Genomic DNA, 72,089 nt, shown 5'->3' on the forward strand with positions numbered 1-72,089 from the left:
CGTACCTCACATTTCTAATGCTCATGTAATCAGAAAAATAATTGTAGCAACAAATTTAAGCTTGTATGGAAAGATGAGAAATCAGCCTCCTCTTGCCTCATCTAATGAGGTAATTCTTGAACTGCATCACTACTTCCAGAAGACTGGAGCAGTAGTTAAAAAATAAATAAACAAACAAACTAATACTTTAATACTGTGAATAAGAAAGTGTCAGATAATACTTGTTGCAGGCAGAGAAACCAGGACCATACATGTGTGATGGTACCATACTGTTTTTAGGATTTCATTTGCTTGGTATATGGGATATTGTGACTTTACATTTATACTAAACATATTCAGAAACCTCTGGAAACTGGAGGGGGACCCCAAGAATTAAATTTGGGAGTGTGATTTTGTTCCCCATTTATTAGGAAGGTAGTGAATTGAGGTTTTCTGCTTCCAAAACAAGTGGCTGGGTATTAGAGAAGACACCAGAGAAGAAAGGAATAACACCTGCTCTACAACCACTAACTCTGGCTGCTGTTAAAATTAAAGCAGCATACTCCAGATTTATCAGTAATTTTCTGATTGTAATTCCTTAATAGTTTGTGGGTTTTCATACCACATAGCCCAGCTTGTGAATCCCATGAGGGTTTCAGCAGGAGCTAGGAGCTTAGTTACTCAGAACAGCCACAGCCTAATGTATGGCCTAATGTTAGGCCTAAAATTTTAGGCCTAGCAAATTTAGGATTAGCCTGTTGTTGTGGGTGGTTTCATTGATAGCAATTTTAGACTTAGAATAAAATCCATTTTAGTTACCAAAATGCTTTTACACCTTTGAGTTTATAAAATAAGCTTGTGTCACTGTGCAAAGTACCAGGCAGTAATAATTTTGCTGGTCTTTTCTAAGGCAGAATGTTTTCTTTGTAAATTTATTGAACAGTATGACTCAGAAAAGCAAATGGAAACATTGCCTTCAAAGGACCATTGGGTCTCCTGCTTACAGTGGAACAACCGGGAAGATAACAAGGAACAGAAAATTGCCATAAGAATTGGTATGGAGGAGAAATATCAGAACAGTGAGAAAATCAATAAAAGAGAGCCTTTGAAAAAGCAGTAGAAGTAAGGTTTGGAAAGGGAAGGCCATGTATTTTACACACATTCTCCTTGAATAATTCCTACTAAAAAGGTAAGTGCTTCAAATTTAATGTCTTTGCCACTTTGTTTATATAGCCTTTACCCCCCAGTCAGTTACCTCTAATAGGACTTCCAGGCCGATACTCTGAAAACAAACAGATTTCTCCCTGACCATGTTAAGAACACTCTTCTCTGTACATTTGTTGTTTTCTCTGCTTTATCCATCTCATTTATGTCCCTATTGTGTTCTTCACAGCCTCTTCTGTTTCTATAAGGTCTGCAATAGCAACTTCTTTTCATCTGACTGGGGTGCCCATGCCTACCCATTTCAAGACAACCTGAACCTGGCAGCTGGAGAGACTGGACTTGAACTCCTTATGGGAGATTTGGGTTGTGTAGCCTTCCTCCATGCAAGCAGCTGCTACCTCTTAGCCGCAACTGCTGCCAGATCCCCTTTCCTGCTCCTGTCACAGACAGACAGAAGCTAGAAGGAAGACAGGCAAACAGCTGCTGCCCTAACCAAGCCCATCCCCGAGAGACAAGACAGGGAGGCTCCACATCAGCCCTGTTATTCTCAGCACAGGTAGGAGAAAAGACAGTGCCAGCATCACCACAAGTGCTCCCAGCTCCCAGTCAGGCCTGGTCTGTGACCTCATGTCATGCCCTGAGGCTGGGGTGCCACAACACCTACTGTGCCACCCATAATCAGCAGTTATATGGTTATTTTTACTGCTGCATCTTTGGGGTTTGTATGCTGTGTGAAGTCAGAGCATCCATAAATATAAGTCAGACTGTCTCAGAACAGTGTTTTAGGATGATGGGTGTCCAGTTCACTTAGTACCATTCATGTTTGTTAAGTTATATAAGAAAGGAAATTATTTACTACATTTTTTCATGTACAGAATTATCAGCTTCAGTCAGCAATAGGCACAGATCTAGAACCCAGAAGTTGCCATCTTTTGTGCTCAGTCACACAGCCAAATTTGCTTTCTATCAGCACTTCAGCAGTGTAAATGGCCTTCATTTTAAGTAGACACAACTGGATTTTCTAGCATTTTCTAGCATTTTCTTGTCTGTTGACATCAAAAAAAAAAGATCAAGAAATCTCTTATTGGTTTTTGAACAACTCCAAATCAAATTTCTGATTAAAAAAAAAAAAAAAAAAAAGTCATTAAAACTTCCAAATATTTCTCAAATACTGAAATATAAAAGGCATTTTCTAGTTTTTTCATTCTGAAAATCATACACAAATAGAAATGTCGTTTCTGAAGGTGAAAATATCTCTTCATTCCACACAGTTTACAAGGAGATTGTTTTCTGCCTAGTCCTCTTTCTTTGTGCTTTTTAGAGGTGATACAGTCTCTGCACAGCAAAGTTACTGTGTAGTGTTTGCTGCTACAAATCACATGCCGAAGCACACCAAGAAAATTTTTAATTTCTTTTTATGATCCTGCTTGTTACTGTAATATTACCAATGAAATCACTTTATAGCTCTGATTTCTACCAGCAACAGACTCAGAAAATTTAATTTGTACTTCAGCAGCCATCAATATGTAATTGTAGCTTCTGTCTGTGTGAACTTTCAGAACATGTAGCAAGGAAAGTTTGACCTGTCTCTTTTGAATGATTTAGCATGTAAACAATCAGAAAAAAGCTATTGCTCCTGTTGTGGGCTCATACCAGGAGGGAATATTTTTGTCTGGAGCTGCCACCTGGCTGGGATTTTGTGACATTTTCTTCTTTGCTTCTGTGCTTTTATCTTGCTTTACATAAGGGGTTATCCAAGGTTATTTTAATGGGGAAAGTAAAAAGTAGACTGGGTCTCTGCTAAGAGCTAAGTTCTGCAGTTCCTGACTTTATTCTTGGAAGAAACAGCCCAATTAGCGAAAAGTAAACATTTACATAAACTGGAAAGTTTAACAACAGTAAGAAGGAAGCCATGGAGTATATCCACAGGTATCTCTAGAAAAATAAAATGAAACAACACAACACAGCTCGCCATTATTTAACCATCTATTCCAAACAGCTGATTAAGATTCCATTTTCCCCAGTGAGGGAAGAAAAAAAAAAAAAAAAAAAAAAAAAAAAAAACCAGGCAAAAAACAAACCAAAGCAAAAACCAAACAAACACCTGAGCACTGTTTCTACTCTCAATAGACAACACATCTGTCTAGCAGCCTTGAACCACCACAGAAAGACAGTCCTGTCTCCTGCAAGAGATGTCCTGCAAGCTATATGGCACTTGGCAGGTCAGAGAGAAGTCTCTGGCTTTGGGTGTATCTCTGTGTATCTCTTTGACACACTTATTGGGATACACTACTTCTCTAAACTGATTTCAGACTCTCTTAATCCCATTGTTTTAATCTAGATTCAGACAAAGTTACTTAGGTAACTTAGATCCAAAACAGCACAGAATACTGCAAACAAATCCAGCTACTTCAAGCCTATGCTTCCTTGGGGCTCACTCCCATCAACCTATCTAATTTGCAGAGATACAAAACTTTCAATTACTATTTCCTCAAGACAGTTTCTCTCTTCAACACCTCCACTTGAAGGCAACTGTGGTGGTGGAATAATCTTTTTTGGCATTATCTATTTTGGCATTACTTTTAACCTCATTATATCCCTCTTCTGTAGAGTCAAGGCATATTATATATATTTTTAAAACTTTTTATTCAGTTACTTTAACTATGGTAAGTAAAGGATTCTTCTGAATCACTTTTGCTGCATATGTGAAGAGATCGCTTTTTAATGGTGCAAGCTTTGATATTCTACTATAGTATATGCATTAAACTACTGCACTTTTACAACTGAAGTCTCGTGGCTTCTATGTTATACATCTTCTATGTTATTAACTTTAAGAATTACTTTAAAACCTAGTCTAGGCAAAGAAAATGAAAATTCAATATTCAATATTCATAACGAATACAAAATTAGGACATTTATTTCAGGCAGCGTAATCTTGAGCATTTGCTGTCTCATATCCTTTGACTGCACTCAGAAATGAACGCCTACAAGAACAGTATTATTTCAAAAGATGTAAAACAGATATAGCTGTTTTTCCTACTTCCAGCACATGTTGTGCATCTTTCTTCTTCCTGCAGTCAGTTTCTCATTTGTAAAGGAACGGGACATCCATACACACAGCTGCTCCCCCAGCTTAGCAAATTTAAAGGGACAGATCCTTTGAATTAGCTTGGCTTTCTATGAAAGATAGCTTCACCAACGCAAATCATTTTGCAGTTGCTAAAGAGTAAGAGCAATGACAAGGTTACTACAGATTAGACTGATTTCAAGTATCTTGGTTATGTGCTTTAAGACTTGACATGCAGACTTTTCTTTTAACAATAAATACTGAGAGCCAGGACAACTGTTTAATCTGAAAACTTTAACTGTATGTCAAATCACAGCTTAGTAATTCAGGATCCTTGAAAAAGGAGGAGAAAAGGCTGACCAGCAAATCTCTAGTGGGTACTAGTTTCTCAAACACCTTCATTTTCTCTTTCTTCTAATAATTCACACTGATAGAAAGAAATGACTTCTCCTCCTCTTATGCCCAAATCCTTCCTTATCGTTTTTCAAAGATACTTTTGTAAATATCATTTCAGTCAGCTTAATGACACACAGGTGATCTTTCTACAAATTGATTTGGAAATAACAACAGCCTGTGTCTGTTTTATGCTCTCTGGGCACAAGAAAGTATAAAATGACCCAGTGATAGCATGACTGACTGGCAGAGGACCTTGCTTCCAGAGAGAGCAGGGGATATGGACTGCTGAGAGCTCCCTACAGCCACGTTCCAGTAACAGGTGAGGGAAGGATCATAGAGGAAGGGGCCCTGCTGTGCACCACTTTCCACACCTTACGGCGTTAATGGGGCTTCCAGATACCCATGAGAGAGAAAATGCTAGGAAGTGGGGAAGCTGAGTTTAGATTTTCTCCTATGGGAATCAGGGGGATGCAATTAGCGCAGGGAGCACAGAACAGAGAAGTAGGGACAGCAGGTGAAAGAAATTCCCTCTGTCCTCAGCCCATGGAGGATTGCAACAAACTCAGGGCCTGTGACAGTAAGGAGATGAAAGGTGAATTTGCTGGATGTGCAGTTACTTTAGGAAGTGGATGTTCCTACCATTTCTATGGCTGGATTAGTGTAAAGTGCTGATAAGAAAAGGCAATTTTCTCAGATCTAGAGATAATAGGAACAGGGGAGGACCTTTCTGTGCTAAACATTTCACTCTACATCTGATTTATTTCAATGCTTAATATATTTGAGAAGTTAAAACCGCACTGGAATGACATTATGTTGTTAGTATAATGATATCTACCTACTAACTTTATCTGAATTATAACTGAAGTTTTTCCTTAAGAAGAACCCTCTCTACTTGCACACAAAGCCATGTTCTTCTCACCCCTGAACAGCTGAAGTGAGTGAACCCATCTCTGAAAGTCCGTTCTTTTACTAATGTAAGACCTATCTCTGCAACATACCAGAATTGTTCTGAAGCAAAGACCTAACAAATATGTAGAAATATTTGCCTTTTAAGGCCAATTTCCACCACAAAATGCTAGTTCTATTTTACTATTTTCTTAGCAGTAGATCTAGGGTAGGAGCTTTTTTCCCGGTCATTCCTGCCTCTAGTGGCAGATCGGGCACTTCTACAGGAATGATTCTGTGGTAGTGCTACTAATGAATCTGAGAGAAAAAGACAAAACAGTTTGCAAGAGCCAGGAAGAAGTTCTATTTGGTTGTTTTGTTATGTTTTTCTTTTTTTTTTTTTTCTTGCTTGTTGGTGTTTTTTAGGTTTCAAATTGATCATTTAACAATCTGGATATACAAAAACTGTTAGAAGTGGTGAGGGGGAAGAGTCTGGAATTTCTGAAAGTAGATTGGCCACCAAAAGAGTCATAACATGGAACTATGGTTTCTTTTGCACTTCTGTAATATAGAAGGAAACTACACCTCAGACAAAAGTCATGGACAGAACTGAATGTGATTTATATTCATAGGTTTTTATTATGTCTCTGTGGATGAGTGTCAGTCACTCACTGATCCTTGTAAATTACATTTCAAAGAGCAGTTGGGCATGCAAATTGGATCTCCGAGGGGAGGTGGTAGCACAGCTTACAGATGGCTCTAGGTGAAGCAAGCAAAAAAGAAATGATTACTTTTTAACTGTAGCATTGCCCACCTCACATACAAAGATGCGATAGATGGCTGTGACTGAGAGCTGTACAAAACGTAAGAAAAACAAATTCAACAAGCAACAACTAAACATATGAAACTAATCCTACATTGAATAGTTGCTATGTTGAGGTTTAAATGTGTACATTCATACAGCTCCATAATGTATGGTGGTTTGTTTTCAAAAGTCTAAGTACTAACAAAAAGTCTAGTACTGACTAAAGATCAGTATTATCAACATATATTGGGGCAGAATTGCGTATTCCAAGGTATACCTGCCTTAACTTAGGCAGCTAGACCTGGTTTGAACATTCATCCCCTCATATTACTGCTACCTTGTTAGCATCTGTACCAAGTAGCATTGATTCATTTACATCATATATAACAATTTTCTCCTTCACCCACAGAATATGCATACTGCATCTAACCTGTGATTGACACTTTCCAGACACCTAATGGCTGTTTTCAGGCCATTATTTCTAGATAAGCTCAGACTACCATTAGTCAACCAAAAGAACTCATAATCAAACTTCTGGATGTAGCACAGCAACACTCAGTCTGTGTTGCAAAACCATGAGTTTCACGCAGCACTAACCCTAAGCCATGAGCCAGCAGTGTGCCCTTGTGGCCAAGAGGGCTAATGGGATCCTGGTGTGCATTAAAAGGAGCATGGCCAGCAGGTCAAGGGAGGTGATCCTCCCCCTCTACTCTGCCCTGGTCAGGCCTCACCTGGAGTACTGTGCCCAGTTCTGGTCTCCCCGGTACAAAAAAGAAAGGGATCTCCTGTAAAGAGTCCAGTGGAGGGCCACAAAGATGGTTCAGGGCCTGGAGCGTCTTCCTTATGAGGAAAGGCTGAGAGACCTGGGTCTGCTCAGCCTGGAGAAAAGAAGACTGAGAGGGGATCTCCTCAGTGTATATAAATATCTGAGGGGTGGGGGACAGAAGGATGTAGCCAACCTCTTCTCAGTGGTTTGTGGGGATAGGACAAGGGGCAATGGCTGCAAGTTAGAACACAGGAAACTCCGCACTGACATGCGAAGGAACTTCTTCATGGTGAGGGTGACGGAGCATTGGAACAGGCTGCCTAGGGAGGTTGTGGAGTCTCCTTCTCTGGAGATATTCAAGGCCTGTCTGGACGCCTACCTGGGCGTCCTACGCCTTTCCTGCTCTGAGGAACCTGCTTTGGCAGGGAGGTTGGACCCGATGATCTTTCGAGGTCCCTTCCAACCTCTACAGTTCTGTGATTCTAACAGACCGCATTACATAGCAGGCTGCTCTCAAAGGGTCTTTCATTGTGCAACATATTTGTACACAGAACTGTGGCATTAAAGACCACAGGAAACTCTTCATCAGTGTGTGAAGAGACAAAGCAGAAATGCCTAGCAAGACATGTTGAACTCGGGTATCTGGCTTAGAAATATACATCATACAAGTGCAAGAAAGCCTATGAAACATGCAGAGGAAGTACAGCAGTTGTATGAAACATTTTGTACTGAAGCCTCCAACATATGCAGTGGGATCTACAGTATGTCTCTCCAACAGGTTAGTGTTAGTTATTAAGGTCTAAAGTCAAGATTTAAACTGAATGACAGTGGCAAGAGTGGGTTAGTGTGAACAGTGCGTCTAAATGCTACTTGAACTAAGATTCAGCAATAGGCATAGCTGAAGAGCAGGACAGGAACTCTTAACAGCATCTCACTTGTATGTATTACCCATAAGTTAAAAATAAAAATATAAAATCAGATTTATCTCTTTATCTGATCATTTCATTCCCTCCCTTTTGAAATTTTCCTAGGTCTTATCTCGCTACCCTTTCAGTCCTTCTAAAATGTAGATTCTGCACTGGGGCCACACTTTCAAAGCTGTTTTCTACATCCCTAGTCCCATTTGTTTCTTTGTTCTCTTTGCTTTTCTCAAATGACCTTCCACACTATGTATTATTCCATTCTTCAGTTTTGCTCACTCCCTGATGAGATGTCTTCATCCTGTATGTTTCTAAATAATTAATATTTTTGTACATGTAGCACTTTGTAACATATTTTTCATTCTTGCACCATTCCAGGAACCTCATTAGCATAATGGTAGGATAGATGCATATTGAACTAGAATTTGATTTAGTGCAGTGCTCTCAGTTCCTATTGTAAGGTCACAATTGGATTTCATTAGAGACTAAGAATAAAGCTGCTGGCATACACTGTCATTGTTTGATTCTTATTTATTCTTTTGGAAAAATATATTAGCATTTAAAATGCCAAGAAGAGTAAATTACTAGGCACTAGAGATATTCACCTAGCAGGACTCCAGATTGGTCAAGCTCCTCAGCTGTCCTAGTTTATCCTGGGCAACACTGGTACGCACATTATTGATGTACTACGCAGTGGGGATCTTTTCAGACACAAATTTGTTGACACCAGCAGCTGACTGGTGTGCACTCAAATTGGATTCCAAGACTGGCACTGAATCACTACCAGAGGAGGAGAAGATCAATCCTACAGTCATTTCTGAAGAAATCCATGTTCAATATAACAGTGCAAGAGGTGATAACACACCAGTGCCGAATCTTCCCCTGACCTCGGGAGCTTTGGATTTGCTTTGTTTTGCTTCTTTTAAGGGTGGGCTGATCTAAGTGAGGCTTGGAGCTACTACTGCATAGATCTTTGTGCTCTGCTCATTTAAAAAATAGGAACAACATTAAACTGTGTTCTCACCTCTTCCCTCCAGCATATCTTTGCCTGTATACACTACTTGTAACAGTAAAGGTAATCTCTTACCATTCTTCCCAAAACAGAATACTGAGTTCTGGAGTCATCGATCTCTGTAATGAGAGCACTGTACCAAGCTATTCAAGGTCTGCATAGTAAGATCAAGGAGGAGAAGAAAACATAGCTTAGTGTTCCAATTCTGAAGAGACTGAAGAGACCAAAGGAAAGGACCATGGCTAGAGATACCTGAGTCAAAAGTCAGCTGCATCTCAGCACAGCACACAGATGACTGCCTTGCATTGCCTCTTAGGGAGAAATATATGGTGTGTACCCAGGACCAGCTACTGGTGTGCACTTCACTGCTGGAAAATGCGAAGGTCAAAGTAAAGCCCTAGAAGCAAAACAGCTCTCATCAAGTTTAATACTGGTTACTCCACTCCTTAATGTACATGCAACCTCTGTGCCTTTGCTGCCAATTGTTAAGTCACTATGCTACTTTTACTTTTAATGTTCAATTTATTGATTATTTTTAAACAGAAAGGAACAGTAGATGTAACAACTGAAGTACATACAGCAGAAGGAACACAAGTTTTATACAGGATAGTGTGCATGCATCCATCATCTCTAGGGCACAGAAGTTTATTCTTCAAGTTCTTAATTTAGATAGGCAAGCTGAGTGTGAAGGATTGGAAGATTTCTTGTGTGATAAGATAGTAAATATTACTTTTTGCAATTGCCAGTGGTCTGCTGATTTTACAATTTAGATTGATCATCTAACCAATTTTTGATTATCTCTAGGCACTCTACATGTTCAGTTTTTGATGATGATTTACTTCTATTGATCTATTAGAAATATAATTTGCTTATTTCTAAATGGATCTCAAGTTCATTTCAATGCAGTTTTTGTTAGCAGAGAATTTAAATAAACAGCAAAGGCTTCCACCAGAAACTTCAGTTGTCTCCACTTCAGAGCAGCACAGTTGATGAAAAGGCACTCTCTCATACATCCTTGTAGAAATAAAATATTCATCCTATCTTTTCAGTACTCAATCATGATAATCTTCATCTTCACTGCTGGTGAAGTGGAAAGACCTGGAAATGGGTTCTGCTTCCTTCCTGACTGTGCAGATGACTGATTTGTTCTTATCTGAGCATCACCCATTACTTTTCCTAGCTTTGTGGCTATACTGAATCATTTCTTTCTGTTCTGTTCTTTCACTGAAATTAAAGAAACTGAAATGCTTTGATGGATCAAACTTAGACACTTGTACTGATGCTTAGAGTTGCAAAGGTTAGAAAAACAACTGTGCCATTTATTTTGCACTCTTGAAAAAAATTTATGGCTGGAAGGGGCACTAGGATTTCTTCTATTTCCTTTTCTCCTTACCTGGTTTTGTTGGCTTTCTGACATATCTTTATTAACTCTTCAACAGTTTGAAAGGAAGAAAAACCATTATGGTGTTTTTTATTTGTTTTGTTTTTCTACTATAAGGTCACAACCAGTATTTTTCTGTTATACTTTATTACAGGTTTGGAAATATTTTTTTTGTGGCTGTAACTTTCTTTTCTTTAACCATTCCTTTCTCACAGAAATGTGGCAAGAAGGAGAATGGTTCTATTAAAAAAAAAAAAAAAAAAGGGACAGGAATGGGAGAACCATTTCAGTGCTGAGGCAGAAGTCACCTCCCTGTGGGATATCCCTTTCACTTATTTTTTATTCTCTCTTCAAATGCAACTCCTTTTTGGGCATTAAACTAACTCTACATTCAAAGCCTGGATGTCCTACTTTTTTTTCCTATGATTTTTGGAGCAATTTCTTCCTCTTATCCTTTGTTAAGTGGGTCATGGACCCACTCAGAAAGTTATTCCAAATAGTTAATGAACTGAAAAGGTGTAATGTGTGCTTAATATTCTCAATATGCAGCTATCCAGAGGAACAGTTAAAGCAGGTTGTTTTTCTTCTCTTATGCAGAAGCAAGGAAAAAAAACTTTTATCATCAAGACTGAAAGACTGAGTGCTGTTTTGTCTAGGGAAGGGAGAACCAAGAGGAAACATCACAGTGGTCTTCAAACACAAGAAAGGCTACTGCAAAGACAAAAGGAATCCTTCATACTATGACCTTTGTGTAATGAGCAAAAGCAATTGTATCAAATTACACAAAGTGGAAATTTAGGTTAGACATCAGACCAGACTTTACAATAGCAAGGATAACTGAGCACTGGAGGAGACTATAAAATATCTATCAGAGAAGGTTTTAAAAGACAGACTAGACAAGAGTAAGTCTAGAGTGGTAGAGCTACATCTGAAGCTGAGTGATAAATCAAATGGTCTCTTAAGGTCTCTTCCAAACCAATATTTTTTAATGACTTTGTGATTCTACATAGACTTATGGCTTATTCATTCCCCCTAGAAGTAAAGCTAAAAACCTAGAATTATTTAATCTGTATTCTATTAATACAAAACTAAACAACACATACTGCATTTTTTTTCCTCCTGATCAAAAGCACAAGTGGGAAACCTGGGTATATGTTTGTACCTGGAGGTAAAAATTGTAGAATTACAAGTATCTTTCCCCCTGTCACTCACCTGCATTTTTTTGGCATGAAGACCTATCGCTACAATTTCCAGAATATCTTTTGTCTCCAAGTGGTCCAAAACTGTCCCTGGTATGGAATGTGAGGTAAGTGACAAAGACAGCAGCAGAATGATCAACAATGTAGCTGTTTTATTGAAGACTATATGAATAATTTATCATATATATTATGCATTTGTTCTTATGACTGCATAGCTTCAATGACATCAGAAGAGAAAGAACAATTCTATGACAAAAGAAGAAAACCAAGCACTTCCTTGAAACATGATAAAAAAACCTTGATTTGATGGTTGGGCTGCTGTTGTCTGAAGGGATCCTTATCATAGTGCGTGTTATGTAAGCCAGCACTGGCAGCAGAAAATAGTGGACTAAAAAACACTTTCAAAGAGATGTATACCTTTCATACATTGAGTTTACAGAAAAAAAGATCACAAAAAATATGCAGAAAAGCATTTAGAGAGAACACAGACACCTAAATTCACAAGAACAGCTCAGAAAATTTCTGCTATTATAGCCTCAGCTCTTGAGAACTGCAGAGCACAATTTCTAATGTCTTTGTTGTCATTTTCTGGATGAAATTCGTTGCAAAACAGAAATTCAGCATTCAGAAGCAAAGTCTCCTAAGTGTCCTGTTTGCTGGGCACACGTCTGTTTGTGCTCTAGCATTGTTGATGGACTCTTAATCGGCATTCATATACACAGAAAAAGTCCACTTTTGAGACTCACCATAAAGTGATTATCTGTGATAAAGGTGGTATCTTTTTATCCAGATGTAGAAAGCAGTGTAGGATATTGCTGATAGATCATACCAGAGCATGCGCATTACTGGGAGATGAAAGGATTCAGGCACAGTAGGTCAAATTCTGGTGAAAACTCTGAACTGCCTCATGCAGACCATTTATGTTCACATGAGTTTTCCACATGGAAAACTGTATCTGATTTTCATAGAAGTTCTGAGATCCTGTGTATTTTTCTCTCAAATAATTGTGAAAACAAAATCAAAACCCAAACAAAACTCTTTTTTTATATAACACTATTTTTATTTTTTTTTTTACTTCAGAAATACACTCCAAGAATAACATGAGCATCCCACTTTCAGCTACTGTCTGTGCCATAGTAACATCTTGGTGACATAGCATTTATTGAAAATGACAGCTTGACGGATGACAGGGCAAGCCCTTTAATCCTTGTTTTTTATATCATAGTAAGTTCCACATCTGATGCCAGAGAACATTCGACTCACATAAACAGAGCCACATGCCCTATGAAGCTTTCAGATTCCTAAAGATACAATGGAGGTCTCTCTGCTACTGTAAAAAATACTATGCTCTCCTAGATGGTTAATAAAACATCTCTGGTATGATATATATTACATAATATAGCATCTTCCTTTCTTAAGAGCTAGACAGAAAGAAAATCAAAGGGTGTAAGAAAGAAAATGTCAGATTTTGAGGAGAAATTGATAAAAAATTCCTCCCATGCAACTGCCAGGAAACAGCAGCTTGCCAGTGTAAGAAACTACAAGAGACAAAATGGCCTTTTCAAGGAAGGGACACCTTTTCTTTATATCTTCATCTTTTCTTTATATTTCCAGTTTGCACTGCTTTCCCACAGCATTGATCACCATGTTCTTAATTGGATTCTGATGTACCAAGAATGCTTCCCATATGTAGATAAGTTTACAAAGCCAGCAATTTATTTTTTTTTTCCATAAGAATAAAGAACAACTGTACTGTGTCCATCTAGCCCAGCATGTTGTCTTGGAGAATTCAATGAGAGCAGTTAGCAGCAGAAACATACGGGAGAGTGGCAAAATGTCAGGAAAATGTTTTATTGCTCCCCCAGTACCACAGTAACATTTTGTATTTGCATTAAAAAGCCTCATCTTCCCTCTATCAGATGGTCCTGTTGCTTTCAGAAGCCTTGTAACAGCTATAGACTGTAAGATAAAGCCCAGCACAGCTTTGCAACTCTTTGTCATCTCACTAAATAGGTCTCTCATGGTAAATGCCCCCCATTTAACTTTGTCTTCCCCTTCTTAAGAGCCCCTGTGCTGGAACATTAAGTTTGCCACACCTCCCCTTCTTCTCTTATATCTTCTTACACACAGAGCTTAACACAACTCCTAGAGCACATAATAATACTGCTAAAAATGGTGATTTGGCCATAGGGTTGTGGAATGGGTGGAGAAGAGACAAGGGCAAGAACAGCTCAAATTTTCAAAGAGCAGGTCAGGCAGAAAAAAGTGGAATGGGAGAGGAAAAGCTTTTGTGAAAGGCCCAGCTCCTCTGTCTAGGAGTAGCACGAGGGGAGGGGGGGAGGTTAATAGTCACAGTAGTCCATGAGGTACGCCCATTTATGTAGGCTACTGGGAAGGTTTTATGAGGGAAAAAGGAATTTAGCATGATGGGTATCATTTGGTTTTGAATTGAAAGCAGCTGAAAGGATGGAGGTAACTCCCTTATTCTTAGTCAAAGAGCAGTAGACATTTCCCCAGAACTACCAGAGAAGGCCTTCATTAAGCAAGAGCAGTGATCTGTATGCAAAAAGAGTCCGTGCGATTTGTTCTCAGCGCACTCTTACTATACATCAGTGAATCAGTTAAGAGCTGACTCCTTCCATCCGTTTCTGCCTTCTGAAGTCACTTGTTTGTGGATTCATGCCTTGCCTAAATTGAAATCAGCAGGAACATCTACTCCTAGACATAATCTGGCTGTGTCAGTTGCCAACAGCAATTACGGAAACTCATGGGGAACATTGGCTGCAAGTTACCGAAACAGATGTCGGTTGTAGCAACACAGGCATGAGACTGAATTTCCGAATGCAAGCAGTCCTACGTGCCATGTGGAAGTTCCAACAGTTCCAGCCACAAATCAGACCAGCAGCTAAAAATCACACTTTGCAACCACCATTCACATTCAGAACACTCCCTGATTTCATTTGCCTTCTAGAATCATATACATTTCTCAGTATGAAAATGCCTTTTTATTCCCTGTGCTGGGAACCTTACCAGAGGTACAGAAAGCAGCAAGGTGAAGATGTGACAATAAACAATTAGAAACACAAGCTCGTTCTTACTACAGAAGGATAATCATCGTAGTAAAAAAACTAATAAAATTGAGATCAATAATAGATGTAGATTTTTTTTTATCTATTGAATTTTAAAGAACACAGCAAGAAGCATTTCTGCTAGTTTTGTGTTGCCATCACTCACAAATATGCACCCTTTTTAATTAATCTCTCTGAAAATAGGAAAACATTTTGAAAAATGCTGAATACACTGATCAATGTAATCCATAAGGGTATGTCCACTTCATGTTGAGATCTGGTCTGAGCCTCCCCCACCTTGTTTTCAATTCACAATCCTATTATCATGAGCCCAATCACCAATCTCCAAAGTAAAAAACCCTGTGGTGAGAACAACATTGACTTGGCAGTGTTTTAGCATAGCTTCATAAACAGCACCTATCAGGCCTTGGATCTACAATTCTTCTAATACTTTACAGATCTGCAGGTCATCCCAACTCCCAGACTGTCTCTTCTACCCTCCTGATATATTCTTTGCCCCTCAGGGAAAGCTACAGGAGGTAATATGCAGCCTGTTTTCTGCATTATCTAAACATCCTAAGGGAGTGCTGGAGCAACCTCAAGAAAATAGTTCCCCATGTATTACCACTTAAACTGCTAAACGCAGTCAAACAGCTTGAAACTTCTTAAGAGAGTTCAGCACAAAACACAAGTTTTCCACTAGCAAGGAAAACATTTACATCACTGATAAAATGCAACTTAAATGAAATGGGATGGGACACTGTCATACATATTGTCTAACTTAATGAAAATAACCTGATTTTAAGCATACTGAAATGCCAATAAGCAGTATGACAGCTCGAGAAGGCTGGGACTGGTTTATATGTAGTTTAACAAATTACTTGCTGAAAAGTATCTTTGGTGGTTTCTACATAGTTCAAAGCAACATTAGGAGAGGTTCTGTCCTTCCTGCCAGAGGATGTCAAGCACGGTAAAGCCACAGAGAGGAACACTGTGAGAGGAAGGTGGAATGAAGATGAGTGTGATCTCCAAGGAGGACCCACTGATGATGGAGGGGCGCATACACACATAGTCCATAAAGTCTTGCGTGCAAACTGTGTCAACCAAAGACCAGTGACATTCTGTAACTCCCTGTTTGGGTGAGTTGTTCAGCCATGATCAAATCATGCTTTCCTCCATGCCTACAGGGAGACAGGTACTCTTTTTGTCATATTGTCTATGGGTGCAACTCCAGCTGCTAAGAGCTCAGCAAACAGTAGTCATCCTAAGCATTTGCCCAGCTTTCCTGCCTTTCCTAGTTTGTGACTATGTGATTTGCCTCCCTGTGCCCCTAGAGGATATGGGAGATGCTGGAGTGACGGATCCTTTCTGTATGCTCTGCTTACTACTGGCATAGTTTCAAGCCTCCCTGATTGCCCACTAAGAACAACATTTAAAGCCACAGATCATGTCAACCACAAATTTATTTCCCTTCCCAAACTGCACTATCCTTGAAGTGCATGAAGACATGCACAATTTTTCATATTCTGTCTTTTGTGACAGTACTACCCTACCTGTAGAATATGAATAGATTTTATGGGTTTTGATATAAATGGGTTACATTCTATGTATTTTTAGATCTTCAAAAAAGAACACGTAAAAAGTGTGGCTCTACAAGGACTTTGTTAAAGAAATCAAGGATGTAATATTAGAGAGTCAGGGACAATTCTGGCCTCAGGTCTTTCCACTCCTCTGCCTGCTGATCAACATCTCCTTAGCTTGAGAGGTGGCAACAGAAATCAGCTGAGCCAAACCAAATAATAGTCTAAAGCTGTTTATAATAATAAAAGATACTTTCTGGAGGCTTTATTATGTCCAAATATCCTCTCTTACTCCATGTTTCATCACATGACCACTCAAAACAAGCAGACTAAGATGTCTTTATGATATGTAAATAGATTTTTTTAGGGAATATTTAACACTAGATATATAATAATTTATACCTCTTAAAATTCCAAATGATGCTAACAAATTGATGAAAATGATTGTACCTTTCAGTGACACAGTCTGATGGATGTTTTGACTGGCCTCAGGCTGGGGATAGGATGGGTGGAAACTACCACTGGCATGCGACTGGATTTTCATAGGAGACCCTCTGATCCTCATATGACAAAATAATATTGAAAAAAATATATATATATGCATTTAGAGTGAAAAAAATAAAAATAAAAAAAGTTCATAATCAGGGCTCACCTTTAGATCACCCTTTTGTCTCTTGAACTGCAAGAAGTAAGCACATACACAAGCACAAATAATACAATCAGCAGAGAACCACTTAGCCTCTGGGGACAGGCAGTCACTAGCGTCTGTAGGGATTAAAAAAAAGAATTCTCCAGGGAGAAGAATTTGCTTAGGCTTCCTCTGTTTTTTCATTTATTTTTAACAACCCCAGGTGGGGCAATGACCATTATCTTCCCTTTCAGGAAATAACGACCAAGGTAGGACCCAAGCTTCAGAAACCAAAAAAGGGATAACCCTTTTTTAAGCTCTACCTGACAATGCATTGTTACAGCTAAGTGGATTCAGAAAGCCTCCAGTTAGAACGGTATCATAAAAAACATGAAGTCAATTCAGGTGAATACCCATCAGTAGTTTGCTACACATTCTGCAGACTCGGTGCAAACAGACATCCAGACTTCTGCTCAAGACTAGCCTGGCTAAATAGCCAACGTGAGAAAGGGTACTGAAATATACAAAAATAAGATTTTATATAATGGAAGAAAACAACTGGAAATATTATATATGAATTCCATTTTAGGGATTCTACACTTTTTATAAATATGTTTTTGTTGTTGTTTGAAAGGAGCAATGAGTAGATAATTACTGCTTCATGCCAACTGCAGAAGCAAAGAAAGGAGGTAATAAGTAAAAGCCGTTGAGACTACGAGGTATTTAACGTTGAGTAGTTAACTAACTGATGCCTTGCTCTACCGAAAGCAGACTTTAAGGCAACAAAAACCTACGGAAGGCGGTGACTGGAGAGGAGAGGACCCGCAGGCACAGCAGCTCAGCGCCGCTCCCGTCGGCGCGCTCCGGGGCATGGCGCCGTCCGTGAGGCCGCGCTGCCCCCTGCCGGCAAACACGCTAAAAAAGAAAATCTGCCAAGGATAATATTTGGAAGGTCTATTAATAAATACAAGAGAGGATAAGTCCAGAATACGTTTCTTGAAGCTGCTTTCCAACTCTGGTCTTTTGAAACTTTTTAAAAACAAAACAAACACCCGCGCACACACACAAATAATAATATATTTTTTTAAATGCACCATTGTTTTAAATCTGTGTTTGGTTTTGTGCAAGCACAATGAAAGGGGAACACGTTCATTAGCACCAGGGGGACTCTCCGAGTTTCTCAGTCTTTATAAATGGCATACACACAGACATTCCCAAGCTGACCCACAACAGGTGGCCTACGTATAAGCTAGTAAAACAGTTCACTGGCTGCAAAACCAGTGAGTCTATTTCATGTGTGCACAGCTGGGACGGGGTGGAGGATTGAACATACCCTGTATATTTCTGTGCCTGCATATCTCTGTAGCAACACCTCCTACTTCTGCTGCTTTCTCCCTGGCCTTGTGCAGCACATGGCAATATGCCTACAGCCCGTAAGAGAGAGCTTTTAAAAACATCTCCTCAGATCAGCAGCCTCTGCTGGATACTTAGTGCTGCAACCCCCTGTCCACAGTGGCTGCCGACGTAGTGCAGGATGCCCACACTCAGCAAACAACAGCAAGGGAAAGCCCCAGGGGACAGGCCGGGCATCTCCACATCCCGAGTTGCACGCAACACCTCTACCTGCTGTCCTGCACTGCCCGCAGTGGAAAAATATTTTAGATGGAGCAGTCAGCACTGGGGTCAGGCCCTCCTGTTCCTCTGTACTTCACCCTGGCTTCCCTATCCTTTCAAAACATGCTGGCAGGGGAGGCAGAGAAGTGCAAGCAGCTGTCTATTTGCCTGACAGTATATTGTGACACCGGACTACAAATACACTACGTGCTTGCGTTGTGATTTCCTGAGAGGAGATGATCAGAGTATTGATTTCCCCATTATGCATGCAGTTAAAGTGGAAAGTCTGTTCACGTAAGAACCTGAAATGACCGATGCTAGCTAGGTTTTGGAACACTGCCACCTGGGCTGCCATTCATCTGACTACATATTCATGTATTCACTCCACATAAACATCCACATTAAGGTTATTCACATTTTTTGGAAGATGTTTAAGATTAATATGAATTCAACCACCCAGAACAGATGCCTTATTTCCCCCCATCACTCAGCAGATCCCATTCTAGAAGTCCAGGCCTGCAGACGGTGGGAATCAGCCCCCCCCACCATGCTTTAATCAGGCTGCCTAACTGGGCAGATAGGAGTAAGCACACTGAGCAAATGCCCATATCCAAATCCCTTGTCATTCACTCTTGCTCCTTCTCAACAACTGTCACTATAGCCCTTGCAAAAAGGCCTCTAAAACAATCAGTCTTCATGATGTATAAAACTTTTATGAAGCATGAGACCAACCAGAGATTCTCTGTAGATCAAATAAATAAATTAATTAGTAGTGGCTTCCCATCAGATAGCACTTGAAGTAAGGGCACAAATTTCATCTTAGACCTGTGAAAGACACTGCACTTGGTACCTTTTCTTTCTATTGTATGCATTTCAACCCAGGTACATTCCTGGAAAGGCTCAATCATTCACTGCAGGAAAGGAGTGGATTAGGAGATAAGAGACAGATGAGAAAGGACAGAGTTGGAGAACATCTAAGCTATGCACTCTGAAAGGAATAAACTTGGACAACAGCTGAGAGCACTGCCAGAAGTTTCACTCAGCAACGTCCTTGAGGACATCAAGAATGTCCCATGCTACAGGGCAGAGCCAGACACAGATTTAGGCACTCGTACCTACGAGGCAGCCAACACTCCTGTCAGTAACAGGGGCAAGATCTGGTCTGCAGGGGATGTAGGAGGCAGCTGTGCCTGCTGGTTCAGGCAAAGAAGCTTGAAAGAGATGCTTAGGGAGAAACATCCTGGTACTGCAGACATATTAGAAAATGATCATCAGCTCTCTTTATGTGGATTAATGAAGCTGTACTGAGTAGGAAACTCCAGCACTGAATGGAAGAACTGAAGAATTTTCTAGCAAAATAAGGTAAAATGGTGATGGTATGATACTTACACCATGCACCTCCCTCCTCATCACCTTGAATGCTTACTCTGTAGAGATTGACTCTTACATCCACAACCAGCTGGTGCTGCGTAACTGCCTGTTTTAGTACAGATTGTACCAGAATCCATGTTAGAAACAGCACATGGTGAGGAGAACGAAAACTGAAAACAAAAGCACAGGGTGCTAATTGGCAAAAGCAGCCGTTGGTATTTTCATGGTATCACAGAATCTGACGTTTCCTATTTTTACTGGAAAGTGGATCCAGTTGGATTGCTGCATAAAGCACAAACCCAAAAGACATTGCATGCCATACACTCCCCGGCTCACAGAAATGTGGTGAGACCTAACAAAGCGTGTTTGGAGGAAAGCTGTGACAAGCACAGGGATGCTTTGTGAGCAGTAAGCAATGCTTCCAAGTGGATTCAGCCCCTTCTTGTTTATGTCTGGAAGACAAATGAAGTTATCAGAAATACATTAATCTTCAGTCACAGAAATACAGAAGTCTAATTGACCCTATGGCATTAAACAGAGTACCTGGGGCAACTTCTACTCTCTTCAATTCTTTCAAAGCTCCAAAAATTTTTTGCTGCATGTCAGTTTAGTACAATGAACGTAATTGCTGCCTGTTCCACAAGCCTGTCGAATTTTTAGTATACTATGCAATCTGTCCTTGCAAATCTCCCTGTGACTTCCAGGCATTGGCTAACCATCAGGGACTTGAAGAGAAAGCACTGGGTCACTGCGTGACTCTCTGTGGGACTGTAACCAAAATTTGGGCAGCTTTTTCTGAATCCCCAGTTTTCTGCAGGCTGAGCAGATCCAAATTTTTCAATTGCAAGGTGCACTCTGTGCTTATTGAAACCTAAGTGGACCTGCAGAGATGAGCTGGAAATATTTCGCACTCTGGGTATCTGCAAAATGGTGACCACTTGTTTCAGCTCTACTAAGGCTGACATTAAAAGGAGGTCCCTCAGCTAGTCCCTCCTAGATGGGCATCTGCTCATGGTGCTTGATCAGTAAGAAAGATGGGAGACTATTCTGAAGTGCCTACATGGTGATATGTTATTATAAATAGTCCATTAGAGTCACATTAGAGTTGTTTCCCTTCATGGGCCTCAGCGTTGGGCAGGTTCCTTTATTCTTTGAACTAAAAAGGAGGGAATCTGACAGGATAACTACTTTGTTAAAAAATTGGATTCAGCCTTCAAAGTTCAAGTGACCCTACTCAGGTTAAGTTCAATGCAGCTTGGTTACCATTGAAGTACACCAGTTTAAATTCTTAGTCACAAGCCAGACTCCTAAACATTTGGACATTTAAATAAAGCTAACACAAAAAACTACCTGCTCATAGTGGATATATAAAAATCAGATCACCATGACTAGTAAATGATTTAATAATGAACAGAAGGGCTCGTTAAGACAAAAAAAAAAAAAAAAAAAAAAAAAAAAAAAAAGTAACACAGTTCCCAGAAGCAACAGAAGAAACACTGACATTTTAAGTAATGTGACAGAGAGATTTTAAGAAATCTCTAGTCATGCTACTCAAGGGGCTGAAACCTAATAAGGACTAATTAAGACTTCACCTAATTGCCTGCAACAACTCAGTGTACGTAGTGAATTTTGCATCTACTAACAATTAGAAGGGAAAATCTAAAGAATTACTTGGGGAAAAAGTCGCCCTACTACCCTACCCATTAGGATACTGACAAGGAGAGGTAGAATTGAACATAGTCACAAAAGATGAGAAATTTGTTGGAGAACATGTCTAGAAAAAGCAGTTGATAATTCTGCCATGTTTGCTAAAAGGCAATAGGTTGTTTGGAATTTAGAAACAGCAAGAAAAAGCACAAGAAGTTCCAACAGGTGAATTGTGTATTCTCTGACCTCCACAAAAATATGCAACACGGGGAGCCTATTATCTGAATTTTATTATTATAAAATAAATATTATCTGAAAAGTGCTGAACATAGTGCAATCTGAAGGTGCAGAAACCAGCAGAACTTGTCTGAAAGATCTGATTCTTACAACAACTTCTGCAGAGTGATAAACAAAGTCAATGGACTATAGTAGGAATAGATGGTAGGGTCATAACTGCAAGGTAGGGCTAGGAATGGGATCAAAGAGATGGGAATATTGAGAGAAAGTTGAATGACTTGGGAATGCCAAGGGAAACAGAGGTAACACTAAGTGATGTTTTGTTCTGAATAAATGCATTAAATAGTCTGCTGTATACAGATGCAGTTTACCTTGAAAACGTTACGCATGCTCCACATAGGTAGGAAAGAACAGAACAGAAATGTATGGACAAAATTTGGTTGTTACACAGGATCTGAAAATCACAACCTCCACAGTAATATTGTCTAAAATATTCCTGGCAACACTGAGAGAAGCGGAGGTTCAGAGCATGATTCAAGAAATGGCATAAGAAAAAGCATTCTTTGTGGCCCAGGAAACTTTGAAATAAATACTATAGGAAGAACAGGCATGAGCAAAATCAAAGGGGTGAGAAATTGCTGATATTTGAAAGTTAAATTCAAATAAAATATTTTAGTTTCTGCTAAGCCCCAAAGATTTAAGATTTATTTTTGTCCTGAAGTTGCAAACGAACCTTCTAAGACCTTGGCAAACTGTTAATCCTTCCATACTACCATGCTGCAGCGAGATTACCAGAAATACATATAATTGCTCTCATGTGAACATGACTCCTGATTTTTAAGTTTTCCCCCACTTCTACCAGCTTCCCTCACTTTAATCACAGTGATTTTCTTAGGCAGTTATACTCCTGCCCAGTAGATTTACCCTGGTCTTATAAGACCAAGATTCTCAATGAACCCTATAGCACGTACACATAGACACAATAGCGCTGCTTGCTTTTTCCTTTTCTTCAGTTTCCCCACTCGGTTTTGAAGCACCCTTCAAGATGAGGAGCCCTGTCCCAACCAGCAACACCCACCATATCATAACTGTTCAGAATACAGACCAGCTACGTGTATAAATCGTAGAATCATAGAATGGTTCGGGTTGGAAGGGACCTTAAAGACTCTGACTCCCCACCATAGACAGGGATGCCTTCCACTAGATCAGGCTGGCCAAGGTCCCATCCAGCCTGGCCTTGAACACCTCCAGGGGTGGGGCAAATCTGCCTTTAAACCAGAAAGAAGAGAAAGCAGTGGTTGCTGTACCCATTATTTTCACAATAACAATTATCAGCAGCTTTTACCACTGCCTCAAGAAAGTTCAAGTGAAAGGAGTTGAAGTAAAAAGAGCAGTTTCCCTCCTGAAGACCCCAGAGCTTCCCTAACAGCCCTTTTGCCCCAGACAGTGGCTCTGAACAAAAGCCTCACCATAGGGCCCTATGAGGAGAGCTGGGGGTCAGCTCCTTCTCACAGATAAAAGCGACAGGACCAGAAGGAATGGCCTCCAGTTGAGCCAGGAGAGGTTTGAGGTTGAAAACGAGGAGACATTTCTTCCCAAAAAGAGCAGTTGGGCACTGGGACGGGTTGCCCAGGGAGGTGGTGGCGTCACTGCCCCTGGGGGTGTTTAGGGAAAGGCTGAACGTGGTGCTTATGGACACGATTTAGTGGGTGACACTGGTGGTGGTGGAATGGTTGGACCAGTTGATTTTGGTGCTTTTACAACCTCTGACGGCCCGCCCCGCCGCAGCCGCTGCCCCGCCGCATGCGCGGAGGCTCGGTCCCGCCCGCCCGCTTCCGCTCCTCGCCGGCTGCCTCCGGGTCGCGGCCGGCCTGCGGAGGGGCGGCGGTGGCGGCGGCTCCATCGCCCTTCTCCCGCTGCCGCTCGGCACCGCTGAGGCCTCTCCCGGGGGTGAGCGGCGCCGGGGCAGGGGCGCATTTGGTGGTGCGGGGGGAGGATTGGGCCCGGGCTGCGGTGGAGGCGGTCGGTGGGGCCGTAGGTGTGTCTGTAGGTCTGTCTGTCCCGCGGGGGCCCGCCTGAAGCGCCGTTCTGGGGCCGCCCTTCTCCTGTTTAACATCGCCGCGTCCCGCTAAAGCTTTGGCCTGCAGCCCTAGAGTTGCGGGGTCTCAGTTTACTGGGTGTCCTCCTGGAGGAGGCGGTGTTTGGGTTTTTCGGTACCTGTACGGTAGCGTTTCCCATGCAAAGGTGAGTTTGGTTTGTTATGATTTTACGCCAGCAAGAGATGCTGTGCCTCCCTGCCTTTTATGAGAGCAGCAGGTACTGCCCTGCTAAGCGCTACGGTACCTTAATGCGTGTGTCTTCTGAAACTGGTCTCCAATCTCCAGTTAGCTACAAGTAGCAGTGTTAATTGTGGCTTGGCACCTAGGAGGCCTCAGGCTCCTGGCAGTGCTGTGGGGTTTGTGCTGATACCAAGCACGCTGTGGTCTGCAGAGAAAGAAGAGTTGGTTTTGACATTCTTGGCACTCAACTGGTAACAGGAACCAAGGTTTAATCTCAGCGTTTGTGTTTCTTTGCTTTATATTTCAAGCAGAATATATTCCTTTTTTTCTCGTAAAAGTGAGAAGACTGAAATTCAAAATGACTTGCTCCCATTTTGTTTGAACTTTTCTTTATGAGTTCCTTTAAATTAGTGTGCAACTTCTAATGCATCTTTTTGACTGGAATGTGTCACTTGTAGCTTGTTTTTTGAATGTCTGGCAGTCCAGTTTGAACTAGAACTGCAAGACTACAGTACACTGCTGTAGCCAAAACACCATTTCTATTTAATTAGTACTATACCTTGTCATTATAAAAAAGGACTTTTACCTGTCTCTTGTCCAGGAGTTTTACAGCTATTGATGTGGTGCTTATTTTTAAAACTTTATTTTCTCTAGGTTTAAGTTCATTTTTACCGTACAAGCTCCTCGCTGCCATAATGAGGCTAGTCATTCTTGAAGATTACGATCAGGCAAGTGAATGGGCAGCAAAATACATCTGCAATCGTATTATCCAATTCAAGCCCAGTCAAGGAAGATATTTCACGCTTGGTCTACCAACAGGCAAGTCTTATTCAAAGCCTATGTAATTGACTACACTTAGAACTGTATTTACATCACTGCTAAAAGATACTGTATTTAAAAGAACACAAACGTACTTCTGATAATGCTTCAACATGTTTTTCTATTTTAATAGGGATTTGGTTCTGTGTAAAAAAAGTGGTGAAAAGGTTTGAGAAACTGATAAATTGTAGATGAGAAATAACAGAGTTCTTTTAATTATGTTGAAGAGCATCATAGCAAAATGTGACTATAATGATACTTAAATAGACAAAGTGTATGGATATATAGAACAGTGGAAAAACTTTGTTTAACAGGGAGTACACCCCTGGGATGCTACAAAAAGCTGATAGAATATCACAAGAATGGAGATCTTTCTTTCAAATATGTAAAGACGTTCAACATGGACGAATATGTAGGTAAGCTCTAGTGCTAATTATTTTAGAAGACAGTATGCAATTGTTTTTTTTTTTCCTTTATTAACAGTTGTACACTTCCACAAAGCACAAGACTAGCATTTTATTTTTATGCTTCTCCATTAAACCTGGGGACATCTGAAGCATTTGATCTGTTTATATACCAAAATGCAAACAAGTAACTAGTCCACGTGGATCCTGGCCTAAATTAAGTAATCACAAATCACTTCCTTCCTACAGAAAGTGTTGTTCCATAGCTTTATTACATTTGTTTTGAAGACTTAGTACTCTTAGTGATTTGATATATACCAAGTAAAAGTAAACAAATTGTCTCTCTCATTTATATCAACAGGAAGTCTATCTTAGTATAATTTCAAATACTTCTTTGTCTCATTTCTTACTGCTCAAGAAAGCCTTGTCTTGCATGCCCCATATTGGCTACACATAGGCTAGAATTAAGGCTAATTGCTGAAGTCTTGCAATACATTAATTTGATTTTAAATGATTTCAGGGCTTCCCAGAAATCATCCAGAGAGCTATCATTCGTATATGTGGAATAACTTCTTTAAGCATATTGACATAGACCCAAATAATGCTCATATCCTTGATGGGAATGCTCCAGACTTACAGGCAGAATGTGATGCATTTGAAAAGAAAATTGAAGAAGCAGGGGGGATCGATCTGTTTGTTGGAGGTATGAGGAAATGCTCTGTGGTTAGTTATGGTTTAAATAAATATATTGACTCTTTAGACGTGATCTTCAGAACATAGCTAAAACTACTTCTTATTGTAGTGTAAGAAAATTCTGTGACTGACAAAGAATTGGTATAGATACCAAAACAGAATGCTTGGTGTCCAGTTTTCTAATGATAACGTAGTTTAAGTAAGTTTTGAACGCTTTTTTTTTTTTTAATTGAAAATGAGAAAGCAAAACAAAAGAATGAACCCTAAAACCTTTTTATTCTTTCACAATGTTTGAGAATATTTGTTGACTCGCAGGTCTGGAATGATTTGCTCTCTTTAACTTTGAAAAGGCATTGGTCCAGATGGCCACATTGCATTCAATGAACCCGGATCAAGTTTGTCTTCAAGAACAAGATTAAAGACTTTAGCAATGGACACCATTTTGGCAAATGCTAAGTACTTTGATGGAGACTTATCTAAAGTACCAACTATGGCGCTAACAGTTGGTGTGGGTACAGTGATGGATGCTAGAGAAGTAAGAATTCATTTAGTTCTAGTTGCATGTATCTGTTTTCAAGACTTGTTTGTGTTGATATGAGGACTGAAAGTAGAGACCTTTGTTTTGCAGGTGATGATTCTTATAACAGGTGCACATAAGGCTTTTGCATTGTACAAAGCGATTGAAGAAGGTGTTAATCACATGTGGACAGTTTCTGCTTTCCAGCAGCACCCTCGTACTATCTTTGTGTGTGATGAAGATGCTACTTTAGAACTAAGAGTTAAAACTGTGAAGTACTTTAAAGGTGAGCACTGAATCAGAAGTTACCTATATTAAAATTAAGTAAGTCTAGCTACCATAATGTGTCAGAAGGCCCAACGTATAATGTTACTTATTCAAAATACTAAATGTTAACTTATGTCTTGTGAGTGGAAAAGCACTAGGAGATGTGACTTATGTTACTTCCATCTGAAAGGACAGTTGCTTGATACATTCTTGACAAATCTCCTTTGAATAGAATATTTCCTTTGCTTCCTATTGGACATGATAATATATAAACTTCAGCGTATAAGATATAAGACATACATAAGACAGCAGCTGTCTGGTATTCCAGAATACTGATTTTAAATAGAAAGTGGAAAAGTTTCATTTGCGTTGTTTTCTTTTAAGCCTGATAAATTTTATACTGCTTTTTTATGATGTCTTTCTGTGGTGTCTTAAGTGTCTTTTAAGTGCTATCTAGTAAACTTCAGATGTGTGATATGGGGTTTGAAGTCAACTGAGGATGTTTTTCATACAGTGCAAGTTGCATAACAGTCTATATTGATTGTTAATGCATTGCACTTACTGTGATCTTTATATCTGTAGTAAGTATATTGAGGCAGGCTTAAAGTTTGGATTTTTGATATTAACATCCATGAATATGGTTACTTCAGTTTAACTGAGTCTGTAGAAGCTGAGAAAAATAGTTTTCTCCTAACTATATTAGCACAGCAAATTGTGATTGTATATGTCAGTCATCTTACTGGAATGGTTATTCGTAGTAGCTGAGGCATCTGACGTCAAAGCTGTCATTGATGACCTTTTTTTTTGAGCATTTTATCACTACTGTCCTTAGGTGCATTAGATTATAAAATCTGGCTTTACTGTGGTTTGATCCTGATACCATTTGTAGCTAACTCTAACTTTGAATTTCTCAGTATATTGCTATTTGCTATGTATTTGTGAGAGGAGTAGTCTTCCCCTGTGTCACACTGCTAGATAGTACTTAATGTTTTCAAAGATAAACCTCCTTAACTGCTTGGGTGAATTTTAAACATTATCCAGTGTTCATATAAACAAAAGCTTTGCTTGAGAAAGATATAAACTTACTAACGTACAATTATTGATGAATGATGCTGATATTAAACATCGCTTTAAAAAAAAAAAAGGGCTACAGTATGTGAATGTGCTGTTGTGTCACAACATATAATTACTCTGTAAGCACATACAAAGTGACAAAATTCTTATTGTTTTGACTGGCTTAATTTTTCCTGTTCATAAATCAGTCAGGTTTTCTTGCTTTAAGGTAGAGGACAAATCAAACCTGGAATTATTTCTGAATCTTGATCTCCAGGTTGGACAGATCTTTGTTTTAAGAAAGCTGGGTAGTTCTTGATGACTGACTGCTAGTCATGGTAGCTATTTACTGCAATTTTTTACTATTTAAAAAAATCTCAAGGTACTATGTGAAACTTCAAATTCTTTCTGATAATAAATCACCACCCTGGCTGGTAACTAGAATAGCTCCCCTTCACTGTTTTTTTTTAACTTGTTGAAACTGTTAGAAGCTAAAGTTATCAAGGATATTAAATGTTCTTATTGAAAGGGGGAAAAGTAACCTTCTTTACCTTTCCCTTAATTTACTTTCTTGCAGAAGGAAGCAGAAAATAAACTTTGAATTTACTAATCAATCTGAAGAAAAGTTAATTCAGGATAGCTTTTCTGTACTTGTATATGCTCCTAAATTTCTGTGTAATATTTTAACTTGATCTGGGTTGAGTAGGCAGCAAGACTGTTCATTTGAAATAATTGCTTTGGTATCAAGTAAGGGACTCTGGTACATACCTCTGTTTAAAAAAAAAAAACAACTTTTGTTTCTAACTGTACTTCCTGAAACACATCAACTAACAGGATTTAAATATATTTCATTACATATGGAAGTGGCAGTACTTTGTAGGCATTTTTCATGCCTTCAGGAAGTGGGTAATTCTTTTCTCTTTTTTTAGAAAAGAAAAACACTGGTTGGAAGTGCTGTGCTTTTAAAGTTCAAAACATGGTTCCAGATTGAGTAATGTGTGAAGCTGTTACTGCTCTTTCAGTACAAATCCCTTTTGTATCAAATTTGCACTTAACGTTTTCCCACTTACTGTCAAACTCCTAGAAAACTTTAATGACTTGATCTTTCCTATGTATGTCAGACAAATAGTTATCCTTCATGAAATTTAAGAAACTCTTCCTTTGCACCTTAGTTATGTTGATTTCCAAGGGTTGTGGTATTTTGTCTTGTTTTGTTTTAGCACAAAGATCTGCAGCTAAGTCAGTCATTACTTCCAGAGACAAAAATGACCTGGGGTTTTTTAGTCTGTTCTAGGTGTGTTGGCTTTTTAGTATGATTGAATGTGTCACTTCATAGAAAAAGGAATAGTAGATTTGAATTTTATTTTAATTAACCACAAAAATTAGAAATAGATGCTGCATAAAATGGTTTTTGCTGTGGTCACCTAAAGTAATGAGCTCAGACTGTACAGTTATTCAAGCTTTGCTGCAGTGATGGAAAGTTTGCCACAGGATACATGATATAGCAAAGGTATTGGTATATTCTTTGCCACTGATGATCACTCAAATGTGCACTTACTGTCAGACTTCTTCCATGGTTTTTAAGAAAATCTCTACTTTTAATGTTGCATATTACTTAAATTTATAGTTTTAGAAGTTAATCTTTAGTTTGGTGCTAAACTGGACTCTTTGCAAAATGTGAATGTTGTACATTCACCTTACTAGTTTGTAAGGTGAAATAAAGTTTAAAAACATACTAGTGACTGAATAGCATGTATTGGTTAACACTTGGTAGGTAACGCTTCTACTGAGTTATAACCAAATAACGTAAACCACTTTTTTTTTCTTGTTAAATTGTTCTATTTTTCCCATCACTCTCCAATATTTTCTGAATAGAAAATAAAAGCAGTATTCCAAGTCACAACTGTGGATAATTTGTATATGACCAGAAAAAGAATAGGAACTAGTCAAGTTCTAAATCAAGTTCCCAGTTGAACTACTCAAGTTCTAAATTTGCATTAATAGTCTGTTTGATTTTTGCCTGTCTAGGACCAGATATACATGATTACTTACAAAGATACCACAATGCTAGACTGTTGCAACTCGAGCTGTAAAAGTATTAGTATGTATACATCTAATTTTTATGACAAAATGTGATATAAAGAATTTTATGTTGCTATTATAGTTTTTAATACAAAAGAGTGATGGGTGGATCTCTCATCATGTGTTCAATTGATTTGGAAGTATTCCAGATCTTTTTGACGGGTTTGTTGTCATAGCTGTCTTGTCCCTGTTCAGTTTATACTGAAGATGTCAATAGTATTTAAGTGAGATATATATATATACACACACACATGCACATATATGCATGCTGTCTTAACTTATTTACTTATGATTTTAACCTACCTTGAATAGCCATTCTTTTTTCAGTGAACTGTTTAAAATGTATAATTTGAAGTAAAGCCCAAATAAAAATGTGGATAGAGAGACATGTTGAAAAAGTATAACAATTGTAAAGCTGGCATTGTTGCTTTCCCCCCAAGGTTTAATGCATGTGCACAATAAACTTGTGGACCCACTGTACAGTATGAAAGAAAACTGAAAGAAGAATTGAAGAAGAACTCCATGTGGGTCAACAGCAACAGTTTTAGGTAGCAGATGAGTTCACTGCTATGCAATATGTTGAAAACTGTTTAAAATGGGGAATCCATGTACTGTATTTTTTAAAAGGTCCAATATCTGTACATTCACATTCCATCTCTATTTGCTATGTCATGCATTTTGCTTTAACATTTGGAACTCCGTTGTTGGCTGTTACAATAACTAAATGGAACAGAACAAACCTGTGGGAGACTGCATGTTACATTTGGGGGTGGGGGTGTGGGGGGGCGCAGAGCACTTATTTTAGCACAGCAATGTAATGCATCTGTTAGAGAAAATACTTTATTTCTAAGAATTTGTAACTTTGGCTCCATTAGTGCAACTACACTTTGCATTTGTGTTTATAGGCAGAATGGTTTTGGCCTTTGTTAAATACTATGGACTTGTAATAGCTGTACAATTTCTACTATGAAATGTTTTGTTTACATGTATCTAATGCACACTGAGCTTTTGCACTTGGTTGCCTTAAATTTATCTTATACAAACAGTTTTGGGGCATCTCAAGTCCTGCTGTACAATTCAGGCAAATAAAAAAAAACAGTGCCTATAAATGCACCCAATTGTTGAAAGTGTCATAGCTTATTCCAGTTTCAAACATTAAACTTCTGTCATAGCACTTTCTCCTCTCACGTATTTCAACTTAACGTAGGATTTTTCAATTTTTCATAATTGAGCTTTATCCATAAGGAAAAATCTAAGTGTTCCTTTCTGGAGGTACATGTTTAACCGTATCAGCTGTTACCATTAACTGCCTGCAAAGAGGTTAATTTCTAGGAACATAATGTCTACTAGTTTAAATTATCATGTATTAAAATCATTGTTAACCACTGTAATAATTACCTCTCATTGTATCACTATAAATATTGAACTGCTACAAGGAATGTTATTTCCTACTTTGAAAAAGTAAAATGTAAATATAAAGCTATCATTTCCAAATTGTTTTGTTTCTAATGTAAATTCTGAAGTGTGCAAGTACTTCAAGCTTTAATGGAGAGGTTAAGTATATATCTCCTTCCACGTAAGAAAGAGGTTAAGAACTTAATGTAGTTTCTTTTTTTGGTCATTTGTTTTGGATCCCCAGTGGTAGATAAATATATTTAGATGAACAAGAAAATTCTTGAAGTTCACGATTTTGGTTGTTGTTCTGCGTCCTGCTGCCAGTTTTGTGCTTAATGTAAAAAAAAGAAATAAGAAAAGGTGATGCCCTACAACATACTTACTGAAGAGCAAAATCTTTCTTAATTACTAACAAACTTCCTTTAAACGGATCTTAAGCTATCGAATACATTTTCAGCTTTAACTGTGAAACAGACTTTACCACTGTCAAAAAGTTAAATGAAATATTTGTTTAAGATAGGTATATGCTTATACCATGTAGGTATATATTTAATACCAAGTAAATATGAAATTAGTGGTTTGACCAGGTTTCTACTTGAATTCTTTTTTTGGTGTATTGTGTGCGTATGTAAAACTCAACTTTGGTTTGTACTGAACACTTGTTTTGGAACAGTTAGTTCCTCAATAGAGGTCAAGTGTGAGTGGAAATTTATTTTTATCGCAGCCCATCAATCCCTCTGCAGAGCTTTTTTCCCCTCAAACACTTCTGCAACCTTACTACGGCTGTACTTAATCCCTTCATGTACCTCATTGATAAAGACATTAAACAACACTGGCTTGAGGAATAAGATCCTAGAAGAAGGACCCCTTGTAACCAGCTGCCAACCAGATTTAATTCCATGACCTTTTGGGCACAACCACCAGCCACATTTTTACCTACCGAAAAAGTACACCCACACCCTGAGCAGCCATGTTCTCTTGGAGAAGGCTGTGGGAAACAGTACCAGTAAAAAACATCCACAGCCTGTTCCTGATCCACCAAAGAGGTTATTCTGTCATAGATTATCAGGTTGGTCAGGTAGGACCTGTCTTTCAGAAACCCCTTTGGACTGGCATGTCCAATACATGCTATATATATAGAAGGTAAAACAAATTAAGTAAGCTATGGAATTCTAGATAGAGAATTCCACAACCCCACTTCAGTCCTGAAGATCTATGAATGGAAAAGTCTTGAATCCTTTAGGAGGTGGGCAGGTAGCTGTGAACACTGTATAGAGCATGGTCATTAACTTGTGTCACTGATTGCTTGATGTACATTACCAAAAGCAACAGAAAAATAAATGCATTTAACTAGTTTTTATAAGTAAGAACTCAAACTTTAACACGAAGAACATAAATTGCATATTGACAGTGCACTGGCATTAATATTTTGTTAGGATATGTCCAGAAGTAAGTTGTTATAGCCTGAATCACTCATAGTTGTAGGAAAAAGCTAGGAGTATAGCTTTTCATGCTATGATTTCCTGAAAAGAGCAACTTCAGCAAATAAAAAAGGAAGTAATATTTTTGTGGCAACAACTGTTTTAATAAAGTGTTTGAAATAATTTAAAGGTAGGGATAATTTTCTGCCAGATTTTTCCTGTTCTGTCATACAAAGGCTTGCAAGTGTTAAGAATATCAAACTTGGGTGGTTATGATAACTTTTAAAACAATGATAACTTTTAAATTCAGTGAAGTAAAATGAAATAACTAACTTCATGATAATCTGCAACAGTCTGGATAAGTACAAAGCTTATATTCCCACGTATTTAATTTACATTTACATCATTTTAAGAAAATTATAAATTAATCACTCTGTTATAAAGTATACATTAATTCAAGTATGCTACTGTCTGTAAGAAGATAATCAGCTGCATGGCAGTGATCTATTTGTCAGGCTGTCTCTTTAAAACACGTATAAAGGCATCTCTTGGTACTTCCACATTGCCAATTTTTCTCATCAACTTCTTCCCTTCTGCCTGCCGTTTTAAAAGCTTCATTCGTCTTGTAATGTCTCCACCATACTAAGAAAAGGAAAAATATTTTATTAAGCTTAAATGCAACTACAGTATACCACAGTAACACTAAACTCAAGGGCTTAACCAATACTCAGAAAGCCTTGTTATATTACAAAATCTTGTTTTATACTGCACAGTTATCACAAAAAACAACACTAGTTACAAAGAATAGGAGCACCTGAGCACTTTCATTTGGACAATTACAGGTAAATTCAGCTATATATATGTTTTTAATCACATAAGCCTGGCTGACATTACATACAACTTTGGTTGTACCTAATAAGGTATCCAGATATTTTTGGAACAGCAGTAGGATGCCAGCTCTAATACACTGGGTATCTTGACTACCACTTACATCTAGATAAATTGACTGAACCCTTAAACAATGTTAAACAAACACCATCCAACATCAGTTGTCAGAAGAACTCTTAACAGTTGTGAGAAAGGGACAGTCGCTTAATCTTTAACATGTTAGCTTGAGATCTGAGGACAAGATAATTGAGGCATCATGTTTGTTTCTTTCCCTATGGTTTTGTCCAGTCTTGTCAGCATTATGATTTCTTACTGAAAACCTACACAGAAGTTTTGTTGCAACCAGTCTCTAAGGAAGCACTTCATTATAATTACATTAATCATCTGAAAAAAACTAGTTAGGAAATGTGTGAAGTTACACATTATGTGTCTACTACTATTAGTAAGATGTTGAGGAGACAAGAGTGAACACAGACACTAGGAAACTTTGAAAAGGCCAATTACTCCTGATCCCCACTTTTACTGGAAGCAACTAGATGTTACACAAAGTTAGAAGTAAAATTTTAAAAAAGTGTCTGTCAATATTCTATTTGGAACGCAAGCAGAACATGTCTTTGTGGGGTTTTGTAAGGGAATATATAGCCCATCTTAGCAAGACTCTTGGGTTTACATATATTAGAAATAATAAAAAACAAAAATAAAAAACTTACACATTTTGCCACAACATTTTTCCTGTAAGCTTTCAGTCTGTAAAACAGAATACCATACATACATTAATAGAGTAGAGCATCTCCTGTAAAGCTGAAGAGTGAGTTGTCAAAATGCTGAGCATTGCTTTTTTGCTAGATTTTTAAAAAGCACCAGAACCATTTCCATATTTTGTATACAGAAGATGAAGCTTTAAACAAGATTTAAATTCACATTTCTCAATTTGAGACATTTTCCTTCAGGTACATAACATGTATGTAAAATTTTATTTGTGTTTATTTAGGACTTCTGCTATAACTCTTAACATTCAGGTTTCCTACATGCACATGTAGCACATGAATTCTTACAGCACCTCTGCTTGGATCCCCACTTTTAATTTTTTTTAAGCACAATTTAAATTTAATTTAGACATCAACAGCAAAAACATGACATGAAACAACAGTGAAGTAAACAGTTTGTTCTAAAAGTGAGTGCTGTTTAGAACTGTATGTGCTCAGCCTGCAAGACATTTCCTTTGCAATAGCACAGTTCAGTTCTTTATTTTGCTGACTCGGGCAGAAAAATCAATTATTCCAAAGGCAGATAATCTTTTTCAACACTCAATCTTTTTCCACTGCCAGAGAGGAAGTGGACACATGTGGCAAGTTATACTTTGGCCATTAAGTGCTGACCACAGGCAATTTAAAATAACATTGTATAAATTTAAATGAAAATATTTAAGTTCTTATTCATCGTGACAGCTCAAAAGTATGTTTTATTTTTTCCCAAGAGGTCTGGTAGCACATACAAAGAAAATACAATTCTACAGTAAAAAAAAAAAAAAAAAAAAAAAAAGTATTTTAATATGTAAAACTAGGCAGGACAGTTCAAATTTTAAATAGCTTTAAAAAAAAGGAAAACAATGGTTTCACTTACGTTTCTCTTGCAATTATTTTCTTGCCAATAGCAGCCTGAATGGCTATTTCAAACAATTGTCTAGGTATAGCATCCTTTAAACGTTCGCACAGGAATTTACCAGTAGCGTAAGCTTTATCACTGAAGCAGAAAGTTTTCAGAAAGTCAGTAACTCCTCAAATATATCCATAGAACAAAGTGTTTGAGAAGAGTTATAACAAAGGCTTTCATTTTGTCTTCTAAGTTAAACTGACCAGATAACAAATTTACTTCTCATGAGTCGTCTCTGTATGTCACCAATTACAGAAGGCTTTCACATGTAAGTTTAAAATATTTGTAATAAATACCCCAATCATCTATCACACTGAAGCTGTACTGAAAAAATTCACAGCTTTAAACGCTATTTTGAACTAGAGGGGAATTTCAAGGGGAAATTTTATTTACTGTTTCTGTAATAAGTAGATCATTTGACCTTTCATACCTATATTTTAGAAATATTTTCTTATATTACAATGAAAGTTGAGTGGTGTTTTAACGTACTATAGCTACCTGCTAATCAAAGTTATCCAACCATATTTAGCTTATGCATATACATCAGATTTTGGGAAGAGAAAAGTGACAAGAAGTCTAGAGAATTACAAGACAGCATTTGAAGAAGGACAAAAAACAAGAAAGTTGATCACCATCCCTTTCCAATAATCCTGAGAAGTTACAGAAAGGAGAACTAACAAAGACATTGTGAGAAGAAAACAAAGGCTGGAAACAGAAAGGCATTATTTTCACCAGCAAGTAACTCACTCCTGAGACACTTATGTAAACTGAATCATTTTAGCAAGCATTTATCATGTATTAGTAATACATGTTTTCATTGTGTATTAATAAGAAGTCTTAGTTCTTTAGAATAGAGAATCCAGACAACCTACCAGTGTATGATAGTTGCCAGTTCTTCAACTGGATTTCCATTTAGAAGAATATCCATTTTGATAAGGTCTGCTGCCTGGTATCCTGCATCTTCATAATCAAAACTAAACAAAAAGTAGCTTAAACATTAGTGATGGTTTTGTAAAAAATAAATTCTGCATTCTTTGTTCAATAAATTTTAACTTTTATAAACAATTCTTAATGCAACACTTGAGCATAATGTTTAATAGTCTCACAGTAGGTCACTGTTATTCAAAACAACTCACACTTCAGTGCAGATAAATCTCATCTCCAAGGCAGCAGAGGACAACAGTTTACTTTCCAACTACTAACCAAGGCAAAACAATCCAATATCCACACGCTTATTGCAATCTCTTCAAGATTATATTCAAACACTTGGAAGTGTCAGTTGGAAATTCCTTAAAACTCCAGTCAACAAAACCCTTCAATACAGCCTCTAAACACTGAGTATTGTAGATGTCAAATGACTCAAACGCTAACGTTAGACTATTTTCTTCTTCTTACCCCTCTCCTTTGATACACTGTTTATATGACCCATATTATCATAATCTCTGAAAACTACATTTCCCTCTGAAAAAAGGGAAATTGTCCCCCTCTACACTGCCCTTGTGAGGCCCCACTTGGAGTACTGTGTCCCCAGCATGAGAAGGATGCAGAACAGAGCAGGTCCAGAAGAGGGCCACAAAGATGATCAAGGGCTGGAGCCCTACTCATTACAGATGAGAAAGACCCATGTAGAAGTGAGTGACATTCTGTAAGTCATACTCGATAAATAAGTATCACAAATGCAGATGATTATTAGGTAGTAATGCATATTAATTGTTTTTCAGATTTATTTCCACTCTTCTTCACATTGAATCTAACATATTAGGGTTGAAGTAGAACTAGATTTGCAGCACTAACAAAGGAGTATTTTTTTTAATGCCCTTCCATGTTTTCTTTTTTCCACTTCCTCCTCATAGTTCAGGGCAGAGGGAAAAGGAAGAGGGAAAGAATATAGTTACCTTGCATAACCAGAAGACAGAGACTTAAGAGCATCATAAAAATCCACCACAATTTCGTTCAGTGGAAAAAGGTATTTCAGCATAACCCTGTGTTCATCAATGTACAGCATATCTTTCTGGACTGCTCTACGGTCCTAGACAATAGAAAATATTTCAGGTGACCTTGAAACATTTTCTACAAATAAATGCAGAGCAGATTAAAATGAACAACTATCTGTTCTTAAAAATATTTTATGAATTCCTTTCAATAGATCATATAATTCTCTGTGCTAACATATAAAATACAAAACAGTATAATTGTATCTTAAAATGTTAGAAGTTAAGAAAAATACTGTGAACAAATTATATAAAGACAATAGACCTAGTAGTTGAAATAGTTTTAACTAAAAATATTTCAAATGCAGTTTGGGAAATGCATTTTACCATCACTATTGTAACTGTACTCTGCAGAGAAACACTGTAAAGCAATATGAAGCCTCAGTAAGGGTTGACAAGTATCTTATTTCATTAATTTACTTCTAAAAGATCTAAGATCTTACTCTCCTGCTACAGATTCCATTCTTTCAGAAAAATAAAACTAGCTATGAACTTTTCTATTACACAGTGCTCAAGCAGGTACTTGATTATCATCGAGCTTGAACTTTCAGTACAGGGATTCCATATAAGTAATTTTACACAGTGTAAGATACAGTTTAAAATATTTTCCTTCAAAATAATTTAGTAATTACTGTCAAAGATAGCAATATATTAGATAATAGTGACATCTAGAATCTTCACTTTCTTAAAGTATGATATGAAGATTTTAAAAATGCCTATGACAAAACTAAAACCGTACACCAACCTGACACAAAACAATTATTTTCCCAATATATTCTTGAGGTGTTACAATAGTACCAAGAACAGTTGGCTCCAAATATTCAGATACTGAAAGTTTATCGGGAAACTGAGCAGGGTTGATAATGGTAATCTCTGCTTTACCATACTCCTGAAAAACAGACAAACAAAAAGCAACCGATACTGTTATTTCACAAGCAGAGTGAATTACATACTTCAGAAATGAGACAAATACAGCATTGGAAAAGGCTAAAAAGTGTTTCAATTATTTGGGGACAACTGTGAATTATGGAACCCAAATTCACACGAAGTACAACTTTAAAAGGAGACTTCTACATCACATACAGCAGTTCCTGGATTAGCATATCTTTAAACATGTCACCTAGATCATCAGTTGCATAATGAACCAGAAAAACTGTTTTCTCTGAAATCAGTGAAAATGAAGACTACAAGAACAAAACACGATATTCCATTTCCTCTTTAAGTTCTGTATCAATTTCAAAAGGTTAGTTTCACGCATTAATTTCATTCAGTCCTTAAAAAATAGGGCATCTTTCCAGTTTTAGCTATATAAATAGCACAACTTATTATGTACAATGGTAATTGGAGTCTGTATGGATCAAAAGTACAGCATTTTATACAGAGCTACATATAAATGTTATGGCTGGGAAGTCATCAATGAGGCAGCTGTTGTCCAGCATTTTTTGTCCAGGTTGTCCTTCACTGATATCTTATTTATTGTCCATTGTTAAGTTCTCCCACTGCCCTAAACATGAAATCATTATTCTCAATCTCTTCAGGTACTAGCATCAAGATTTTTGACACTAAAAGCTTAGAATCCCATGCAGTATAAGGAAGTTGGTCTATGTAATATCTTTGCAGGAATAGCATAAGAGAAAATACGGTGTTAATATTATAATAATAAGTTTAATCAGCCTAGAAACTATTATTCTGTTTTAAACACAAGTATACGTAGAGTTCAGACTCAAACGACTGAAGATTAACTTGTTTGGAGATTATTAGAATTTAATGTTTCAATGTTGGATTTACTATTAAATAACATTTTTTCACTTCTGAGCTTTGAGAAGAACTGTAATAAGTTTGAATCTTGACAGTATAACACTCTCGTCTCTGTATCCCTCAAGCAAAGTTGGAAGAACTGAATGAATACTGTTTTCTATATCTGTTTCCTGAAAGTGTTTTTGGGAAAAATGATAGAAATTACTGTTCATTAGGATAGCCATTTAAGCATTTTATCCATTTTTTTTTTTTAAACAGAAGTGCTCAGAGCTAGCCAATGGTATTCACAAAAAATAGGCTTAGAACTTAAACAGTGGGCTTAGAACTTAAGTTTTTGATTCCTGTGCAGGTGTTTTCATTATCTAGCTTTTCCAGTTCAACATCCCTTTACGAACAGGAGTTATCCTTCTGAAATATAGACAAAAGGAAGGTTGTGTTTCTTATTTGTATGTGTATATCCCACCTGCACAACAAAGCAAGTGATTATATCACTTTCCTCAGGAAGACAGTGTTTTTGAACAAGGACCCAACATTCTGCACTGTTTGAAAACTTCATTCCAGTGTCCCATACCAGCAACCAAGAATCACCTATGCAACAGAGGCGTCAACTGCTTAATTCATAGTTGCTACACTTCCTTAGGAAAAAAAAAGTTCAAAATAACCGAAGAAAAAAGTTCTGTGTCTCAGAAGTATCTGCAAGGTTTCTCATTCAAGTTCGGAATTCACAGACTTTCTATAGTGTTTAGAAGAACGTTGAATATTAAGGAGTTAGCCTATTTGCAGTTTCCTCTGTCAACAGATGTTCTGAAGTCCAGCTTTGTCTGCCTCAAACATGGGAATTTTCACTGCAATCTGTTCAATGAGCTTTGCATATAGCTGTATCACTGTGATAAAAAAACTGACTCATCAGTTCCTGCTGCCAATCTGCAGTAGTGTATATAGTGTGCTATATAAGGTATATTGTATGTTGTGTCCTCTGTCTTCAAATACAGGTGTACAGGTGAGCACTTCAAGTGCAAAGAGAAAAAAGTTAAAACCTATTTTAACTTAACATTCTTAAGAAAACCATTAAACATCTATGTTTTTAATGTTTACCATAAAATAAAGTACTAGTCTATGTAAGAAAGTGTACATGTTTATTAGGAGGCTTTTAAGCTGCTGTTTACTTACCTTTATCAACTTTGCTGAAGAAAGAATAGCTTTATATGGAACAGTAGGTGCAGTCAAAATAACAGACATATTATATTCTTGCTCCAAACGTTGATTAAAAACTTCCATGTGTAAAAGACCAAGAAAACCCAATCTGGGGAAAAAAAAGAAGTCTTGTCGGTCTATTTCTTTATCACCTGAAATTTCAGAGTGCTTTTTTTCTTCCCTCTGATATGTTTACACAGATAGTTTGGCAACATCAGGCACAGGAAAGAACATCTAAGAGATTAAATAGAAGTCCTAAAAATGAATACAGTCTCTGAAAACAAACAGTATCACAACAAATTACATACTCCATGTGAATACGCAACATTAGAAAAAGAAATGCTTTTAATCTTTACCTATCATTAAACTGAATTAAAGCTTCTAATCTTTTAGAAGGAGGCAGTTCTTTACTCTGAGGGTAGTGAGGTACTGAAACAGGTTGCCCAGAGAAGCTGTGGGTACCCCATGCCTGGATGTGTTCAAGGCCAGGCTGGATGGGGCTATGGGTAACCTGGTCTGGTGGGAAGTGTCTCTGCCCATGGCAGTGGGGCTGGAATTGGATGGTCTTTAACGTTCCTTCCAACTCAAACAATTCTATGATTTTGAATTCATTTTAGTTCAATTTTCACTTGACTTAAATCTGCATTCTCAATTTCTGAACAGTTCCAAAAATGAAAAGAGTATAAAAGCCTCACCTCCATCCAGCTCCTAAGGCAAGGCTACTGTCACGATGAACTGTCACACTGGAATCATTCAATGTCAGCCTTTCCAAAGCACTCTTTAGATTATTATATTCTGTTTGATCTACAGGATACATTCCTGTCAAAACATATTAGACACAAGTGCTGTGATGGAGAGCTTTATCTTTACTTAGTCACACTTGTAGTGCGTACCTTTCAAATATGCCTCTTACCATGAACACAATAATAAAATCAGGAATAACTTATTTTGTTCTAACTAGAAATTTAACTTTTTTTTTTAAATCTGAAAAATATTATGCTATTGTACTTTAAAAAGTCTTTGGAAAAAAGTTTTAGATCACCTTGGAGAAACAGAAATTAACATTCAAACCGTAATAGTACAATAATCATATAATAGTAGAATAATCATCTAATCCTTCACAGCTGTGAAAGATGCAGAACTGAGTTCAATTTTGCACAGACCTACAATGTAAACATACAGCTTCTGCATAAGTAAACGAGCAGACAAATATCGCAGGGATGTCCCTTCAACATGTCAGAATGAACAGAAAAATAAGAATGCCATTGCTAACATTTCTGTAATTTTTTAAATGAATAAAAGCAGTTGTCTGTATAACTGCTGCTTGAACTAGGTTCCACTTTTCACATCATGTGTTCACATGATGTAGATTCCTCTTCATCAGGATGCAACACATGTACACATGAAAAAACACATTATTTACAGGATTACACTTTTCCCTTCTATATACACACACAGCATATGTAGTAGTTACTGAAGGTGGCAGCAACAACTCAGTAGAACTGACTGACCTTAGCAAGTCAAATATTTTTTAATTACCTTGAATATTAGCTTTGGTACTTTACCACATTTAACAAAAATGAAAAAGTTGCTATTTCTTTAAAGAAATAGAGGTTCCATAGTAAGTATACAGAAATTAATTATTATCAAGATGAAAAAGTCTATTCCAAGAAAGCGGAATTAATTTTTCGAAGTGTTAATCCTTTTCCAGCTACGAAAACTACTGACATTAGAAGCAATAACCATGGCTAAAAATACACATTAGTCTCGTATTCATCTAAAACCAGCCTGCAATTATTATTAATCTTACCTGTTAAATCACAAACAGGCAAAATTACACAAGGGAAAATTACACAAAACTATATAAATGGTGTGTGCCTCTGCAGCTTAATTTTGCTACAATTCTAATCCTTATAACACTTAATATATGCAGACATTAGAAGCTCTAATAGCTTTTAGAAGCCTTAACAGCTCTCCTGCTCTTGCTGCTGGAAAAAAAATGGTTTCCCTTTAATTAGTTTACTCCTCACCTGCAAAAACCATTGGCTTCGCTGACTTGAAGCCAGGCAAAGGCTCCACTGGCTGTTTATGCATAAACAGTGTGTCTCCTATTTGGGCTTCTGTTACTTCTTTCATTCCAGCAATCAGGTAGCCCACCTGTCCTGCATATCTGAATAAAATTGGGATTATATGGACATGCTTCTTTGCATTATCACTATTTCCACTATTTTTCCCCAGTCCAGTCAGGTATTCAAATAAATCACCCCCCATGCAGAGTCCAAAACCACATTTATGCTGTTTCTGCTCTGAGTTGTTAACTTCATCTCAGGGGATGAACTACGTGTTGATTCAAGTAGATGTATTTATGTTACCATTAAACAGCACGTTTACTTCTGGACTTTGAATTACGTGCTATTCCCAATTTGAAAGCTAGAGCTAGTCAAGGATCTAAGATGCAGAAGGCAGAACAGTTCTTAGCTGCCACCACAGCAACTCTCATACACTAAATGGGAAAAACAAAGACAAACGCCCTCCATCAGTACGCTACTATGTTGAGGAATCCATGGCAGACAAAAAAACAGAATTTTTTTTTATACGAAAATTAACTCCATCCTAACAGCAGTCCCATACGGTGCCGTATTTTGGGTTCATGACAACAATGGTGCTGGTAACATAAGTCTTCTCACCCCCCCGCCCCAATTCTCGCAGGTGGGTAAGAGGCTGGCAGGTGTCACAGCCAAGGCAGCCAAACTGCCCAAAGGGATATTCCATGCCACATAATTCCATGCTTACTAAGAAAAAACAAATTGCATAATCTTTTCAAGATGGCCACTCACTGACTAGCTGGATTATCAGGCTGCTTGTGGGTGGTGGTAATGACTGATTTTATGTTACTTTCCCCCCCCCCCCCACCTTCCCTTTCACTTATTGTCTTTATGTCAACCAATGAGTTTTCCCTCATTTTCACTTCTGATTCTCTTCCATGCCCTGCTGGTGTTGGGGAAGTAAGCAAGTGGCTGATTTGAGTGTTTAATTGCTGGATGGGTTCAACCCGCCATACATAGTAACATTGTCTCTCACTTGAGAATCGCCCAAGAAAGTCAATGTGTACTTGGAGAAACTGATAAGGCTTCTCCACTAATTCCGAAGTGCCTGATTTTCTTCACACTGGTGCCATGAAAAGCCAGTTTCTGGAAGCTGCTGCATTCATGGATTTGAAGTTTTCCACCCTCAAAATATGCTGCATTAATTACCAAGATGAAGCCCCATTCCATTCTACTCTCAAACAAGATAGTTTCTAGAAATAAACTGGACAGCTAAATAAGAGTATCAAATGCTAGTTTTAAAAAGAACTAGCTGTCCAGATTTTACATGTACTGCAGGTACATGTAAAGGTACATGTACAGGTACATACAACGGCTCCCTCCCCCTGGTAGTGCCTGAAAAGCAGTCCTTTAAAGGTTATGTCAGCACACCCACAATGAAAAAGACTGACATTTAGCATTCAATTGTAAACAATAAGAAAAAATTTTTAAAAAGGAATAAAAAGCAGAAAACCCAGCCTCACTATTCAAAAACAAAACAGAAATGCAGGATTTTGCATCTTACATCAATTTATGATTTTTTCAACTGAAAGAAATTTTTACTTACAGTTTATCTGTTGGCTGTTCATTTGGAGTCAGAATTCCTACTTCATTAACTTCATATCTTTTCTTTGTGTGTGCAGAAACAATTTTATGCCCTTTCTCAATCTCCCCGCCAAAGAGTGCAATGTTAGCTATGACACCTCGATAATGATCAAAAGTGGAGTCGAATACTAAAGCTTTCAATGGATCAGTAGTATTAAAACTGGGTCTGCCACAAAAGATTTAAAACAATACAGTTAGATTTATCATTCAATATGAAATGAACTAGCACCCCCACCCCAAAAGCATCCATGTTAATATAGCTAAACTATGGAGTAATCTTCAGTAAACAAACACATACCAGATCTCATTTCACTGTTTCACTATGTATTATGCAGCAAGTCTTTACATTTAATTTTTCCTGTGTGCAGTAGTAGTATAAATAGAAGAGAACCAAATGCATACCCATCATTCCCATTTCACAAGTCAAACTGATGCATACAATATTTTATTATTTAGAAACAAGATCTGTTATATTCCAATGATCAGGCTTAAAAAAAAAAAAAAGTCCACCAACACTTTGTTATCTTTTGTGGAAGCTTAAGCTTGGATTTCATTGTGACTTCTAAATGACTTTTAAACGATAATTAGCTAATAATTGTAGTTCTCATATTAAGTAATAGAAAAAAGCAAAATGCTGGTTTGAAACTTAACTGTAATTCAGAAGTTTTGTCATCAAATTCCTAGATAAATTTAATTTTAAATAAAAGTTAACTTTAAATATTGAGTTCAGGATATGAAACACTAAACTCGGTCAGACTTAAATTGCCTGTATCACTGTAACACCATAACATTCAAAAGAAATAATATACCCTCAAATACTGAGCTTCAGGGGAGAAATCAATGTCTTTAAGTGGAAGCTATATATTCAATGAAAACATCTTCAGTGGCTTTCCTCTCAACTTTCATTATGAACTGAATTCATTTCCCTCCCCTGCCTCTTAAGAAAAAAGGGTCTTCCCTGCTGACATCCATTATTACTTTAAAAACTTCACCATAGATACACACATTCATTTTTTTAAAGGTATCTTAAATGTGAAGTGCCATTTTTTTCTGATTTACCATTCAAAAATTAGATTTCTAGCTCAAAAATTAGATTTTCCCCCCACCATCTCTTTATAAAATATAGACCTGATTATAAGTTAATAGTAAATGCAAAGCTACTGCCAATATACTGTATAAATACAACTCGTGGTTCCCTAGATTACCTTACAAGGTATTGTAACTTACGGTGGAATCTTCTCAATGACCTTTTCAAGAACTTTTTCAATGTTTGTCCCTTGTTTAGCAGAAATCTAAAACAAACCCAACAGTAATTTTATCAGAAATTGTGTTTTTCACTTATTCAGTATCCATTAAAAGCATCGTCTTTACTTAAGATAGTTTTGCTGGTCATAGACAATACTACCCATACAAGCAATCTGAAGCACAGGATGCTATTACTATAAAATGCTTACTTGATTATAAATGCCTGTAATGAATCAGATAAATACATGCAGACAGATGACAGCCTGTTGAATTATTTGTGTGTACACAACTTTTCTTAGCTAGAAAGTAGATACAGGTATACTAGCAACTATATTATAAGCCTTTAAGAGATCTTACCCTTATACATTCATTAACAGGGATATCAAACAGTTTCTCAATTTGTTTTTCAACTCTTTCAGGGTCTGCATGCTTCAAATCAATCTGAAAAACAACAAATTGCTAAATACACAGGCAATGGCATCTTATGCACAATCCAGCAATGTAGTTCCCAAGCATACAAACAAAGGAATCTTCAAGTGTATTAACAAATACTAAACGTTTTTAGAAAAAGATCTGTATCAAGAACTTTTCACTACCATGTTTATTTAAGAACTGTGCAATTTTTCATTGTTGGTTACAAAAATGCTTCTGCATGTATTTTAGGAAATAAAAATGAAGTTTCCAGTATTTACTGTAAAGTATCAAAGACAACAAATACAAAAGTTCTTATTACATACTAGTTATTTTTTTCATTATATGCTCCGATTTAAGGACACATTTCTTTATTTTGTATTCAGTTGTATCTCATACAACTGAACTATTTAGTACGAAATTAAAACTGCATTACCTTGTTTATGACAGGAATTATTGCAAGTTGTGCTTCAAAAGCAAGATAGAAGTTTGCCACCGTCTGAGCCTGAATACCCTAGAAAATACACATTAAAGACATTTAACACAGGATCTCCCTGTTTCTTTTTAAGCATATTGCATATTCTTTTTTGGCATATGCTACCTACTCCGTCACTTGGGTGATGCAAAGTGGTTAATTCATTATACATATTGCTGAGAAAGAAAATTCCCAAGTATCATTTCTCATTATCTGAAAGCAGAAAAATTAATGTGTATGTGTAAGTACATTTTTATAGATAACAGTTATTTACAGATAACGCCGCATTAAGGAAAAAAGAGCATTCATTTGACCATCATAAATGATGGTACAATCATAAATATGCCATAGTAAGCATTATCTAAACACTGTTAGAATATGTCCATATTTAAAATCATTTCCTTAAATAAACTTTGGTTTCCTTAAGCAAACTGCTGAAATTCTAAGCAGAAAAGAAGTAAGAAATCCACCTCATTTGCATCCACTACAAGTATAACACCTTGACAGGCAGACAGTGACCGGGATACTTCGTAGTTGAAATCTACATGGCCCTGTGGAAAAAAAAAAAAAAAGTTTATTACTTCACATATTTCTGGAGTCCTTTTCAAAGGCTTATATATTGCAACAGTTTAATTTGCGTATCTGTCCATCTAAAACACAATTCAACAAATAATAACAAAAAAAGAAAAGCTAAAAAAGGGAAAGAAAACACTGAATAAACACAAAAAGCCAGAAATCTGATAGATCATTTTTAAATATAAAGACGTTTAGCTTTGTGTGATTGAAACACTGTTTGTACTTAACTTACTGGCGTGTCAATAAGATTTAAGAGGTAGTTTACTCCTTTATGATTGTAGAAGAGAGATGCAGATTGGGCTTTAACTGTAATTCCCCTTTCACGTTCCACTTGCAGTTTATCCAGCACTTGTTTATTACGGTCAGTTTTAGCAATTGTTCCTAAGATGAAAAAAGTTTCATTAGCCTCATTTAAGAGACTGGCTCTGCAAATAATCCACTCTTGAAAATGCCACTAACCAGAAGAACATGGGACTTGCAGCTTCCTGAATAAACAGGATACAAAACAGTATGTTAAGTCTAAATTAGATCTTCAGAAGTAGCTAAATAATTTTGATGTTTAAGTAAACTTTAACTCTTATCACTGGACAGTAGCTCCATGGCTCCAAACAGTGTTCATCTCAAGGACAAAAGGAACATAATCACAGAGTCTGGAAGACCCAAATTCAAAACTCCATTCTATAGCATTCTATAGAAAGTAAAACTGCCCACAGTGACTTTTATAAGGTAAGAACAAAGAATAACTTTGATCTAAAGCTTCTCTCCCAGGTTTTGTTTTGCCTACTCCTTAAATGAGGAAAAGCAAGACTCTTCCAAAGGGTATTTCTGAGTAGCTAAGTAAAGCTCTGCTCGTATATTGGGCTCTTCTTGGTAGACACAGCAACTGCTTTATAGCTTACCTCAAAGCACCCTCTAAGGTAACCTTTGTCTCTCTCCTCCAAGGTAAGCCTAGTTTCTCTGTCAATTATATCTATAGAGATCCCTTAGCACTTCTGTCATACTTTCATTTTGTAAGGGGATTTAGTTTTCCTTTCCTGAATAACGACACAAAAATAAGAACACTGAAGACAGTATCTCAGAGGAGGCCAAAATAAATACCTCTGAAGAAGAAAGCAACGCAACTGCACTAACACTTAGGGTGGAGGAAAAAGCAAGTCTATGAATCAGTTGAGAGCCCATAAAATTTACACTTGACTACTAGCAGTTATTCTACACACTAAATCTAAATCAAAACAGAGCTGTACTTATACAGGATTATCAGCTTCAGTACCAGTGAGCTGCTCCACCAGTTGTCTACAGTTTGCTTTCAAGAGGGAAGCACGCTTACATATTAAGTAAAAACAGTTAGTTCCTCCTTTCAATCGCACTTCTGAAAACTACTTTAACCAGAATGCCTAGGTCATGATCGGTCCCCTTCTGTCCATCCCAAAAGCTGGCAGTATGCCTTATACTTGCTGTGTACTGGTCTAATGGATGACCAGTCAGGAATAACAGGAGTACCATCTTAAGCTAGGAACTACACTCCTTTTCAATCTCTTTCCAGAATACATTCCTTTCTTGAGAAGATTACACACTTTCTAACCCCCACTTTAACTAGATCTCAACCAGAAAGAGAAGTACTTTATATTCACATATATAATTCTACAACATTTGCAGCCTGAAAGTACAAGCAACCTACTGGTAAGAAGAACAAAGGTAATAGCAAGTTTAGTAATAAAGCTACAGAAATTTACGTATCAAGAGAAGGTAGTGTGGATGAAATTAGAACACTTACCTGTAATTTCCAGCAGTCTGTCTGCTAATGTACTTTTACCATGGTCTACATGAGCTATAATACTGAAGTTTCTTATGCTTTCCACAGGATATGTTGACATATCTATTTTTTCCTGAAAAACAGAAATTTCTTTTCACAAACCACAGATACAATCTCTGTGTTCAATATGACTAAGCCTTTAAAAGAAATGTAGTTTTTCTCTAGAATACGCACAGGTGGAAAACCTTAAATTGTCATCAGTGTTTAAAATGCTAGCATTTTAGTCATACATAAATATATATTTATTACTGTGATTTACTAGTTTATTGATCAAAGTGTACACAAAAATGTGTTATGAAAAGTAGTATGTTCCTTTGAATATAGGAAGTTGGAAAACTTAAAACAGTTTGTTAAACTCCTTCAGAAGAATGCTGTGACGTTACCTGACAATTCAGATAGCAATGACAGCCTAATGATAAGAAGCACCTTCGTTGAAAAGAAAGCTAGAGGTAACATGCACTTTGGCTAACGTAAAAATAAATAAGTAAAATTAGAAAAACTCTGACTACCTTGGCTCACACACAGAAGAGGTCCAGCACTAAAACTTTCCTTTTTGTTACTCCTGCTCATTACAGGTAATACAACACCTTTAAGACTGGCAGCTTTGCTTTTCAAAGCTTTTGCAAGACGTTTTTTCATCAGGTACCAGGTGACTCCTAGTAACAACTGCTGAAAAACTGATCCCTAATTTTAGAGATACACTTACTCATCTCTCTTACCCAGACCATGCTTACAGCTCCGGGCCTGACAGAAACAGATGTCTGGAGATCTTTAGCAAAGCCTCGAGACCAATGCTAGCATCAGTGCACAGCATAAAGGCACGTTATATGTTTTAAGCACTTGCAGGATGCCTCAGCTTGCAAGTCCAAGTCCTCCTACTGCCAGAGTGAAGGGGTAGGGCTCCTGCAACGGGAAGTCTGACTGGAGAAGACACCACCTGTTTGGAAAAACCGCCTTCTACACGCAGGGACATTAAATCCGGGACCCGCTGCAAGCAAACCCCGCGCAGGCTACTCCGCGGCCACGGGGAGGGGACTCACCTTGCCGCCAGAGCTGTAGGGCCGCCGGCACGCCGCAAGCCCCGCAGCCAGCCCCGCCGGCGGGCCCCTCGGGGCGACACCGGGGCCGGGGCTGAGCAGCCGGGCCCACCACGAGGCCGCCCGGCTACCGAGAGCCATGGCGCCCGCCGCTGGCTCAGCCCCTCACGGCGCTGGCTCAGCCCCCATGGCGGCCCGCCTCCTCTCCATCTCCTCAGCGCCGCGGCTCCCTGACGCCTCCCGCCCCGGCTCCGCCTCACGACCCGCCCGCCGGCGCCTAAGATGGCCGCCGCCACTGGAGCCGCTGGAAGCGCCCCTAGGTGGTGGAGGAAGCTACATGGGAAACACCTCCGCCTCCTGCCCGCCCCTCGCAAAAAAAAAAAAAAAAAAAAAAGTAGTTCGGTCCCGCTGCAGTTACCGACAGAATCATAGAATATCCTGAGTTGGTGGAAGGGACCCACAAGGATCATCGAATCCAGCTCCTGGTTCCACACAGGACCACCCAAATATCAGACCCTGTGTCTGAGAGCGTTGTCCAAACACTTCTTGAGGTCTGTCAGGCTCTGTGACCACTGCTCTGGGGACCCTGTCCCAGTGCCCGGCCACCCTCTGGGTGCAGAACCCTTCCCTAACCCCCAGCCTGACCCTCCCCTGTCCCAGCTCCATGCTGTTCCCTCGGGTCCTGTCACTGTCCCCAGAGAGCAGAGCTCAGCGCCTGCCCCTCTGCTCCCCTCGTGAGGGAGCTGCAGGCCGCCATGAGGCCTCCCCTCAGCTTGCTCTGCTCTCGGCCAGATAAACCAAGGGACCTCAGCCGCTCCTCGTATGTCTTGCCCTCTAGACCCTTCACCACATCTATTGCCCTCCACTGGATGCTCTCTAATAGTGTTACAACTTTTTTATACTATGATGGCCCAAACTGCACAAAGTGAGGCCACCAGTGCAGAGCAGAGTGGGACAATCCCTTCCCTCAAACAGCTAGCAGTGCCATGCTTGATGCACTCAGTATATGGTTGGCCCTTTTGGCTGCAAGGCCATGCCGTTAGCTGTTATTAAACTTGACATCAACCAGAACCCCCAGGGGTTTTTCCACAGAGCTGTTCTCCAGCCTCTCAACCCCCATTCTGTACATTCAGGCCTGTCAGCCTGACCTGAGTTCCAGGGAAAGTTATGGAGCAAATCACCTTGGGTGAGATCACACGGCACTTGTGTGGCATCCAAAGGATAAGGCAAAGTGGCGGGTCCTACACTTTGGCCACAATAACCCCATGCAGCGCTATAGGCTTGAGGCAGAGTGGCTAGAAGACTGTGAAGAGGAAAGGAACCTGGGAGTGTTAATCGATGCTCAGCTGAGCATGAGCCGGCAATGTGCTCTAGCCAAGAAGGCCAATGGCATCCTACAGTCTACAACTTCCTCGTAAGGGGGTGTCGAGAGGCAGGAGACCTTTTCTCCATTAACACCAGCGACAGGACCCGCGGGAACGGGGTTAAGCTGAGGCAGGGGAAGTTTAGGCTTGACATCAGGAGGAAGTTCTTCACAGAGAGAGTGGTTGCACACTGGAACAGGCTCCCCGGGGAAGTGGTCACTGCACCGAGCCTGACTGAATTTAAGAAGATATTGGACTGTGCGCTTAGTCACATGGTCTGAACTTTTGGGTAGACCGGTGCAGTGTCAAGAGTTGGACTTGATGATCCTTAAGGGTCCCTTCCAACTCAGGATATTCTATGATTTTATGATTCTATGATCCTGGCCTGTATCAGGAATAGGGTAGCCAGCAGGACCAGGGAGGTGATTGTCCCCCTGTACTCTGCTCTGGTGAGGCCACACCTCAAGTACTGTGTTCAGTTTTGGGCCCCTCACTACAAGAAGGACATTGAGGCCCTGAAGCATGTCCAGAGAAGGGCTACAAAGCTGGTGAGGGGCCTGGAACACAAGTCCTATGAGGAGCGGCTGAGGGAGCTGGGGTTGTTTAGTCTGGAGAAGAGGAGGCTCAGGGGAGACCTCATTAAACTCTACAACTTCCTGAAGGGGGTCAGCCTCTTCTCTCAGATAACTAATGATAGGATCTGAGGAGATGGCCACAAGTTGCACCTGGAGAGATTTAGATTAGATGTCAGGAAAAAAAAAAATTATCTCAAGGAGTGATCAGGCACTGGAACGGCCTGCCCAGGGAGGTGGTGGAGTCACCATCCCTTCCCTCGCAGTGTTTAAGAAGCACCTGGACGAGGTGCTACGAGATGATTTAGTAGCTTATTGGGTAGTATTGGTGATACAAGGATGGTTGGACTAGATGATCTTGTAGGTGCTTTCCAACCTTGTGTTTCTATGATTCTGTGATACAGCCAAGGTTGCTGTGTCCCAAGTGCAGAATCCAGCATCTGCTCTTGTTGAACTTCATGTAGCCGGTGATTGTCCAGCCGTCTAATTTGTCAAAATCTCTCTGCAAGGCCTCTCTACCATCAAGGGAGTTAACAATTTCACCTGGTTTAGTGTTTTCTGCAAAGCTAGTATTCATTTGAGTCCTGTACCCAATGTCTTAGCAAGAACATTCCTCGGACTTCTTTTCTGTAGCTCTTTTTCTAAGCTCCATGAAGTACTCAGAGAGGGAGAGAGCATAAATTTTACTCATTATAAAAATGATATTTTGTTTTATTAATCTCAAATATTACAAGCATACCACAGAACTGTCTCCATTATTTTTTTGCTTTTGCTAACAGTCCTTTTTTCATACCTTAGGAACTCTGCTACTGTAATCGTTACTGGCTATTCTTCAAGCACAAGGAAAATGTGTTTGTCTTTTTGTCCAAATTCTAGCTTTCACAACAGAGGGGCCTCTAGCTGTTAATACTGATTTTAGAATTGCTCTTCAGATATGCTTTATGCAGGCAGTTCAGCAAGAAGCAGCAAAGAAAAGCTCTGGTAGGTTAAGGATCAAACTAGAGGGTTCCATTTTGAGCTTGACATGAACCAGCAGTGCACATTTGCACCTGAGAAGGCCAACTCCATCTTGGGCTGTATCAACAGAGGCATGGCCACTAGATTAAGGGAGGTGATTGTCCCCCTCTACTCTTCCCTTGTGAAGCTCCAGTTGGAGTGCTGCATCCAGGTCTGAGGCCCCCAGCACAAGAAAGATGTTGATCTGTAGATACAGCAGGCCCAGATGGCGATGATCAGAGGAATGGAGCACCTTTCTATGAAGAAAGGCAAAGGGAGCTGGGGATGTTCAGCCTGGAGAAGAGAAGGTTCGGGAGTGACCTTATTGCAACATTTCAGTACTTAAAGGGGGCTTATAAAAAAGATGGAGAACAACTTTTTGCTCGGGCTGACAATGACAGGTCAAGGGGGAATGGCTTTAAACTAAAAGAGAGGAGATTTAGACTAGAGGTTAGGAGGAAATTCTTCATACAGACGGTGGTGAGGCACTGGAAAAGGTTGTGGATGCCGCATCTTTAGAGGTGTTCAAGAACATGTTAGACGAGGCACTGGGCAACCTGGTCTAGTGGGAAGTGTCCCTGCCCGTGGCAGGGGGATTGGAACAAGATGATCTTTAAGGTCCCTTCCAACCCAAGCCATTCTATGATTCTGTGAATTCTATGATTCTATGATATTTTTTCCTGAAATACTTATTTACAGAGGGATCTGTTGTCTTATATGCCTGCTGCATTGTCAGCATACAGCTTTCTGGCCTTCTCAGTTGTGCTTTGTAAAATTTTAGGAACAGAAGAATGGTGTTTTCTCAGAGCTGCTTTCCATGCGTTAGTCTTTATCAGAGACTTCCATGGGTTAACATTGCCTTTTCCAGATATTCTTTTGGTCTATATTTTTCCTAATTTAGCTTGTAGTACTACCTGCATTTTTTTTTGTTTGTTTGTTTGTTTTTGGTTGGTTGTTTTTTTCTCATTTGAACATTTTGCATTAAGGTTTCACCGACTTGGGAAAATATGCAGGCCTAAGGTCATTCCTCAGCTTACATATGCTGGCTTTATCTTTCTCATTTGGGCAATATAATCAGAATTTCAGCTGTAGCTACATAAAATATTTTGGAAATGCCAATAGGTCACTTAGCTAAGAAAACTACAAATGTATTTTTCAGATTCACAATCTAAAGTCATGCCAAATAAAGCAAGATATAGTGTATTTTGAGATTAAAACCATTTAAAGGAAGTTTAATAGCAGAATATAAATACGAAATTCATAAACTCATTTTAAGTTACAATTATTTCATTTCAACAAGCTGCATAAAAGTATCTGATAAATAGTCCAGACGATGCAAGACTTCTTCTATGTATATGAGCCAGAGAGCATGCAGTAGGAGCATGCATTTGCTAGGATAGTTTACTATGCTGTGCTGATCACATTGAACTCAGGTAGTAATGGGATAGAGACCTTTAGCAAATTCATGAAAATGTATAGGGAAGGAGAAGCATGTTCTTGAATGTACAATGAGTGTTGACAAGATCCATGAATCCAAAGCCATGGTCCATAGCATACAAAGAAGTATAGTAGCCATTTTTGGATAAAAACTTTGTTCTGGCTCAACATAGGATCTTTGATGCACTGCAGACATTGACTTACCAAAGTGTAGTAACAAAGAACTTAAATACATAGCAATCCCGTAACTGCTAAATGGATATTATCTTCACTATCCTAAGAGACGGGAATACAAACAAATCTAAATCTTTATTATATAGTCAAATTTCTTTATTAGTAGAAATTAAACCATGCTTTATAGAATATCTTCAAATGTCACCCTACAGAGCAATGCAGACAAAGTTTGAGGAATTGAAAAAAGGAAAACCCTTCAGAGGTAGCTAAATTGCACGTTCAGACTAGCAGCATACGTTTTTCATTATGTGTAATGACATGCACAAAATTGTGTAGTCACAAAAATACCTGCAGAAGCAAAAGTTATTACAAACCAAATAGCGTGACTAAGGTTACACTTATACTCCACACCTGCTCCTTAGAGAACCTGCACACCAGGCTGGCTGAATATAGCTGTGGTTCAAGGAGGTGTGCTGGAGAGGTTGCTGTATGAGCTCAGATGCTGCATCTTCATGCTGGAACCTCCCTTGGTGGCATGGTGTCAACCACTATGGAGTGAGTGCTGATCCATGCAGAAAGAGATTGGTCCTTAATAGTGAGCTATTGGCAACTTGACCTATTTTAGTATTCTGAAATAAATTAGGAAAATCAGGAATGGACCTGCTTTTCAAGTATGACTCCTAGTCATGCCACAACAATATATTAAACAAGTTCAGATCACTGATCTTTCATTAAGCCACAGTAGAGCACAGTAAAAATGACAGAGAGAGTCACCTGTCTTTACCTTCATTTTTCAGCTTGCACAAATACGTGAAACAAATGTAAAGATTTTTTAGCTATTTGCTTTGAGCTCCATATGTAATGAAGTATATTTACTAGAACACTTATGGAAAGACTTACAGTTCAGCAAAATAATAAATGTTAAAGTATTTACAGGACAGCATATTAGTGGCATAAACATGAATTTTCAACTGATCCATTTATGTGTCAAAATGTGATGGATGGATGTACACAATTAACATTTCCTGTACTCCAAAAGCCATTAGTTATAATGAGGGTAAATTAAATGTAGCTACCATTAGCTGTATTGACTAACATTGAAGCCAACTACATAGAATGATGAATTCAAATATTTATCAATTTATGACTGAAAATATGAGAAGAAAAAAAAAAAAAAGAGAGAGAGAGAGAGAAAGAAACATAAATTTCTTGTGTAATTCCTAAGACAAGAATTTTAGTATAGCTAAGCATGAATGCAGCATTGCATGTCTTACCAATAATTATTTCAGTTTAAGAGCTAATATAATTCTGACATAGTTTCAGATCAGTCAGTATTCTGTGTTATTTCCTGGCAATTGTGCTCAATAGAAGCAAATATGTTCTCTAATTGATGTGGTATCACAGCCTGAATTTTAATAGGGGCTGTATGTTTTCCTATAAACTGACAAAATTGCAGAAGTAAGCGTTTACACATTCAGTGATTTTAGTCATCTGCTAAACTTCCTTAAGTGTGACGGTCACACAGAATGGAATAGCATATCACAATGCAGTGAAGAATAGGAAAGGTAAACAAGCATTCCCTCGATAGGAAAATATGAGCTGATAAAATGCAGCCTAGGTTTCTTAGCATAAGATATATATATATATACATGCACAAGATTGATAATGAACGGTATCTATGAAGCACAGCAGAAAGTATAACACTTTCTATTCAATTGGGAACATATCTAATTTAGAAGCAATCTTTGATAACACTGTGGGACTGTGGAAATGTAGAAATGAAAACAGAATAAGATTTCATGGTGGTTGTTAAAAGAAAAAAAAAGACGAAAAAGGGGGGGGAAGGGAAGGATTTCTGTATATCCTTTGTAAGGATTTCTGTGCAAGAAGGTAGGTAAAGCAGATCAAAGATTTCTATTCTCCACATGTAGTTAACTGCACATTAAATAGCCATGCCAAAAACCTATTCTGTCACTGGCAGGCACAGCTGTGAGCAGGGGTGATTTCCTTACTGGTAAATTTGGCAGAACTTTCCCCTTTCTCTAGAATGTGTTCTTCTAAGCCAAATTCACAGGCTTTCAATTGCATAGTAGTGAACTGAATTAAAAGAATAAAATTTACCTTGGGGAAAAAACAACAACAACAAAACACAAGTAAAACCAAAGTTAATAAATTTCAGCCTTGGAACTTCTAAGCATTTCATATGACAGGTCACTAATACTCAACTTCTCAATGTATGTCTACACAGCAGAGTGAGGTACCTGAAGAGACACCTGAATTAAGTAATCTGGTCAGCCAGAGAGTTTCTTAACCAGAAGGAGAGTCACTCTGTTTGCCTCAGGTTATCTGTTTGAGTTTGACAAGTCCTTGTTGTTCTTGTGAGGACAAAAAACTAGATTTTTTTTTCTCCTTATTTTTCCTCTTGCAAGCAGAAATGTAAAGTGCAATGTCCAAACAATACTTGCCATTGTATCTGTGATTGTATACCTTTGTATACCTTATACCATTGTATACCTTTCTCAGCCAAAGTTAAGGTGAAGGGACAATGGTGCAAAGTGAAGGCAGTGGCTGGAGTAACTATTTCGTCTCTTCAAGTTGACAGTGAATTTCTGTTTTGGAGCCTTTCCTTGACATTAACTTGTCACATTACTACAATATGTCAACTTGTTCTCAAGTTGTGCTTGAAAATGCAGCTTAAACTTCTATTTCTCAGCACTTTGTGGTGACAGTTGCCAAACATTTCTGTTGTAGCCAAGCTGACAGAAGTAGAAAACACATGTATTTCTTGCCCTAAAAATAAAATAGAAAAGGCAGTTAGAATCTTCCTGTCTAATCTTCAAAAGCCATAGCAGACTCCGAGTGAAATAACAGTGATTTAGTCTCTGAAAGTAAACACCTGAGATTATTATAGTCTGTCTAATGAAAAGAAGAAAAAAAAAAAAAAAAAAAAAAAAAAAAGGAAAGAAGAAAAAAAAAAAACAAAACAGAAAGCTTCATTTTTTTCCCATAAGTCATGCCAAATTACATGCTTCTAGGCCATAGCCTACGGAAGAAAAAGAGTATAGTGAAATACATAATTTAACAGAATAATTGTTAGTTTTCTTCATACCGGATAGCTTTGTCATTTAAGACATTCATCTTCTACGCTCTACTTACTAGAAAGACAATGCTTTAGAATTACGTTCTGTATACTTCCCTGGGTTTATAATTCTGAAGCATTTTACTAAGCAGTAATGATGAATATTTCTTCTCCTACCTCTCCCCCAAATTAGGTTATTAAAATAACAGCAGCTTTGCATGAGTTTACTAGTCTAATGGAAAATCGCCTGCTTTAAGGTTTTATTGAGGAGGCTTAATGAATCTTAGATGGACTCTCATCCATTAGGAGGAAATACTTCACTGTAGTGAGGCAGTACTCACTGTAGTGAGGTTGCCAAGTGAAGTTGTGGATGCCTCATTTCTGGAGATGTTCAAGGCCTTGGCCAACCTGATCTACTGGGTGGACTAGGCTACTGATCTAGGCAACCTGATCTACTGGGTGCCTACGGCAGGGGGGCTGGAGTTAGATCATCTTCGAGGTTCCTTCCAACCCAAGCCATTCTATGATTCTGTGATTCTATTCACTTGATTTGGGTTTACAAAATACTGTTTTATAGGTAGCATCATTTTAACAAACTGCATATTGAGAAAAAATACATGAACAATAAAGATTACTGATGAGAGAAGTTTTATTTCTAATGAAACATAAAAAAGGCTCTAAGACTTTTTGGATTTAGTTCTTCTTTTCCCTTGAACACATTCAGTAATTAAAGGATGACGTCTTGATTTAGAAGGCTGTCAGTGACATAGAATCTTTTTCCACATGGGGGAATTACTCTAATAGCTAGCTAGTTTTAAATCTTTTTATAAAGGGATTCATTTCTGTTCTGACTGTACTTTCAGTTGCCTGTTGCCAAGACCATCATCAAAGTTTTTCTCCCATATAAGTTCTTACATGGTTAGAAGTCTTCCTTTAATCTCCACTTTGTAAACCAGACTAAGTTCCTTGAGTTTTTGATCCATGGAATTACATTTCTCTTACTGTTTTTCTTTCTCTATTTCCTAATTAGTTATTTTTCTTATCATATTTGCATAGTTTTCCCTTAATTTATTTGCTTATTTGTTTTTCAATGAGAAAAGGCTGGTAGCATAATCTTCCCTTCATTATTAACCTGTTTATGTGTCAAGGATAAATTTTTGCAATAAAGTTTCTGAAGTTAATGCTGCCGCCATGAAAGCAAAGCCTGCTTTCTTTGTTCCTGGATTAGTAACTTTTTGTTTGACAACCTCAAAAATACCCAGGTTGGTTATGCTTGCCTAACAGTACAATTCAGTCTGCTTTGCATCTATAACACCTGTCCTTCTCATTATCTAAACCATCCTCTGTCTTTGTGTTATCTTCAAGTCTGTTGGAGTGACCTTCAAGTCATTTATTTATTATTAGATGACCTTCAAGTTATTAATTGTTATCTTCAAGTCTATTACAAATGTATTCTAGAGACAATAGACAAAATTGTTCAAACGTATATGACTAAGGAAAAACTCTGCTGGACTTCCACTAGAAGCACAAGTACTTAATTGTCATTTCCTCTCCCTTATAGAGATCTACACCTTTTCTATTGCGGGTGTTGTCTACCACCTCTATCAACCCAACTTGTAACCTCACTTTAAGTAAAAAATAAGTTACTCTGATGGGATATTTTACACAAATACAGCTTGATTGGCATTAATTATGTTATCCTCCTTTCATTTTTAATTATAGTCCCGTTACATCCATTCCATTTTTCTGCATATGATTGACATTAAGCTGACAGGCGTATAATTGTTCTCTTTAAAACTGAAACACATTTTCTGTCTACCAGCATTCTGGAACTGACACAGAATTTCAAGAGTTACTGAAGAGCAATGCAAAGAGTCTTATCAGGCAGCACTTTAAAAAGTTTTGTATGCAAATTACCTGACTACAGTGATTTTTAAAATTTAACTTTACAACATTTTCTGATTTGCTATTGAAAGAGGGTTGAAAGAATTCAAACCTCATTATCTTTTGCATATATAGATAGATAGATGTATGTGTGTATGTATGTGTATCTTCCTGGTTTGTATTTGGACAGAAATTAACTGTTCTATATAACAAATATTATGTTTCATCCAAAAAGTCGATCACCTAATGGGTCAATGTGATTGGAAGTCTTTTTCTCCTGAGGAATAGACTTCATTCCTTGAAAACTTTAAAAAGTCAGCACTTACCATCTTTAATTCTGCTAAACAATTCTCTTATGTGTCTACTGTTCTTATCTCCTTATTTACAGTAATTATTATCAACTCACTTTCTTTAATTTCTGGATTACTTTTTTCTTTTACCTTGCGATGGTTTTACCCAGCTGGGTAGCTGAACCACAACTGCTCTTTCATTCCCCCTCCTCAAAGGAAAAAAAGGAGAAAATACATGTACATGTACAAAGAAAAGGGCTCAAGGGTTGAGATAGGGACGGGGAAATCACTCTGCAATTACTGTCATGGGCAAAACAGACTCAGCATGGGGAGATAAAAATAATTTATTGCTGATTACTATAATCTGAATAGAATAGAGTGTTGAGAAACTAAAAGCAGACTAAAAGCATCTTCCCCCCCCATCCACCCTCTTCTACATCCTCCTCCCAAGCAGGGCAGGGTAACAGGAAATGGGGGCTGCGGTCAGTCCCTAACACTTTGTCTCCACCGCTCCTTCATGGTCACTCTCTGCCCTTGCTCCACGTTGGGTCCCATCCTCCTGCGGGGGCTGCCCACAGGCAGCAGCTCTTCAAGAACTGCTCCAACACAAATCTGTACCATGGGGTCCATCCCCCAGGAGCAAACTGCTCTGGCATGGGACTGCCATGGGTGGCAGCTCCCCCCAGACCTCCTGCTCCTGTGTGAGCTCTTCTCAACGGGCTGTAGCTCCAGTGGGGCCTGCTCCGGTGGGGGCTCTCCATGGGCCACAGCCTCCTCCAGGCCACATCCACCTGCTCGACCAGGGCTGCAGTGTGGAAATCTGCTCCATGTGGGACCCATGGGCTGCAGGGGGACAGCCTACTCCACCAGGGGCCTCTCCACAGGCCGCAGGGGAACTGCTGCTGCCTGCCTGCAGCACCTCCTGCCCTCCTGCTGCACTGACCTTGGTGTCTGCAGCAGTGTTTCTCACTTCTTGCTCTCCCAGCTGCTGTTGTGCAGCAGTTTGATTTTTCCCCTTTCTTAAATCTGCTCTCCCAGAGTTCTAACCAGCATTGCTTAATGACTGGGCTCTGGCCAGCAGCTGGTCCCTTTTTCTGACATAGGGCAGCTTCTGGGCTCTTCTCATAGAGGCCACCACTGCAGTGCCTCACCTGCTACCAACTTTGCCATGTACACCCAATACATACCTTCACTTCCCCTCTGAGACTAATCTTTAGCTTTAACTAGCCTCTGTCTTCACTGACTACACTGTGGTTCTTTAAGCAGCTAACAAAATGCTTGTTGGTTCTGGATTTCAGACAGAGCCTTGTACCCTAGGCCCACGTTTATGTTCTGTTATAGTTAATGGGTATTAGAAGCAGAGTCCCCAGAGCAGAATATTTTAGCTTGTTTAGTTCAGGAGCCATTTTTGCTGTCTTTCCCTTTGTTAATGTAATTCAGTGATTGTTTTTCTGAGTTAAAATTTAATAGTAATAGCAATACTGCAAGAGACATTCTGCAATTAGGTATGAGTGCAAACAGAGCTAGGAGAGGCAACAGATTTGCTTGTTCCTATAGAAGATCAATTTTCTGTGCTTGTACTCCTAGCTTGTAGAACATAAAAGTAAGCCCTCATCTATCATAACCATTTATTTTAACCATTTAACAAATATATTGCTTAAACTTTTTGAAAATAACAATAAACTCTTTTAATGATTTGGGGCCTCATAAACATTAAAAAAAAAGAAAAGTTTTCATACCACACATTTCCCATATCTTCCACCAACATGTCTCAGCCCTGTATACAACTTTTTTAGGCTTGTTAATACTGCTTCCAGTTTGACCTGATTTATTTATTTATTGATTTCCAAAGTAGTGGCTCTGATACTGCCTTTTTACAGAGCCTTTCAGTCAACGTAAGTCAGTGTGAACTGTCTTTCAGGACAGAATTTGGTTCTTTGTTGTTTGTATGAAACAAACAAGTATAATGTTATTTTACATGTCTATCTTCACAATAGTTACCTGGAAAACAGGTGATTCAATGGTTAACAGAAGGCAGCACAAAATTTATTTTTTAAATTATATTTATAAGTTTATTATTTATATATATAAGTTTATTATATATATATAATATAATTTTAATTATATTTATAATATAATAAAATATAATAATTATTATAATTTATAATATTTTTATTATATTTATATAAAATATTTGTAACCAATGTTACCTGTGTAAAAAGATAAATAAATAGTTTTATTTAAAATTACTCCAGTCAGGCAAAGAGTGAATAAGTCACTGAAGCAGGAACACCTTTCAGCTCCAGCCATCCATGAGAATGAGTACATACTAGTTACTGATATTTTGAATAGTAGAGAACCTGCAACATCAGAGTGATAATAGATTCTGACTTTCATATTAAAATGCTTTTTTCAAGTTTGCTTTGGATATGAAACTGTAAATATCTCTGTACACGCAGTGATTTTAATTACCACTGCTTTGGTGAGAATAAACACTGCTAACCTGTATTACTCTGTCATGTCTGTAATATGTGAGGCCTGGAGATGTATTTTTAGAATACCAGAGGTCTACTCAGTGATGTGTTGATCAATGCATTTTACATATCCCTAAAGCATATTTTCCATGGCACTAAAACAATACGATTCTGAAATGTGAGTCTGCAAAGGAGATAATTAATTTTGTTGCAGTAGTGTTTGTCTTTGAGATGGCGTGGAAGACAGCCAGGTCTCATTAGAGAAGAACACACCTAAAAGAGAGAAGAGGAAGACCACTCACTATGATATCCAGAAATATATCAATTTTAACTATTTAACTTGAAATGTCTGTTACAAATTTTATACAGGTATATCTATCTATCTATCTATCTATATACATCTATATATATATATATATATATATGGAATAGTTTAACTAAGAAAATTATTTCAAGCAGCTACAGGCGCATTGTCAAAATCAGAAGCTCAGGTTTCAAGACAGGTCGGGATTTTTTTTTTTCTGAGTGTCCATAAGCAATTCAAGTATGCTTATGGTTAATATGACAGCTATCCTATCATGTGCTCCTGGTCCACGTCCACCTTCAAAAAATAACTTCTGAGCTACTCCAGTCTATTGAGAAACTTTTCACTTTCTCTAAGACCTTTCAGCCCAATTTGCATTTGAAGTCTGAGCAACTCCTCTGTTACTAAGATCCTTGGGGAATAGGTATTTCTTGTGGTGTCGCTGTGATTATGCCAGTTGCTGTCTGCTGCAGCTGCTCATTCATTAGGCTTCCTTCCAAGATACACGTCTGCTCTCTGTCCTCATTTCAGGGATCGCTTGACTCTTTGCCTTGGGAATAAATGTTCTGCATGCCATATGAAGTGTGTCACACAGTAACATACTGTCACATCCCCATTTCTCCCCACCCCAAGGTCTTCTGTTTTCTAGTTGGATCCATTTCACCTGCTGCCCAACTGCTACTTGAGTTTTACCCTTCCCTGGTATTTACTAGCAAAAGTAATTGGAGCCACAATTGCATTAACTGGGAATATTGTAAAAATGTGGTACTGCAGTCATTGTGCTTCCCTCAAAGACTCAGTACTTCCCCATGACAGACATACCAAATAATGTTTTCTCACAACTGGTGTTCAGTTGGGAGCAGCTCAGCTTCAAAAGGATAGGAACAAACTTTGCCAGACTGCTAGAAGAATGAGTTTAGATTCTCCTAGAAAAGGGAAAGTTGGCCAACCCCTGACTTAATTTAACCTATGCAACTTAACAGTTGCCTGTGGAGAACATATCTAATCGGTTTGTGTAGTGTCTTAGTTTCATCACTACATTCCTGCCACCTCAGCCAGCATCGCAACTACATGACTTCTCAAAAGTGTAGTGAAACAGCAGCAACTAGGTTTCTCAGAAAAATAAATAAAATAAAAAATCAATCAATTCTTAAGTCTAATGCATATTTTGCAGCAGGAAGCAGGATACCAATTCTGGCATTGCTTAAAATCAAGAAAATCAAAGGGAGTATATATGGGTTAATATAGCTTATTTTATTATCCCCCCCCGCCCCCCCCCAAAAAAAAAAAGCCTCACTTTAATTTCCCCATTTGTCTAATAGAACAAGACTTTACATAACTTGATAGACCTAACTCACACCTATCTCTTAATTAATTAGATATATTATTTAAGGTAATTTATCACAGCAGTTCAACAGAATAAGAGCATAAGATAACTCATACAGGGCGATATGAATGGTTTGCCCAACCCAGTGTGCTACCCAGTGGCAGTAGCAGGACATACTATTTACCAGTAGCATGCAAGCTTGGACAGTACAATCAATCCCCTTGCCTTCAGTCATGCTCCTCTCTGCCTTCCTTCCAACATGCAGAATCCCAGCCTTTTTAAACACACAAAATAGCTTCATCCCTTTAGTCATTATTATTTCCATCCCTTCTTAATTCTAGTGGATCATCATCTCTTCTTAAGGCCCTATTTTCCTGAAGCAGAAAAGACAATTTAGCACATGTTTAAAAATGAGGGCCCTTTATATGGGACAGTCCTGAGGATGACAACAATAATTCAGCAGGGCATATGAAGCATATCTGGAGGAAGAAAATCCATGTTCCTTGCTATTTCTATTCAATTTCCTCCAGACATAGATCAGGCCAAGGTCATTAATCCCTATTTTAATTGCTTTTCTTTCCCATTAACTTGTCTGTGATAGAAAGCTTGATTCATCCAGCTGTGGAGAAGGGACAATTAAAATCTTTTTTGATGGTTATTGCCTAAAAAACAGTTACAAGTTAAAAAAAAAAAAAGTTTCTGAGCAGAAGAGAAAGGATTGTTCCTATTAGACTTAAAGATATTCCAAAAGGACAGCTTTGAGGATTTGATTTTTAAAACCTAATATCTTGTGAATTGGAGTTGTAACTCTACTTTATATTTTCAACAATAACAGAAGGATACATGTCTTCTGTACCATTGTGTTTATTACTATTATTATTATTTTTGTCCATGTAAGTTTTCCTTGAGCTAGCAATATCTAAGCTGCATGACTTGCCCAGCCAGATAAATGAATGTGTTTGAAAATTACATGGTATATTTCTGGGTACTTCTTCAATCAGTAACAATAAATAAGAATTGGTTAATCATGTAATTCATGACAGGCTTTTCTTTTTTATCTTTCAAAAATGGGATTCAAAAAGAATAAACTGATATACAACGAGAATTCGAGTAAACCTTGCCATAAAACTTTTACATTTTTTCCCTTCCTAGTTATTGTTCTCTCCTTACTCAGCTTAATGCTAAATGCAGTTACTAGTGAATAATGATAATTTTAATAAGCACTTCCAAAAGCATTTCTCCCATTAGACTTTTGTATCTGATATCTGTACACCTATAGCCGTGTTTTTATTTTGTTGTGGATCTTTTCTGTGTTGATAGGAAAAAATACCTTAGTCTCTTAGTTTCTTGAACTTACGCTGTTGGCTCTTAGCCATTAAGTTTTTATATTCTTTCTATATCCATCTCTTATAGTGATGTAAAGAGTAACAACACATAAGAACTGGGCTAAACAATATTAAATGTTATTCAGGTGCTGAAAAGTTTGGGTGTGTGCTTCTCTTTACAAATATGATTTAAATTCACTTTTTTATTTTTTTTTTCCTCATGCATTAACATTTATTTGATTAAATACTTTTTCTTTCATAAACCACTTCTTATTTTTCCTAATATAATTATCAGAAAATAGTAAGATTTTTTGCACTGAATTTTCTTTGCCTTGAAAATTAGACGCATGGGGCACCTAAGCCCCAATACTTAAGATTTTACAAACTTATAAGCAACAAGGTCTTTATATAAGGTCTTTAATTACAGCACGGGTTACGGCACTAATCTGTTGCTTGGATTATGACTGAACACACACTGTGTCACGACAAGCCTGTACCCTGGATGACCTTAGCTGAGACGAATGCTGAACTCACAGATCTCTTTTGCTCCAATTTGGTATCCAGCATTGTGGCACTGTATGGAATTTACTTCTGGACAAACATGGGTTATGTTTTCCCTATTCAAATTGTACAAGGTCGAAGAAGGCCATCCTCACATGTGATATTTCTGCACAAGGGAACATGCTCTGTGCCACTATCCCGTTTCTCTGTTAGGAGCTTGAAGGACGTATGTTATGCCTCTCAGCCTTTTGACAAGGTCAGCTAAAGAGAAATTAATTAGGAGGCCCAGATTAATTATTTGTAAAGGCTTTCTCCCTGTGATTTAGGTTTATTTCCAAGATTTGGATTTATTTCCTCTTCCCTTTCCTGCCTTCCTGTGGGAGCAAAATAACAACAGTCTTTTGTCACATGCTTTTCTCTTCTTCTATCATTTCTGTCCTGTACAACTACTATATGCATAAAATAACAGCAACAAAGCAGCATATATCTCCAGAGGTCAATTGTCTGTTTTACAAATCATCAACAACTTTTTTTTCTGCTTTTTATATATCTCCAAGCGTGGCTACACTACTCTGTGCATAATTACTTTAGGCACAGGAAGGAAACTGAAATTTTGCCTGAGAAGCCCTGTAAGGATACTGAATACATCCATGTATTTTCCAAAAATCAAACTCACTTTCTGGAGATAACATTCCCTTTCGGCAACTTGTGATCCATAGATTATGGACACAAAATGTTGCAGCTGCTCCTGTGAAACCTTTAGAGCGTACGAGCCCACGTGTGCTTATTCTAAAGAAATAATTACAGTTTGCTCTTAGGAGCTTTATGACCTCCACATCATAGAAAAAACTTTTTGCTGAAATGTTATCATCTCTCCTCTTCTCAGTAGAGTTTCAGAAGATTCATGGGGATTAAGTAGGATGCATGGTTGCAGTTTAGCTACCCTACGAAAAGCCCTATGAGAAATAAGGAACAATACTTCTTTAATACTTTAATAAATACTTTATTTTAAAACTTGTGGTCTTATAGAAACCTTGTCACAGAACCAACATTTCTATGAATAGTAGTAAAACTCTGTCCTAGGTCTGTCTCAGAAGTTTAAAATTCTGTTCCCACATACATTATTGACTGAGTATATTTTAATAGGTGGCCTAAACTCTCTTTTAAACTAAAACAGTAACATTACCGGCTTCCTGGGGGGGGAAACAAAAACAAACAAACAAAAAACAACTTCATGGTCTAATGTGCAGAAATTACTACAAAAAAAGGTAAAAGATTAATGTATTTTTGTGTGTTAACTACTAGAAATATAAATTCTGTTAGTATAGTGCTAGATACCTTCACTTCAAAAAGTATACCTCAGGAAATGAGTTTTCTTTTCTTCCTCCTTAATTGTGATTTATTTTAATTTCAAATTTGAGCTCTCCTGGAGTGTAGATACATATCCTTTTCATGCCTCTCTACTTTAATGTCTCCACAAGAAGATTTGAAAGAAACTGCACTAGACTGTGACACAACAGAAAGAATATGGAAAAAAAAATCACATACACACCAAATATATATTTATTTATTTATCATTGGCTTTTCTTTTCTGAGAATCTTGTTTTCTATAGATAAAAGACTGCTGCACCATGCTGCTTATCAACAGTAAGATTGACCATATGAGTAAAAAGAGAAAGTCTGTTTAGGCTAAATTTCTGTCTTCATTAAGGACAGTGACTGGATGCAAGGGAAAGAATATGAGTGTTTCCTCCTAATACTTTCTTAGTCTTCTACTCTTACTAGCTCGTGGACTTCTTGAATTGCATACTGTTTGTCTGTATTTAGTAAGTCTTAGTGGATTTATCTTTCATGGACTTGTTCTAGATTCATACAAATATTCTACGTGCATAACTTCCCATGAAACCCATGCACCTTTACCTTTTGTTTCTTTATTTTTGAACCTAATGCTATCACTTTGTGGGTTTTATTCTTTAAAAAGATAGAGTCAGTCTATCCCTACCCACCATGCCACTCATAATTTTGTAAACCACTTTATATAACCCCTCCACCAATTTTTGCTTTTCCAGGCCAAGAGCTCCTTGCTGACCTGGTTGTTCCTCATGTGGAACCTATTCCATGCCCCTTCCCTCATGCCCTTCTCTCAGGACATAAGATAGCAGAATGAGACATGCACTATTCAAGCTGTCAGTGAACCACAGATTTATACAGTGGTGTAATGATGTTCTGTTTTATTGTCTTCTCCTTTCCTAATAATTTCAAACACCATTCCATTGTTTTTGACTGCTAGTGAGTATTGATACATAAAACCAGCCATGCAGGAACACATAACTTCTCACTTGTTTGTTCAAATCTAACAAACTGTTCAGCATAGAGAATGCAATTGCTACTTGATTTGGATTTTACTTCATTTTTTTTTCTTCTTCCTCCTACCCACTCTCTGAAGACCTATCATAAGAAAGAATTAGGGTCTTAAAATGGCTGTGGGCCCTGTATGCATAAAATTTAGTAGACACTTTAAATAATTAATTTGGTAAAAAATTATTTTGTAGAAGTATTAAATGGTATATTTCTCAGCAATTAAATTTTCCTCTTTTCTTTAATAACATATTTAAATAATGTCACACTTATAAAATTATTCATAGGACCTGTTAATGTAAGTAATTCAGTTTAAAGCTTAGTGAATTAATCCTTAACGTGATTAATTTTTACATTTAAAAAAATACAGAATAATTGACTAATTATTATAATGGATTTGCCATGGTCATCAGTTAAATTTGAGTAATAAATATAGGGTTAAGCAGCTGATTCATTCTATAGCCAGAATTCCATGGCCTTTGCTATGTTGTTGCATTTAATCTTGTGTTATCTAAATTTAAAAAAAAAAAAAAAAAAAAAAAAATACAGGTTTTTAAAATACTTTAATTACCATGTTTTGTCAAAAAAAAAAAAAAAATGAAGTTGTCTTCTTTGAAAACTGATTTTATTTTATTTTTTCCTGCTTTGTCTTTTCATTCTTACGTGTGTGTGATAGAAAATCAGAAATACATAGGAAAAGTAGTTAACAAAAAACTAGAGAAGAGGTTCTGTCTTTCTTGTAGATTTTTTTTCCCACGTATTTCATGTATGTTAGTCCTCTTTTTAATGCTCACCATCTTCAATCCTTATTTTTCATTTTTCATGGTTAGACCTCATCCATTTCTTTTTTCCACTGAATTATTAACATCTTGTCTACCTGTCAGTCAAAGAAAGTGTAGTTGTATTCTTTGTATTCTACAGTTGTATTCATTGTATTCTAAAATCTTGAGGTACAGCACTTTATTTTTTCCTTATGTGTGCCAGCCTTCCCCATTGCGGTGGGTCAGTGACATCTGTCACGTGAAGCTCAGGTGGCCCTTTGCTCTGTCTACTGCTTTGTGCCAATAAACATTGAGTATGTGCTCTTCAGACCAAATTTCAGTATTTAGTGTTTGTGATAGCCATCTGTTGTGAGCATGAACACATGTACATGAACACAGAGGTAAACTTCTCTGTGGTCAGATGTAGGTGTCACTGTGAAAGTTTCCAAACTCATTGAGTTTCATTTTACTTTTAGATAATAACTTCAAGAATCTCTTAGTTATTTGCTGTCTATTGTATTCTAACAGATTCTGGCCAAATCACCCTGTAACTGTCTCTGATTGATAGATTTTGCTTCAAGGTGTCTGCTAGATTAGTTTTGCAAAACTTCTCTCCTGCAAGAAACCGTTAGAAAGTCACCTACCCCTTTTACAATTGCATTTGAGAGACGTCAGATAGCAATTATTTAATCAGTATAATGTCTCTCCCATTAAGTAGTGATGGTTCTATATTTATTGAAGTAAAATCAGGTAAAATGTCTTGTATAAATATAGGTCATCCGTGGTTACCTTTCCCAAATACAAATCTCATTTATAAAATAAATTAGTTTGAAATTACCTAGTTTCCAAAAGACCACTTTGATTGGATTCATCGATTCAGTTATTTATTATTTGAGCCCATAATTTGCTGGGATTAATCTCATGTTGAAGGGCCAATAATTACTCAGGGCATCTCATTAGTCTTTTACAAAATGGCATTTTTACTTACTTTTGGTCTTTTCAAACTTTTCTGTTGATTTGTAACTTCTCAGTGTAGAAAGTTCTTAATTATTTTTTTTTCCAAAACTCCTAGATGCAGAATTTTAAAATATGTATCTGAAAGCTAATGTTTTATATTCTATTTACATAAAGTACATTCAAACATCATTTATAGTTTTTAATTGATCATTTCTGTCTTTTTGTTTTATTGATCAGTTTTTCTTCTGGTAGAAGAGTGACAGTATTGGTACTATTCTGCCTGTTTCTAATAAACTTGGAAATTCTTTGTTTCTATCGATCATTTTTCTATCAAATACTTATTCTTCTTTTTATTGTTTAATCAGTTTTCTGCATCATCATTTCTAACTAGTAGCATTTTCCATGTTTGTATATTAGTTGTACATTTATATGCTTATATACACAGGGATATTCATGTAGTATAAGTTAAAGTATAATATGTATAAGGCATATAGTATTTCAATTTTATATATTGATTTAAAATATATACATATTTCAATTTTAGTTTCTCAAAATATGTATATTTTAAATCTACCCATGGCTTTCTCTTCTAACTTTTATATGTTAGACAGCTATTAAAATATTCTTCAACAAGTCCCTTCTCCCAGTCACTGTATTTTTTTTCCTATTGCTATTCCTTCTTCAAAGTGTGGTAATTATTCTAAGCCCTTATCTAGCAGCCAGTATGCATATGTGTATACACATATTTGTATACATGTATACATATATGTATGTGCATATTTATTTATTTTTATGGCTGCTTATAATTGAAAGTAGTAAAAGTAGCCATATCATTATTTGTAACTACAGAGGCATTACACTAAAAAGCAAGTATTCTTTATTCTTCTATCCCTTTACAAATAAAATTAAAAAAAAAAAAAAGAATTCTCTTCCCCAAGGATAGAAGCTAATCCTTTATCATTCCCCACCCTGATTTGTTATAAATAAGATTAAACACTACTGTCTAAATAAAGATGATTAACCATTCTTAAAATTAACAATTTGCTAAGAATCGAAAATTCACCTTACAGCAACATGGAAATGGTGTGACAAAAAAATTAACAGCATGAGGGACTCTTAACAACAGCTATAACAAATACCATAGTTAACTTACCCCAAATTAGCAGAAATAGATGCTTTATTTTACTACTTACCACTGTCCCTCGGTTCTGGTTTCTTTTGAGGATACGTACTGAATTAAAACTTAATATACTTCATTTTTGATTCTTTGAAAATGCACCTATGTTATAATTGTCTGTAGGTCATGTACCAACAGGGCATGATTATTCTCCTAATGAAATGGAAGTCATTTGGCCTTCAACCTCACAGAATTTAGTATGCACCTGAGGCACAGATTAATGGTCTGATAATGCATCCCATTTAATGCCCCATTCCTTAAATTAACCAGTCCAAGTGCTCATTGAGAAACTATCCAATAAATAAGTGAAAAAGGCAGCACCTGTTATGACTGGTTGAGTACCTGGTATTAAAGTATCTGGAAATAGAAAGCTTTCTTTGAAATTTAAGTACTGTTTCAAAATCTGTGCTGTAGGTTTTCTAGCTGTTAGGACTGTAGAAGAGAAGTTCCTAAGGCTTTGTGTATAATGGGTCAGAAAAGTGGAGGGGTGCTGTGCGGGAAAGAAAAAAAAATAAAATTAACTAGGCTTTCATGTCTGCACAATCAAAGGCCCTCTAATACTAATGAAGAGGGTTCATCATCTATTAAATGAAGACTTGCCACAACTGTGGTGTGGTGGGTGCTGTGCTGTGACAGACTCTCTTCAACACTAAGGCTGAGGCAGTGGGGCAGGGGAATGTGTCTCGATGTGCCTTTGACTTTGGGATGGACCTGTGTCTTAAACACTTCTGTTCTTCCTCTGTCTACTGTTATGGTCCCAGCAAGCATCATGTTCCCTCCAAGATGCATGCAACAACCAAAATGTCCTTCTGCCAGCCACAAAGAACAGCTTTAAGGCTACATATGCAAGGCCCAAAATATACCCTACAGGAATAACTGCTAGAAGCATACCCCCTCCCCAAAAAAATATATTTACTCTACTACCTTAAGGGGTAATACTATGTATTGTTTTAATTGTTTAATGTCTAAAAGCTTAGCTTATGAGGGCTCTAGCAGGATCTTTATAAATACCTACATAATGAAGAAGCTCTAAAATGCAATCTAGATTATTGGGCTGAAATATACATAACACAGTTTGCTCATTTTGTTCTGCTCTCCTTTAAGATTTCTATCCTTTGTGCTTATTGTTGTTAGCTCCTTTGCATGTGTTGTTAAATGCTGTCCATGATATTGACAGGTTGTGTGTTTTTTTTTCCTTTGCATGCATCTGTTCAACGATCAAATTTAGAATCTTATAAATAGAACTAAGCTCATCTCTGTTAAAAGCAAGAGGATATTTTAGGTGTTTTCCAACACGTAAATTCAACAGACTGGAGTTCCCATCGAATATATTAAAAAGTAAGTAACCTTAGCCCCAACATTTTTGAAAATAACTTTTATCTTTTCTGAACTGTACCACACAGATTGCAGCATACCTAGTTAAGTAATTATTTAATTCCTCATAGTGATAGCAAAGGACATTAGAGACTTTCTGTAATTGAACTATTAGGCTGGAAGTACCAACTACAATTTTTAAATATAATCCATGTAAAATCTTTATTAAACAAATGTATAATTGGCCTGAAATTACAAATAAAATGACAGTCAATAATTTAGTACAATTAATTTGCAGTAATTCGTGTTTACAATATAGAAGTTGTTTTCTTTCCTAAATTTAGAAATCCTGAATGATTGCTCAGCAGTAAAGAAAATAATATTATATAAGTCTAATTTCTACTTTGAATGTTCCA

General features: G+C 37.7%; 3 protein-coding genes and 1 long non-coding RNA gene across 8 annotated transcripts in view; 3 read left to right on the forward strand and 1 right to left on the reverse strand.

Annotated features, from left to right (window-relative positions):
* Positions 1 to 4,854: 4,854 nt before the first annotated feature.
* On the forward strand, positions 4,855 to 9,792 carry LOC106015689 (uncharacterized). Its single transcript, XR_001187891.3, has 2 exons — positions 4,855 to 4,925; positions 9,087 to 9,792. It is a non-coding gene; the product is annotated as an uncharacterized lncRNA (long non-coding RNA).
* A 13,745-nt stretch (positions 9,793 to 23,537) lies between these two features.
* On the forward strand, positions 23,538 to 40,065 carry GNPDA2 (glucosamine-6-phosphate deaminase 2). Of its 3 annotated transcripts, none has more exons than XM_072037650.1 (7): positions 23,538 to 23,669; positions 24,653 to 24,821; positions 25,136 to 25,233; positions 25,742 to 25,924; positions 26,265 to 26,449; positions 26,543 to 26,717; positions 35,720 to 40,065. In XM_072037650.1, the coding sequence occupies exons 2-7, from the start codon at positions 24,694 to 24,696 to the stop codon at positions 35,836 to 35,838; spliced, it is 888 nt and encodes a 295-aa protein (XP_071893751.1). In that variant the 5' UTR covers positions 23,538 to 23,669; positions 24,653 to 24,693; the 3' UTR covers positions 35,839 to 40,065. The 3 variants fall into 3 exon arrangements, with proteins under 3 accessions (XP_071893751.1, XP_071893752.1, XP_071893753.1); XM_072037651.1 differs by lacking the exon at positions 35,720 to 40,065 and adding an exon at positions 30,274 to 30,946; XM_072037652.1 differs by lacking the exon at positions 25,742 to 25,924.
* GUF1 (GTP binding elongation factor GUF1) lies at positions 32,790 to 49,651 on the reverse strand. Of its 3 annotated transcripts, XM_013095669.5 has the most exons (18): positions 48,304 to 48,415; positions 47,429 to 47,563; positions 46,757 to 46,910; positions 46,424 to 46,504; positions 46,084 to 46,166; positions 45,915 to 45,992; positions 45,425 to 45,508; positions 45,050 to 45,114; positions 43,785 to 43,988; positions 42,164 to 42,303; positions 40,829 to 40,952; positions 40,110 to 40,242; positions 37,927 to 38,070; positions 37,086 to 37,219; positions 36,063 to 36,164; positions 35,161 to 35,280; positions 34,248 to 34,284; positions 32,790 to 33,291 (listed from the first exon to the last, which is right to left on the reverse strand). In XM_013095669.5, exons 5-18 carry the CDS (start codon positions 46,123 to 46,125, stop codon positions 33,154 to 33,156), a joined length of 1,545 nt encoding a protein of 514 aa, XP_012951123.1. In that variant the 5' UTR covers positions 46,126 to 46,166; positions 46,424 to 46,504; positions 46,757 to 46,910; positions 47,429 to 47,563; positions 48,304 to 48,415; the 3' UTR covers positions 32,790 to 33,153. The 3 variants fall into 3 exon arrangements, with proteins under 3 accessions (XP_012951123.1, XP_027312955.1, XP_071893750.1); XM_027457154.3 differs by lacking the exons at positions 46,084 to 46,166; positions 47,429 to 47,563 and adding an exon at positions 49,383 to 49,651 and having other exon boundaries at positions 46,762 to 46,910; XM_072037649.1 differs by lacking the exons at positions 46,084 to 46,166; positions 47,429 to 47,563 and adding an exon at positions 49,062 to 49,230 and having other exon boundaries at positions 46,762 to 46,910.
* A 21,917-nt stretch (positions 49,652 to 71,568) lies between these two features.
* YIPF7 (Yip1 domain family member 7) overlaps positions 71,569 to 72,089 on the forward strand; it is a 14,324-nt gene continuing 13,803 nt past the window's right edge. Inside the window, exon 1 of the mRNA XM_021269444.4 lies at positions 71,569 to 71,697. The gene's annotated coding sequence lies outside the window, so the exon portion shown is untranslated. The remainder of the gene's footprint in view (positions 71,698 to 72,089) is intronic.

This window comes from Anas platyrhynchos, chromosome 4 (assembly GCF_047663525.1).
Source record: "Anas platyrhynchos isolate ZD024472 breed Pekin duck chromosome 4, IASCAAS_PekinDuck_T2T, whole genome shotgun sequence".
NCBI lineage: Eukaryota > Metazoa > Chordata > Aves > Anseriformes > Anatidae > Anas > Anas platyrhynchos.

Coding starts and splice junctions, on each gene's coding strand:
- GNPDA2 (XM_072037650.1), top strand. CDS start 24,694: ATGAGGCTAGTCATTCTTGAAGATTACGATCAGGCAAGTGAATGGGCA. Junction 24,822..25,135: donor CTTGGTCTACCAACAGGCAA/GTCTTATTCAAA, acceptor TTTAACAGGGAG/TACACCCCTGGGATGCTACA. Junction 25,925..26,264: donor GATCGATCTGTTTGTTGGAG/GTATGAGGAAAT, acceptor AACTTTGAAAAG/GCATTGGTCCAGATGGCCAC.
- GUF1 (XM_027457154.3), bottom strand. CDS start 49,520: ATGGCTCTCGGTAGCCGGGCGGCCTCGTGGTGGGCCCGGCTGCTCAGC. Junction 35,281..36,062: donor CTGGCAACTATCATACACTG/GTAGGTTGTCTG, acceptor TTTCTGCTTCAG/TGATAAAGCTTACGCTACTG. Junction 34,285..35,160: donor AAAATAATTGCAAGAGAAAC/GTAAGTGAAACC, acceptor TCTGTTTTACAG/ACTGAAAGCTTACAGGAAAA.